Here is a 72,089-nt window from a genome sequence, read left to right as displayed (position 1 = left end):
GCATTTCTACACCACCGTTCCTGTATCCTACAATCCTTTCCCTGTCTCATTGCAACATATCCATGCAGAACCACTGATGCTCCTGTACCTCGTTCCGGATGGTTGAGGGGTTAATAACTGTCCCTAAACCTAGTGTGTGGGAGAGAGAGAGAGAGAGAGAGAGGGGAGAGAGAGACAGAGAGACAAAGTCTGTATCCTCCGGTCCTAGACTCCCCCACCATAGGAAACATCCTCTCCACATCCACTCTATCTGTGTCCTCTGGTCCTAGCCACCCCCACTATAGGAAACATCCTCTCCACATCCACTCTATCTGTGTCCTCTGGTCCTAGACACCCCCACTATAGGAAACATCCACTCCAAATCCACTCTATCTGTGTCCTCTGGTCCTAGACTCCCCCACAAAAGGAAACATCCTCTCCACATCCACTCTATCTGTGTCCTCTGGTCCTAGACACCCCCACTATAGGAAACATCCTCTCCACATCCACTCTATCTGTGTCCTCTGGTCCTAGACACCCCCACTATAGGAAACATCCACTCCAAATCCACTCTATCTGTGTCCTCTGGTCCTAGACTCCCCCACAAAAGGAAACATCCTCTCCATATCCACTCTATCTGTGTCCTCTGGTCCTAGACACCCCCACTATAGGAAACGTCCTCTCCACATCCACTCTATCTGTGTCCTCTGGTCCTAGACTCCTCCACTATAGGAAATATTCTCTCCACATCCACTCTATCTGTGTCCTCTGGTCCTAGAGTCCCCCACAAAAGGAAACATCCTCTCCTCATCCACTCTATCTGTGTCCTCTGTACCTAGACACCCCCACTATAGGAAACATCCTATCCACATCCACTCTATCTGTGTCCTGTGGTCCTAGACTCCCCCCACTATAGGAAACATCCTCTCCACATCTACTCTATCTGTGTCCTCTGGTCCTGTACTCCCCCCACTATAGGAAACATCCTCTCCAAATCCACTCCATCTATGTCCTCTGGTCCTTGACCCCCCACTATAGGAAACATCCTCTCCACATCCACTCTATTTGTATCCTCTGGTCCTAGACTCCCCCACTATGGGGAACATTCTCTCCACATCCACTCCATCTGTGTCCTCTGGTCCTAGATTCCTCCACTATAGGAAACTCTCTATATGTCCACTCTATATGTGTCCCATAGCCCTCTATTTTATTCAGCTCCATGTATCCATCCAGGAGTCTCTTAAAAGACCCTATAGTTTCCGCCTCCACCACCGTTACCAGCAGCCTATTCCACTCACTCACCAATCACTGTGTAAAAAACTTACCCCTGACATTTTCTCTGTACCTACTTCCAAGCACATTAAAACTGTGTCCTCTTGTGGCAACCATTTCAGCTCCTGGTGGAAAAGCCTCTGACTATCCACATGATCAATTTCTCTCATCATCTTGTACACCTCTATCAGGTCTCCTCTCATCCTCCGTCGCTCCAAGGAGAAAAGGCCGATTTCACTCAACCTATTCTCATAAGGCATCCACCCCAATCCAGGCAACATCCTTGTAAGTCTCCCCTGCATCCTTTCTATGGTTTCCACATCCTTCCTGTAGTGAGGCGACTGGAACTGAGCACAGTACTCCAAGTGGGGTCTGACCAGGGTCCTCTATAGCTGCAACATTACCGCTCGGCTCTTGAACTCAATCCCACGAAAGAAAGAAAGGAAACATCAGTCAATGAAAGCAAGCATGCCGGTACAGCAGGCAGTGAAGAAAGCTAATGGCATGTTGGCCTTTATAACAAGAGGAATTGAGTATAGGAGTAAAGAGGTCCTTCTGCAGCTGTACAGGGCCCTGGTGAGACCCCACCTGGAGTATTGTGTTCAGTTTCGGTCTCCCAATTTGAGGAAGGACATTCTTGCTATTGAGGGAGTGCAGCGTAGGTTCAGAAGGTTAATTCCCGGAATGGCGGGACTGTCATATGTTGAAAGATTGGAGCGACTGGGCTTGTATACACTGGAATTTAGAAGGATGAGAGGGGATCTGATTGAAACTTATAAGATTATTAAGGGATTGGACACGCTGGAGGCAGGAAGCATGTTCCCGCTGATGGGTGAGTCCAGAACTAGTGGCCACAGTTTAAGAATAAGGGGTAAGGCCATTTAGAACAGAGATGCGGAAATTCTTTTTCACCCAGAGAGTGGTGGACATGTGGAATGCTCTGCCCCAGAAGGCAGTGGAGGCCAAGTCTCTGAATGCATTCAAGAGAGAGTTAGATAGAGCTTTTACAGATAGCGGGGTCAAGGGATATGGGGAGAGGGCAGGAACGGGCTACTGATTGTGTATGATCAGCCATGATCACAGTGACTGGTGGTGCTGGCTGGAAGGGCCGAATGGCCTACTCCTGCACCTACTCTCTATTGTCTATTGAAACAAACCGGTGAATCACAGTCCAGGCACATCCACTTGTTGAGGAAGTGTCTCCGTGCCAAAGCCTCAACTCCCCACTCACACACTGGCCCACTCACACGGTGACCGCTCCCACAATCGCCGTCGGCTTCCAAGCTTCCGATTGGCCCTTGCCAATGACCCCCCACGGTCTGCCTCGTACGGGGCGTCCAGCCGGGCCCCGCTTGCTTCAGCGCTTTCCACTCGCTGCCCCGCAAACCAGCGCCTCGCGTCAATCCGTGATGACAGATGCTCGGCATATTTGCGGAGTTCGAGTGGGAGGGCGAGGTGTTGAAGAGTACGGGGGTGACCCTGAGGGTCAGCGTGTGTTTGGCGGTGATCCAATCACAAAACGGGAGGAAGCCTACAGACGCTCGGAAACCAGCCAACACACACAGAATGATGGAGGAACTCCTGAAAGTTGCCTCACAGGTAGATAGGGTAGTTAAGAAAACTTATGGGGTGTTAGCTTTCAAAAGTCGAGCGATAGATTTTAAGAGTCGCGATGTAATGATGCAGTTCAATAAAACTCTAGTTAGGACACACTGGGAGTACTGTGTCCAGTTCTGGTCGCCTCACTATAGGAAGGATGTGGAAGCATTAGAAAGGGTACAGAGATTTACCAGGATGCTGCCTTGTTTAGAGAGTATGGATTATGATCAGAGATTAAGGGAGCTAGGGCTTTACTCTTTGGAGAGAAGGAGGATGAGAGGAGACATGATTGAGGTCTACAAGATATTAAGAGGAATAGACAGAGTGGACAGCCAGTGCCTCTTCCCCAGGGCACCACAGCTCAGTACAAGATGACATGGCTTTAAGGTAAGGGGAGGGAAGTTCAAGGGAGATATTAAAGGAAGTTTTTCACTCAGAGAGTGGTTGGTGCGTGGAATGCTCTGCCTGAGTCAGTGGTGGAGGCAGATACACTAGTGAAGTTTGAGAGACTACTAGACAGGTATCTGGAGGAACTTAAGGTGGGAGGGGGTGTAAATGGGAGGCAGGGTCTGAGGATCAGCACAACATTGTGGGCAGAAGTGCCTGTAATGTGCTCTACTGTTCTATGTTCAATGTAACTCAGCACGTAAGACAGCATGTATGGGGAAAAAAAAAAGTTCAGTCGACGTTTGGGACCATGACAGGGTTAAGGTGTTACTATGTGGGTATTGGTGAAAATATCCTCCTTGTGTTCGTGTATCTGGTGATGAAATTTCAGTTCTGCATCAACCCGCCGCTTCGGAATGCCCCAAGCGTTCATCATGCTGTGTCAGGTGCGCCTGCCTTCCTTGGGATCTAAGCTTCTCAATAACTTACTTGCTCAGGGGTATTTTTTCTGGCGGATGTCATATTCCGCAGTTCCAGCTTCTTTTTAACCATCTCATTGATTGCTGCCTCTTTGTTTTTTTTGGAATTCAATAATTTATTATTTATTCTTATTTTACATAGCAGCACAGCATATCATAGAGCAGATACAGTACAACATATTTACACAGCCATCCCATGACAGGTAAACATATAAAACTAAGGAATAGAAAAAAAAACTTCTAATTTAAGTTTAAATTAACATAAAACCGAAATTGACCTCAGGCGTCTTGCACTTTTCCCTCACTGTTAATTCTTCCCAACATGTGTTCGTATGAAGAAATCAACCATTTCCTCAGTTCATTCCCTCACAGTGGGACATCTGTTTTTTTTTAACCAGTTTTACAATAAAATTATTGAGCTGTGACGAGACTCACCTATAAAATCGTAAATTTTTCATTGTCCACATTGTCCTATCACCCAGGAGACATACGGCTCTTTGTCATCTTATGACACTGGCTTTATATTGTCGAGCCTGAGAACCCCGCAGCACAGAAATATGACCTTCGGATCTTGTAGTCCGCGTCCATCTGTTCCGCAGCCTCGGCCAATCGATCCGCGCCAGAACCACAGCCCTCCGTGACGTGTCCATGACACCATGCATCTCTTTCACAACTTCTGAAATCGAACCCACGTCCACGATTTCTTTTTCATCTCAGTATTCCACTGCGAGGGGAGATAGAGTCGGCAGAAATTGTACGAGCCGGAATTCAGACCTGTAAGCGGAGATCTGATCGACGCTTATAAAATTGTGAAAGGGATCGAGAGGATAGAGGCAGGAAATCTGTTTCCACTGTTGGGTGAAACTAGAACCACGGGTCTCTCATCCGCATGATTCGAGAGGTGTAGATTTAGGACGGATATGAGGATAAAGGGCTTTTCCCAGAGAGTGGTGAATCTGTGGAATTCTCTGCCGAATGAGGCAGTGGGAGCTCCCTCAGTGAACATATTTAAGACAAATTTGAACGGAGATTTGCATCGAAGGGGAACTAAGGGTTGTGGGGGAAAGGCAGGGAGGCGGAGTTGTGCCCATGGCCACATCAGCAATGAGTGATGTCAGGGTTAGGGTTAGGGTTAGGGTTAGGGAGCAATGAGCAATTTCGGAGCAGGCTGAACGGGCCTGGTAGTCCTCTCCTGCTCCTGTTTCTTATGTTTTATTGTTCCGCACCCTCAGAGAGAAGTTCCACATTACGTCACCAAAGGACAAAGAGGACAACATGTGCCTGGAGGCGGAGGAGGTTGGGGATGTCCTAAATGAATACTTTGCTTCAGTATTCACAAGTGAAAAGGATCTTGATCAGGGTGAGGTCGAAGTAGAGCGGGCCTCAGTGCTGGACAATGTAGAGATTAGGGAAGAAGTGCTGCATCTTCTTAAAAACATTAAGATTGATAAATCCCCAGGGCCGGATATGATACACCCCAGGTTGTTGTGGGAATTGAGAGAAGAGATCGCAGGAGCATTAGCTATGATCTTTGAATCCTCTTTGGCTGCAGGGGAAGTGCCGGAGGACTGGAGAATGGCAAATGTAGTTCCCTTGTTTAAAAAAGGTAATAGGGAGAAACCTGGGAACTATAGACTGGTGAGTCTTACATCGGTGGTATGCAAACAACTGCAAAGGATTCTTAAGGATAGGATCTGCGAGTATTTGGAGAAGTACAGTCTACTCATGGATAGTCAACATGGCTTCGTGAAGGGAAGATTGTGCCTCACGAGCCTGATTGAGTTTCTTGAAGAGGTAACAAAAGAAACTGATGAGGGTAGAGCAGTGGATGTGATCTACATGGACTTTAGCAAGGTATTTGTCAAGGTCCCTCACGAGAGACTCATCCAGAGAGTCATGAGGCACGGGGTAAGTGGAAGCTTGGCTGTTTGGATAAAAATTGGCTTAAAGGAAGAAAGCAGAGGGTAGTTGTGGAAGGAAAGTATTCTGCCTGGAGGTCGGTAACTAGTGGAGTGCCACAGGGATCTGTCCTGGGACCCCAGCTATTTGTGATTTTTATAAATGACCTGGAGGTAGGGGCGGAAGGATGGGTGAGTAAGTTTGCAGATGACACGAAGATTGGAGGAGTTGGATTGAGCTGCAGGTTGCAGAAGGTTACAAGAGGATATAGATAGGCTGCAGAGTTGGGCAGAAAAATGGCAGATGGAGTTCAATCCGGACAAGTGTGAGATGATGCATTTTGGAAGGACAAACCAGAAGGATTAATGGTCAGTTTCTTAAGAGTGTGGATAAACAAAGGGAGCTTGGCGTTCAAATGCATACATCCCTCAAGGTCGCTGCACAGGTTGATAGGGTAGTTAAGAAGGCCTATGGGATGCTAGGCTACATTAACAGGGTGATTGAGTTCAAGAGTAGAGAGGTCATGTTGCAACTCAAGTGAGTCCGCACATTGAGTATTGTGTTCAGTTCTGGTCACCTCATTATAGGAAGGATGTGGAAGCTATGGAGAGCGTGCAGAGGAGAGTCACCAGGATGTTGCCTGGTTTTGGAGAACAATTCTTATGAAGTAAGGTTAGCAGAGCTGGGACTTGCATTAGGGTTAGCAGAGCTGGATCTCAAGAGAGAGAATTTGTAGAATGTCTACGAGATGAGTTTTTAGAACAGCTTGTTGTTGAGTCCACTGGGGGATCGGCTGTATTGGATTGGGTATTTTGTAATGAACCAGAGGTGATTAGAAAGGAACTGGCCAAGGTTGACTGGAAAGGGACACAAGCGGGAAGGACGGCAGAGCTGCAGTGGCTGGAGTTTATGCGAGAAGTGAGGAAGGTGCAAGACAGATATATTCCAAAAAAGAAGAAATTTTCGAATGGAAGAAGGATGCAACCGTGGCTGACTAGAGAAGTCAAAGCCAAAGTAAAAGCAAAGCAGAAGGCATACAATGAAGCAAAATTCATTGGGAAGACAGAGTATTGGGAAGTTTTAAAAAGCTTACAAAAGGAAACCAAGAAGGTCATTAAGAGGGAAAAGATGAACTATGAAAGGAAACTAGCAAATAATATCAAAAAGGATACTAAAAGCTTTTTCGGGTATATAAAGAATAAAAGACAGGTGAGAGTAGATCTAGGACCGATAGAAAATAATGCTGGAGAAGTTGTAATGGAAGATAAGGAGATGGCGGAGGAACTGAACGAGTATTTTGCATCAGTCTTCACTGAGGATGACTTCAGCAATTTACCGGACATTCAAGTGTGTCAGGGAAGAGAAATATGCACAGTCATATGCGCAATGATCTTTCAAAAGTCGATAGATTCTGGCCTGGTTCCGGAGGACTGGAAGATTGCAAATGTCACTCCGCTACTTAAGAAGGGGGCAAGGAAGCGAAAAGGAAATTATAGACCTTTTAGCTTGATATCGGTGGTTGGGAAATTGTTGGAGTCGATTGTCAAGGATGAGGTTACGGAGTACCTGGAGTCATATGACAAGATAGACAGAACTCAGCATGATTTCCTCAAAGGAAAATCCTGCCTGACAAACTTAGTGCAGTTTTTTGAGGAAATTACAAGTAGGCCAGACAAGGGAGATGCAGTGGATGTTGTGTATTGGGATTTCCAGGCCTTTGACGAGGTGCCGCACATGAGGCTGCTGAACAAGAGAAGAGCCCATGGAGTTACGGGGAAGTTACATACGTGGGTAGAGCGTTGGTTGATTGGCAGGAAATAGAGAATGGGAATAAAGGGATCCTATTCTGGTTGGCTGCCGGTTACCAGTGGTGTTCCACAGGGTTCCCTGCTGGGGCCGCTTCTTTTTACGTTGTATATCAATGGCTGACTTCTGCCCCTTTGTCTTATGGTCTAAGATTCTGAGGAGCAGGATTTATGAGCATGAGGAGAGACATAACCTGATTAGGGATAGTCGGCATAGCCTGATCATGAGCAGGTCGTGCCTTACGAACCTGACTGCATTCATTGAGGAAGTCACAAAGCAAATTGATGAGGTGAAAACAGTGGATGTAGTGTATATGGATTCCAGTACGGCATTTGACAAGGGTCCCCGTGCAAGGCTTATTCAGAAACCAAGGTGGCATGGGATCCATGGAGACATTGCCTTGTGGATTCAGAATCGGCGTTCACACGGTTATATATAGTTTGTTTTCCTCATGGAGGTCGGTGACCAGAGGTGTTCCGCAGGGATCTGCTGTGGGACCCCTCCACTTTGTGATTTTTATACATCACCTGGATGAAGAAGTAGAAGGGGTGGGTTAGTACGTTTGCTGATGGCACTGAAGTTGAGGGTGTTGCAGATCGCCTGGAGGGCTGTCAGAGTTTACAGCGGGACATCGACAGGATGCGGAACCGGGCTGAACAGCGTCAGACGGGGTTCATCCCAGATAAGTGTGAACTGTTTTCATTTGGTATGTCTCTTGGCAGTGTGGAGGATCTGACAGATCTTGGTGTCTGTGTCGACAGGACACTGAAAGCTGCTGCGCAGGTTGACGGTGATATTACCCATGTAACCATATAACAATTACAGCACGGAAACAGGCCATCTCGGCCCTTCTAGTCCGTGCCGAACGCTTACTCTCACCTAGTCCCACCCGCCCGCACTCAGCCCATAACCCTCCACTCCTTTCCTGTCCATATACCTATCCAATTTTACTTTAAATGACAAAATCGAACCTGCCTCTACCACTTCTACTTGAAGCTCGTTCCACACAGCTACCACTCTCTGAGTAAAGAAGTTCCCCCTCGTGTTACCCTTAAACTTATGCCTCTGAACTCTCAACTCATGTCCTCTTGTTTGAATCTCCCCTACTCTCAATGGAAAAAGCCTATCCACGTCAACTCTATCTATCCCCCTCATCATTTTAAATACCTCTATCAAGTCCCCCCTCAACCTTCTACGCTACAAAGAATAAAGACCTAATTTGTTCAACCTTTCCCTATAACTTAGGTGCTGAAACCTAGTCAGCATTCTAGTAAATCTCTGTACTCTCTCTATTTTGTTGACATGTTTCCTATGATTCAGTGACCAGAACTGTACACAATACTCCAAATTCGGCCTTACCAAGGCCAGGAAGCAGCCATAATACGTAAATCAAATGTCTCCCTCCCTCTTATCTGTAGCAGATGTCCCTGCCTCTGTGCTTCATCTCTCGCTCTCTCTCAGTAGCAGCATAGTAATAGCAATAGTTCATAGTACTCAAGGGGTGGGGGGGGGAATTGTTAACTCTTCACCCCATTTCCATAAGGTCTGTTTAGCACTCATAACTCTGCAAGCTCCTAATCAATATCTGACATCTTTACTAGCATTCGGTGACCAGAACTGTACACAATACTCCAAATTTGGCCTCACCAATGCCTTGTACAATTTTAACATTACATCCCAGCTCCTATACTCAGTGCTCCGATTTATAAAGGACAACATCCCAAAAGCTTTCTTCACCACCCTATCCACATGAGATTCCACCTTCAGGGAACTATGCCCCATTATTCCTATATCACTCTGTTCTACTGCATTCCTCAACGCCCTACCATTTACCATATACGTCCCATTTTGATTAGTCCTACCAAAATGTAGCAACTCACACTTTTCAGCATTAAACTCCATCTGCCATCTTTCAGCCCACTCTTTTAACTGGCCTAAATCTCTCTGCAAGCTTTGAAAGCCTACTTCATTATCCACAACGCCACCTATCTTGGTACCAGTACTTACTAATACCTACTGACGGGATACGAGCAGTTTGGGCCTCAGATAAAATATTGTATCTGCCATGATGAACAGGCGGAGCAGACTCGATGGACGGAACAGCCTCATTCTGCTCCTATATCTTTGGGTCTTATAGCTCTCCACCCCGGTGTTTATCAAGCATCCAGACCTTCAATATAATCAAAAAAATCTTTACTTCCACCGGCCACCGAGAAGGGCTCTGGAGCTTGAAGAGGGAGCTTGAAGAGAAACCTTACACATCCAATCTAAGATAGCAGTTCCCCGAGTAGGCTCAAACATCAGCTGCTCTAAAGAGCCATTTCATTTGCATTCAATACATCCCCTCTTTAGCGATCTCACGCCAATCTGACTTTCCCAATCCTCCTGCAGATTGAAGTCACCCACTACAGTTGTGTCATTAAATTTATTACATAAATGCCAAACATTCAGCAGTACCTGGGGCAGAAGTGAGGATACATGCTTTTACCAAGGAGAGAAGGTATTTTTGAAGCTGAAAGGCCTGAAGGTAGATAAGACACCGCAGACTTCAGAAAGAGGTAGCTGAAGAAATTGTGAAGGCATTAGAGTCATAAAACACTACAACACAGGAAAATGCCATTCGGCCAGTCTAGTCCGTGCTAAAGCATTAATCTTCCGAGTTCCAACAACTTCCACCTGGACCATAGCCCTCCATATGCTTCTCATCCAATGACCTAAGCAAACTTCTCTTAAAGATTACAATCGTCCCTGCCACTTGCTCTGGCAGCTCGGTGCACACTCTCCCCGCCTCTGAATGAAGAAGTTCCCCCTTAGTTTTCTCTTCAAGTGATGAGTAATGATCTATCAGAAATCACTAAATTTTGGAACGGTTCTGGTGGACCAGAAATTTGCAAATGTCACTCCACTCTTTAAGAGAGGGGGCACAAGAAAGAAAATTATTGGACAGTTAGTCTGACCTTAGTGGTCAGGAAGATGTTATAGTATACTAAGAGTGTGTTTTTTGGGTACTGTAATTGGGGAAACATGATGAAGTAGGCCAAAGTCAGCCGGATTGTTTCGAGGAAATCTTGACTGACAAATCTCTTGGAATACTTTGCGGAAATAACAGGCAAGATAGATAAAGCAGAGGCAGTGTATGTCGTTTGCTTGGATTTTCACATGATCTTCAACAAGGTACCCCATGCAAGGCTTATTGAGAAAGTAAGGAGGCATAGGATCCAAGGGCACATTGCTTTGTGCATCCAGAACTGGCTTGCTCACAGAAGACAAAGAGTGGTTGTAGACTGGTCATATTCTGCATGGAGGTCGGTGACCAGTGGTCTGCCTCAGGGATCGGTTCTGGGGCCCCTACCCTTCGTGACTTTTATAAATGACCTGGATGAGGAAGTGGAGGTATGGGTTAGTAAATTTGCTGATGACACAAAGGCTGGGTTAGGTTGCAGGGGGATATTGATAGTCTGCAAACCTGGGCTGAGAAGTGGCAAATGGAGTTCAACCCGAAGAAGTGTGATGTGGTTCATTTTCTTCGGTCAAATATGATAGAATATAGTATTAATGCTAAGCCTCTTGGCAGTGTGGAGGGACAGAGGCATCTTGGGGACGGAGTCCATAGGAGACTCAAAGCTGCTATGTAGGTTGACTCTGTGGTTAAGTAGCCATACTGTGCATTGGCCTTAATCAACGCAGACTTGAGTTTAAAAGCCGAGATGTAATGTTGCAGCTATATAGGACTTTGGTCAGACCCCACTTGGAGTACTGAGCTCAGTTCTGGTCGCCAAACTACAGGAAGGATGTGGAAGCCATAGAAAGGGTACTGAGGAGATTAACGAGGATGTTGTTTGGATAGGGGAGCATGGCTTTTGAGAATAGGTTGAGTGAACTCAGTCTTTTCTCCTTGGAGTGATGGAGGATGAGAGGTGACCTGAAAGAAGTGTACAAGAAAATGAGAGACATTGATCGTGTGGATAGTTCGAGGCTTTTTCCCAGGGCTGAAATTGCTAGCACGAGAGGGCATAGTTTGAAGATGCTTGGAAGTAGGTACAGAGGAGATGTCAGGGGTAAGTTTTTTACACAGAGAGTGGTGAGTGCTTGGAATGGGCTGCCGGCAATGGTGGTGGAGGCGGACACGATAGGGTCTTTTAAGAGACTCCTGGATAGTTACACGGAGCTGAGAAAAATAGAGAACTGTAGGTAACCCTTGGCATTTCTAGAGCAAGGACATGTTCGGCATCGCTTTGTGAGCCAAAGGGCCTGTAACGTGCTGCAGGTTTTCTATGTTTCTAAGGTGCTGCACGTGAGGCTGCTGAACAGGATCACAGCTCATGGAATTACAGGAAAGAAACTTGTACTGACAAGGGAGAAAACGTCAGAATAATGTGGGCAATTCTGTTTTGCTGTCGGTAACTAATGCTGTTCTGCAGGGGTCAGTATTGAGACCGCATCGTTTCATGTTAAATCTGAATGATATGGATGATGGAATTGATACCTTGGTGACGAACATTGCAGTTGATACAAGGATAGGTACGGGACAGGTAGTTTAGAGCAAAGCGGGAGTCTGCAGAAGGACTTCGATAGGTCTGGAGAATGCCAGCAAAGTAGCAGTTGAAATAGAGTGTATGCAAGTCATGTACATTTGGTAGAAGTAATTGGGTGTAGAAAAAAAATAAATGGGAGAAACTTGAAAAAATTAGAGGTGCATAAGTGCTTGTGAGTCCTTGAGCAAGAGGCGCTAAAGGTTTGCTTGCAGATTGAGTTGATTAAGGATGACAACTGCAATGTTAGCAATATAAGAGCAAGGATGCGATACTATAGCTTTATAACGCATTGGGCAGATCACTGTTGGTGTATGGTGAGCAGATTCCGACCTGTACTTCCGACTTATTATCTGAGCAAAAGATGTGTTCGTATTGGAGTGGGTCCAGAGAAGTTTCAAAGAATGATTCCAGGAAGACCAAGAGTGGATGACTTGGATGAGGAAGTACGTGGGAAGGGATTCACTCAGTCATCCAACCCACAGAAATTTATCAATAACCACTGCTGCTGATTTCCACACACAAATAAATCAAAAGGGATATGCCCAATGAACTAGATAATTAATCGATCAATAGCCCCCAAACAACACGGCCCAGCCGGACACATAACAGGGGACTTTACATCTCACAACACTGGATTCAGTAATGCAACCCGTGATAAATGTTGTTGTCCCTCTGAAATCATAAGAAACGCACATTAAGGTGTATTTAAATGCGAGCGCATCCCACAGGTGACATCACACAGATCCCCCTCGTGCCTGACGTCACGCATGGTCTTCCCACACCGGGATCTGCCCTTACGTGCACAGCGTCTTACGTCATCCATGCGCTGCTGAGCTCGGGCTTTATCAGTTTAATAGCTGGGCTAATAATCGCGTGACCAGCCCTCCCCCACCGCTGTCAACAGAGGATTCAGGAGCTGCGCTATTCCCATTGGTGCAAAGCGATGTCAATCACTTGTTACCACCAGTCACAGAGGTGGACAAGTCCAGAGGGCGTTATCCCCGCTGAGTTCGCCTCCCGCTCCGGCCTCAAACTCCACATCACAGCGGAGTAAATGTCCGTTTTTTGATTTATTTCCATTTCCCTCCAAGGGAAGTTGGGGCTTTTGTGAAGCGTCTTCTGCGGCCGGAGTCTGATGTGTCGCCGAGAGGTAGGAGAGGAGGGATTTTATTGAAAGGAAAACGATGGTGTGAGAGGGGGCGGACAGGATGTTTGTCCCGGTGGAAATGTCTGAGCCCACGATGGTGGCGAGCAGAGGGATTCACATTGGGGGGGGGGGGGGAACACCGGCAGACAGTTGACCTGCAAGTGGGGCCAATGACAGGGGTAGGAGGTGAGTGGTTGGGGCAACACGGGGCTACAGAAGATGGACATTTTTTTTGCACAGAGGATTAACAAAGTGGTTAGAGAGTATTTGTTATAGAGAGTGCAATGAAGTTTCAATAGACTGATCCCTGAAATGGTTGGGTCATCCTATAAAGAAAAATCAAATGTGATAACCCTTTCATTTAGAGAATCGAGGACGGAGAGGTGAACACATTGAAATGCACATCATTACCGTTTGAAACAGGGATCCCAGTCTCTGAAAAAGGGGGTGGATGCCTATATTTTATAATAAAACCACTATTGGTTTACCTTTACCTCCTCTCCCAGTTTTATGCTTGCCCTGGTCCTTCACACCCCCTTACCTGCTTAAGATTCAGCCCATTAGCAACAGTCAGCAATTCATTCTTTTTGGCTTTTTCTGATGCCTCAGGGGTTGGCACTTCCAGAAATTTATAAATGTCCATTGCTGCTGATTTCCACACACAAATAAATCAAAAGGGATTTCCCCAATCAAATCGATAATTCATCGATCAATAGCCCCCAAATTTGTTCATATCCCAGACGCACGCCCCAAATTTTTTACGAACCATAATGCTTTAGAAACAAACCAGCAGCAATAGACTACACCTGGAGTCTGGTTTTGATGTTAAATCTATCTTTATTAGAATCTACTTGTAATCTTGCAACTTAAACAAGATAAACAGAAGTTAACAGTGTTAAGTTTATAAATGTGTGTAAATATAACTCCCAAACTATTGAGCTCGGGGGAAACAAGGCTTGGAGTCTTGAGATGGTAAAGTATGAAAGTTCAGTTCAACCGCAGAATAGGTGATGAGAGAGAGATTTGTAATCCAGGGTAAATGGCGAGAGCATGCAAATATGTAGAATTCCACAGGTTCTACGGTGGTAAAACGAGAGAACAGTTGCTGTAGATTTTATCCATCATTGTTCCAAATCCACATACAAATTCTCACCGAAAGTGACTTGTCAGAAGGTGTATCATCTTCAAGTGAACTACCACACCACAGCCAGGCAAGGGTTAACACATAAGGGGTCTCCACAGGATACACCAAATCAGATCCACCCCTATGGATCAAACAAAGTGACAACCACACATTCGATGTACGGTGAATCGATAATTAACCCACACTTGTGGGCAAAGGAAAGTTCCAAACAGTGACCCTTGGCCACTAGTTCCCCGGTTTCAATCCTTCCATTTTTCCTCCTTCATCTCCGTCTGACTCTGAGTGTCTGTGTCCTCGGTTAAATCTAAACAAGCTGCGAGCGATGTAAACAAGCTGCAAGTCAGACTGATTCACCTTCTTAATCTCTCTCTCTGTCTTAAAATGACAGTCCACAGCAAACAAAACACAGAGATTCATAACAACGGCCAGTCCCCACTGTGAACTGACTGGTGTGCCAGTAGTTGTGATGACTGAGTGAATCCTATCCCACAGTCTAAGCAGGTGAACGGCCTCTCCCCAGTGTGAACTCGCTGATGATTCTGTAGGTTGGATGACTGAGTGAATCCCTTCCCACAGACTGAGCAGGTGAATGGCCTCTCCCCAGTGTGAACTCGCTGGTGTCTCTGTAGGTGGGATGACAGTATGAATCCCTTCCCACAGACTGAGCAGGTGAATGGCTTCTCCCCAGTGTGAACTTGCTGATGTACCAGTAGGTTGGATGACTGAGTGAAGCCCTTCCCACAGTCTGAGCAGGTGAATGGCCTCTCCCCAGTGTGAACTCGCTGATGTACCAGTAGGGTAGATGACTGAGTGAATCCCTTCCCACATTCTGAGCAGGTGAACGGCTTCTCCCCAGTGTGAACTCGCTGATGACTCTGTAGGTGGGATGACAGTATGAATCCCTTCCCACATTCTGAGCATGTGAATGGCTTCTCCCCAGTGTGAACTCGCTGATGTACCAGTAGGTTGGATGACTGAGTGAAGCCCTTCCCACAGACTGAGCAGGTGAATGGCCTCTCCCCAGTGTGAACTCGCTGATGTACCAGTAGGTTGGATGACTGAGTGAATCCCTTCCCACATTCTGAGCAGGTGAACGGCATCTCCTCACTGTGAACTCGCTGATGACTCAGTAGGTTGGATGACTGAGTGAAGCCCTTCCCACAGTCTGAGCAGGTGAATGGCCTCTCCCCAGTGTGAACTCGCTGATGTACTAGTAGGTTGGATGACCGGGTGAATCCCTTCCCACAGACTGAGCAGGTGAACGGCTTCTCCTCAGTGTGAACTCGCTGATGAATCTGTAGGGTGGATGACTGAGTGAATCTCTTCCCACAGACTGAGCAGGTGAATGGCTTCTCCCCAGTGTGAACTCGCTGGTGATTCTGTAGGTTAGCTAACCGAGTGAATCCTTTCCCACAGACTGAGCAGGTGAACGACCTCTCCCCAGTGTGAACTCGCTGATGTTCCAGTAGGGTGGATGACTGAGTGAATCCCTTCCTGCAGACTGTGCAGGTGAATGGCTGCCCCCTGATGTGAACACGTTGGTGTGCCATTAGGTCAGATGACCGAGAGAATCGCTTCCCCGAAATTCAGCAGATGACCAGCCTCTGCCCAGTGTAGTGTGATCTGACTGCTGTGTCCACAGGTGGGAAGACAGACTGAATCCTTTCTCACACACAGAACAGATGAATGGCGTTGCCCAGTGTGATCTTGCTGATGTACCTTCAGTTGAAATGACCAAGTGAATCCATTCCCACTGTCTGAGCAGGTGAACGGCCTTTCTCATGTGTAAAATGCCGGGCTTGCTAGTTGTTCAAATGACCAAGTGAATCCCTCCCCACAGTCTGAGCAGGAAGGATGGTCGATTGAATCCCTCGCTCCACTTCTTAAATATCCAGACAGAGAGAACAAAACTGGCGTGCCGTGTTTGAGATTCCTGGAGACAAATTCCTTCTCATTTTTAACCTGTAAAAGATTTACAAAATCCATCAATGGATGTAGGACAACATTTCAGATGAGATTACTTGAGTTGCCAAGGTTTGATTTGGTATCACACTGTTACATTGAGGTTAAACCGAAGTTGGAAGAGAAATCATCTCCTGACTGGGCAGAGTGCTGGTATCTGAAATGACCATCAATCCCCATATGTGTTTCAAGTTCCAACTCCTTAAAGTGCAGGTTACAAGCTGCAGCTGGATGCATTTCTTGTAAGTGAGGGCATCAGGGACACTACAGGTCTCCCCATCTTCCCTCCAATACCCCCTCTAATTTGTAATAACCAGTGTGTACATAAGTCTTGCACTGTGCATTTTTTTTACCCAGTGACAAGATGTGCACTGTGATTTTTTTATAGAGAGGTATTCATTTTCACAGCGAGTAAATCACTGTCAACAGGAACTTTGATCTCCTCTGGGTTCGATCCAGTTCATCTGCACACTCACACAACCTATGTAGCAGGCCTGTAATGAGTAATGAAGGATTTTCTTACCAAAGTTTTTGCATATTGTCCATATGTGGTTTACTTGCTAAGTTATGCTTTAAAAAGTCAGATTTCCAAATATCACTTCACTTCTTCCCACTTGCAAATTCCCCAGCAACTTTTGCAACACCAGAATACACACAAGTATCACCAGTTTCTGTATTCCCCTGAAGCCTCCCCCAATGACTGACAGTGGTGAGCTCAGTGATGGCAATGCCAATGAATATGAAGGGAAGGGCAGTAGTCTGTCTCACTGGAGTCTGGCACATGTGTAATGTGAAAGCTACTTGCTGCCCAGGGCAAAGGTGTTTGATATCATTATTGTACTCAGAGAGAATGGGACAAAACATGCTCTCACGGGTAGAAAAGTCCAGAACAAGAGGAGGTAGAACAAGCAACAGACACAAAATGCTGGAGGAACTCAGCAGGCCGGGCAGCATCTATGGAAAAGACTACTAATGCTGAATTTCGCCAGCATTTTGTGAGTGTGTTGCTTGGATTTCCAGCATCTTCAGATTTTCTCATTAGTGATTGGAGGTAGAACAAAGGTGATTTTCTCAACTGGTGATGTAAAAGATTTTGTTCCCTTTCTCTCAGTTCCTAATCCTTGCCTTTATTATAGCTGGAGCTCAGCTCTGTCTGAAAGATCCATCGGTTCCCATTCACTCTGCAGCCGGAAGCTCCCCAGGGCCCGTGTACGGATCGTGGTGCTGAGAGACAGGGACGAGAGCAGGACTGTCCCGGGATTGTTGGCCACGGTGTCCAGATTTCACAGGAATTGTTGTGAATTCAGTGTTTAAGATAAAAACACGGAGAATCGTTCTTACCTGCAGCCGACATTTTCAAGGCCTTCTGTGTACTGCGCGCATGCGTGATACTCGGGAACGTTCTCAGCCTGATGCCGGCGCATTTCATCGGCACTTCAGCACAGCAAAATTCTTAACGCATGGCCCTATGGGTAATCACGGTGCCATTAAACATTTCTGCAAGCACCGGTTCAATGTCCATGCCTCATTTTTTTTTATAGTGTGTATAGAAAAAATTTGCAGCTGTTTTAACGCAGAAAGCGGCTCCCATAAGCAATATACTCAATATCAACGTGTATCTAATGCCAAAGTAAAATGCAGTTATAAAACACAGGAGATTCTACAGTTGCTGGAAATACAGAGACACACACACAAAACGCTGGAGGAACTCTGCAATTCAGAGAGCAACTAAGAAGCGGTGTATACAGGCTAGGCATGCTGAAGGGGCTTGGCCTAAACATTGTCTTTTTATTCCTCTCCACATTTGCTGTGTGAAATTAACCACATTTTTTTCGGTCAACCAGTTTACAAATGTTTCTGACCTTTCTTTTGTAGCCACATCCTGCTGGTCTGATTCCTCCTCCTCCTGGTAAACTCTAGACCCCATCTCTCTCTGGAGCCCCAAAGCCCTGACTCAGGCTGGCAACTCTTTGGTTTCTGATTCTGCACCATCGAAGATTCACTCGCTAGTCTGCTGTCAGACTTTAGAGGTGCATTGTGTTACGAGACCGCAGGTTCGCTTACTGTGAGTGTCGCTTTAAGTGCCTGAGTGAGGCGGGGCTGTGACGTCAAAAATAAGGAGAGAGAGAGAGAGAGAACGTCAAAACCACAGTGAGCTCATCGTCTTATTCACCCTGGAGAAAATCATGCAGGAAATTCATGCAGGTGTATAAGATGATTAGTGGCATTGGTCGTGTGGATTGCCAGAGGCTTTTTCCCACGGCTGAAACGGCTAACACGAGGGGGAATAGGTTTAAGCTGCTTGGAAGTAGGTACAGAGGAGATGTCAGAGCTAACTTTTTTAAGAAAAGAGTGGTGTGTGTGTGTGGAATGCACTGCCAGTGACGGTGGTAGAGGCAGATACAATAGGGTCTTTTAAGAGACTCTCAGATAGGTACATGGAGCTTAGGAAAATGGGTGGCTATGTGGTAGAGTAATTCTAAGCAGTTTCTAGAGTAAGATACATGGTCAGCACAGCAAAGTGGGACAAAGCATCTGTAATGTGTTGTGCATTTATACGTTTCCATGAAATTCACAGGAAATCTCCTATCCCACGGAGTGGTGACTAGTTGCAACCTGTCATCTCAGGGAGAGTGAGAGGGGAACGGCAGGGATAGATTTTGATATACTGATATGGAACAGAAACATGGGCAGGAACCAGATGGGCTGAGTGGCCTTTCTAGTGTACATTGTGAGTGTGGTAGAGACAGTAAGTACCTGAGACACGGGATTTGATAGAGAACTGATTTATCATTCACAGATCCACAATATTAAATGCCAGTCTAGTTTAAGGCTAACATCGGTAGAACAGACTCCTCCAATATTCACTGACCAGGGTTCAGTCCTGGGTGCGATGAACAGCCGCAAGAACTGCAGAATCTGACAGTAACAGTCCCTCATGAACCTGCAGCTGCCTTCAGTCACCGTGATGGTTAAACATTTAACACAGAGCTGATTTGAACTTCCTCCCTGATGTAGGAGCACTCAGACTGAAGATGTAGGGGAGAAGGGAAAAAAAGAGATAATCAAGTTGTTTGCACCATTAGGGATAAACAGAGAGGAAGAGGTGGAAAGTTTCTTGAATGCATCTATTTTATTGCTAGGAGCATTGTAAGAAAGGTGGATGAGCTTAGAGTATGGATTGATAACTGGAAAAATGATGTTGTATCTATTAGTGAAACATGGTTGCAGGAGGGGTGTGATTGGCAACTAAATATTCCTGCATTTCGTTGCTTCAGAAGGGCGGGGGGGGGGGGTGGTTTGCAATACTTGTCCGAGAAAAGATTACAGTGGTGCTTTGACAGGATAGATTACAGGGCTCATTTCGGGAGCCTATTTGGGTGGAATTGAGGAATGGGAAAGGTATAGTAACACTTATAGGGGTGTATTATAAACCACCTAATTGGGAGCGAGAATTGGAGGAGCAAATTTGTAAGGAGATAGCAGATATTTGTAGTAAGCACAAGGTTGTGATTGTGGGAGATTTTAATTTTCCACACATAGAAACATAGAAAATAGGTGCAGGAGTAGGCCTAATGGAGCCTGCACCGCCATTCAGTATGATCATGGCTGATCATCCAACACAGAACCCTGTACCTGCTTTCTCTCCATACCCCCGATCCCTTTAGCCACAAGGGCCATATCTAACTCCCTCTTAAATATAGCCAATAAACCGGCCTCAACTGTTTCCTGTAGCAGAGAATTCCACAGGTTCACCACTCTGTGTGTGAAGAAGTTTTTCCTCATCTTGGTCCTAAAAGGCTTCGCCTTTATCCTTAAACTGTGACCCCTCATTCTGGACTGCCCCAACATCAGAAACAAGCTTCCTGCATCTAGCCTGTCCAATCCCTTTAGAATTTTATACGTTTCAATAAGATCCCCCCTCAATCTTCTAAATTCCACCGAGTATAAGCCTAGTCGATCCAGTCTTTCTTCATATGAAAGTCCGGCCATCCCAGGAATCAATCTGGTGAACCTTCTTTGTACTTCCTCTATGGCAAGAATGTCTTTCCTCAGATTAGGGAACCAAAACTGCAAACAGTACGCCAGCTGTGGCCTCACCAGGGCCTTGTACAACAGCAGTAGGACCTCCCTGCTCCTGTACTCAAATCCTCTTGCTACGAATGCCAACATACCATTTGCTTTTTTCACTGCCTGCTGTACCTGCATGCCCACTTTCAATGACTGGTGTACAATGACACCCAGGTCTCGTTGCACCTCCCCTTTTCCTAATAGGCCATTCAGATAATAATCTGTTTTCCTGTTCTTGCAACCAAAGTGAATAACCTTACATTGATCCACATTAAATTGCATCTGCCATGAATTTGCCTACTCACCTAACATATCCAAGTCACCCTGCATCCTCTTAGCATCCTCACAGCTAACACTGCCGCCCAGCTTCGTGTCATCCGCAAACTTGGAGACGCTGCATTTAATTCCCTCGTCTAAATCATTAATATATATTGTAAACAACTGGGTTCCCAGCACTGAGCCTTGTAGTACCCCACTGGTGACTGCCTGCCAATCCAAAAAGGTCCTGTTTACTCCCACTCTTTGCTTCCTGTTTGCCAACCAATTCTCTATCCACATCAATACCATACCCCCAATACCGTGTGCTTTAAGTTTACACACTAATCTCCTGTGTGGAACCTTGTCAAAAGCCTTTTGAAAATCCAAATATACCACATCCACTTGTTCTCCCCTATCCATTCTACTAGTTACATCCTCAAAAAATTCTGTAAGGTTCGCCAGACATGATTTTCCTTTCACAAATCCATGCTGATGTTGTCCGATGATTTCACCTCTTTCCAAATGTGCTGTTATCACATCTTTCACAACCAACTCTAGCATTTTCCCCACCACCGATGTCAGGCTAACCAGTCTATAATTCCCCGGTTTCTCACTCCCTCCTTTTTTAAAAAAGTGAGGTTACATTAGCCACCCTCCAATCCTCAGGAACTAATCCAGAATCTAAAGAGTTTTGAAAAATTATCACTAATGCATCCACTATTTCTTGGGCTACTCTGGGATGCAGACCATCTGGCCCTGGGGATTCATCTGCCTTTCATCCCTTCAATTTACCTAACACCACTTCCCTACTAACATGTATTACCCTCAGTTCCTCCATCTCACTAGACCCTCGGTCCTCTACTATTTCCGGAAGATTATTTATGTCCTCCTTAGTGAAGACAGAACTAAAGTCGTTATTCAATTGGTCTGCCATGTCCTTGTTCCCTATGATCAATTCACCTGTTTCTAACTGTAAGTGACCTATATTTGTCTTAACCAATTTTTTTCTTTTCACTTATCTATAAAAGCTTTTACAGTCAGTTTTTATGTTCCCTGCCAGCTTTCTCTCATAATCTTTTTTCCTTTTCCTAATTAAGCCCATTGTCCTCCTCTGCTAGACACTGAATTTCCTCCAGTCCTCAGGTGTGCCACTTTTTCTGGCTAATTTGTATGTTTCTTCTTTGGACTTGATACTACCCCTAATTTCCCTTGTCATACACGGGTGCACTACCTTCCCTGGTTTATTCTTTTGCCAAACTGGGGTGAACTCTTGTTGTAGTTCATCCATGCAATCTTTAAATGCTTGCCATTGCATAGGAATGTTGAGGAACTAACCAGAGAGCAGGCCATTCTACATTGGGTATCGAGCAATGAGGAAGGGTTAGTTAGCAATCTTGTCGTGCCAGGCCCCTTGGGTAAGAGTGACCATAATATGGTGGAATTCTTCATTAAGATGGAGAGTGACATAGTTAATTCAGAAACAAAGGTTCTGAACTTAAAGAAGGGTAACTTTGAAGGTATGAGATGTGAATTAGCTAAGATAGACTGGCAAATGATACTTAAAGGGTTGACGGTGGATATGCAATGGGAAGCATTTAAAGATTACATGGATGAACTACAACAATTGTTCATCCCAGTTTGGCAAAAGAATAAACCAGGGAAGGTAGTGCACCCGTGGCTGACAAGGGAAATTAGGGATAGTATCAAGTCCAAAGAAGAAACATATAAATTAGCAAAAAGAAGGCGGCACACCTGAGGACTGGGAGAAATTCAGAGACCAGCACAGGAGGACAAAGGGCTTAATTAGGAAAGGGAAAAATGATTATGAGAGAAAGCTGGCAGGGAACATAAAAACTGACTGTAAAAGCTTTTACAGATATGTGAATAGAAAAAGATTGGTCAAGACAAATGTAAGGACCTTTACAGTCAGAAACAGGTGAATTGATCATGGGGAACAAAGACATGGCAGACCAATTGAATAACTGCTTTGGTTCTGTCTTCACTAAGGAGGACATAAATAATCCTCCGGAAATAGTAAGGGACCGAGGGTCTAGTGAGATGGAGGAACTGAGGTAAATACATGTTAGTAGGGAAGTGGTGTTAGGTAAATTGAAGGGATTAAAGGCAGATAAATCCACAGGGCCAGATAGTCTGCATCCCAGAGTAGCCCAAGAAATAGTGGATGCATTAGTGATAATTTTTCAAAACTCCTTAGATTCTGGATTGGTTCCTGAGGATTGGAGGGTGGCTAATGTAACCCCACTTTTTAAAAAAGGAGGGAGAGAAAAACTGGGGTATTATAGACCGGTTAGTCTGATGTCAGTGGTGGGGAAAATGCTGGAGTCGGTTATCAAAGATGTGATAACAGCACATTTGGAAAGAGGTGAAATCATCGGACAAAGTCAGCATGGATTTGTGAAAGGAAAGTCTTGTCTGACGAATCTGTTACGTACCCGTGACACATGACAGTGGTACCCTTGTCACGTGACTGGGGTTGAAGTTATACTGGACTTGAGGTAATGGTCTTGTGATGGTGGAGTGATGTCATTTTCCCGCCAGTAGAGGTCATGTGACAGTTTTTTTTTACAGGGTATAAAAGGAAGACCCACCCTGTCAGGTGGGGCAGTTCGTGGCTAGATTTGCCAAGATGACTTCATGTCACTGCGTGATTTAATGTGATGACGCAGTTTAGTTGAAAAATGAAGTTTTATCTAATGCCTAAAGTTTAAAAGTTCATTGCCAGCGGTTTCTTTGCTGGTGGAGAGTGAAGATAAGAATTTGGAAGATAAAGATCGAGGAGAATTGATTTTCGACGGTGGAAAGTTCGACCTTGTGTGATCCTCATTCGGAAGGATTTCGTTGACTGTTCTCGTGTTAATCTCCGCTGGGATAGCGGGAGATTGAGAATAGTGTGGAAGGAAGGTCAGTGCCTTTAAGCCGTTATATTTCATAAAATTCTTCGTGGGAAAGTTTGACGCTGGGGATAGAAGGACAACGACGTGGAAGAGAATTTAAATCGCCTTAAAAAGTCTCTCCTTTTAAATGGACTGTGAGCTTTTGAACTTTCGGCATACCGCTTTAAAGAACTGTTATTTTTCAATACCGCTTTAAGAACTGTTTGAACTGCAACGCTATTAAGAAATGCGAATCTGCCGCACAGCAGCTGAATTCCGGTTAAGCTAATGTTTGTTTACTTTTGGGGGGTTTGTTTTCAGTGTTTAATAAACGTGTTATTTGTTATAAAAACCCTTGCCTAACTCATATATATTTATTGTTGCCTGAATACGTAACAAATCTTACAGAATTTTTTGAAGATGTAACTAGTAGAGTGGATAGGGGAGAGCCAGTAGATGTGGTATATTTAGATTTTCAAAAGGCTATTGACAAGGTCCCACACAGGAGATTAGTGTGTAAACTTAAAGCACATGGTATTGGGGGTATGGTATTGATGTGGATAGAGAATTGGTTGGCAGACAGGAAGTAAAGAGTGGGAGTAAACGGGACCTTTTCAGAATGGCAGGCAGTGACTAGTAGGGTACCGCAAGGCTCAGTGCTGGGACATCAGTTGTTTACAATATATATTAATGATTTAGATGAGGAGATATATGACAAAAGAAAAACGAAGACAACTTGTTAATAAAAAACTACAATATAATACACTCCAGACATATCGTACAGAAAAAGTAATTATGAGAACTAAACAGAAATATTACAAATTAGGTGAAAGATCACATAAAATTCCTGCTTGGCAGTTGAAAACAGAACAGGCTTCTAAAACAATAAATGCAATTAGAACAAGTGTAAAAAAGATTACTTATAAACCTTTAGAAATTAATGAAACTTTAAAAAAAATTTATACTGAACTATATCAATCAGAATCACAAAATAAGATTGCTGAGATAGATAATTTTTTATCACAAATAACCCTTCCAAAATTAAATTTGGAAGAACAGAAAGGATTAGATAGGTCCTTTATATTAAAAGAGGTTGAAGAAGCTTTAGGATCACTTCAGAGTAATAAATCCCCAGGAGAAGATGGTTTTCCTCCTGAATGTTATAAAAAATTTAAAGATTTATTAATTCCTCCTTTTATGGAATTAATATACCAAGTGGAAAGAATGCATAAACTCCCACAATCTTTTTTTAACAGCGATCATAACTGTATTGCCAAAAAAAGATAGGGATCCTTTAAAACCAACATCATATAGGCCTATTTCTTTGTTGAATACAGATTATAAAATAATCGCAAAAATTTTATCTAATAGAATATCTAAATATTTACCAAAATTAATACATATGGATCAAACAGGTTTTATTAATAACAGACAATCAATGGATAATATAACCCGGTTACATAGTATAATTCATTTGGCACAAAAAAGAGAGGAAATGAGTGTGGCAGTTGCTTTGGATGCAGAAAAAGCATTTGATAGATTGGAATGGGATTTTTTATTTAAGGTATTGGAAAAATATGAGTTAGAAAAATCTTTTATACAATGGATTAAAACCTTAAATACTAATCCTCAAGCTAAAGTAGCTACAAATGGTCAGATTTCAACACCATTTTGCTTAACGAGGTCAACTAGACGAGGCTGCCCATTATCACCTGCTTTATTTGTATTGGCAATGGAACCATTAGCTGAATTAATTAGAACAGATTCATACATTGGGGGCTTTAGAGTTAATCAAGAAGAATATAAGATTAATTTATTTGCTGATGATGTTTTGATTTATTTAACAAACCCATTGCAATCTTTGCAAAGAATATCTTTTAGATTGGAAGAATATGGGCAAGTATCAGGGTATAAAGTACATAAGAACATAAGAGATAGGAGCAGGAGTAGGCCAATCGGCCCCTCAAGCCTGCTCCGCCATTCAACAAGATCATGGCTGATCCAATCTTAACTCTAGTTTTCACCGAATCCCACAAGGCAACAGTGCCAATCAACAGGGCACCATGCCGCCCATTTTATTTTATTATTCATCCCGCCCAAACCCATGTGATCACCTGGGGAAAAAAAACAAGTTGCCAATTGAGGAGAAAAAATCTGGAAAATTCCTCTCCGACCCATCCAGGCTATCGAAAACTGGTCCAAGAGATCACATGGCTGATCTAAACCTAGCCTCATGTCCACTTACCTGCTCGCTCACCATATCCCCTAATGCCATTTTTATCCAGGAAAATGTCTATCTCTGTTTTGAATTTATTAGATAGATAGATAGATAGATAGATACTTTATTCATCCCCATGGGGAAATTCAGCATTTTTTTCCAATGTCCCATACACTTGTTGTAGCAAAAACTCATTACATACAATACAATACTTAACTCAGTAATAATATGATATGCATCTAAATCACTAGCTCAAAAAGCATTAATAATAGCTTTAAAAAGTTCTTAAGTCCTGGCAGTTGAATTGTAAAGCCTAATGGCATTGGGGAGTATTGACCTCTTCATCCTGTCTGAGGAGCATTGCATCGACAGTAACCTGTCGCTGAAACTGCTTCTCTGTCTCTGGATGGTGCTATGTAGAGGATGTTCAGGGTTTTCCATAATTGACCGTAGCCTACTCAGCGCCCTTCGCTCAGCTACCGATGTTAAACTCTCCAGTACTATGCCCACGACAGAGCCCGCCTTCCTTATCAGCTTATTAAGACGTGAGGCGTCCTTCTTCTTAATGCTTCCTCCCCAACACGCCACCACAAAGAAGAGGGCGCTCTCAACAACTGACCTATAGAACATCTTCAGCATCTCACTGCAGACATTGAATGACGCCAACCTTCTAAGGAAGTACAGTCGACTCTGTGCCTTCCTGCACAAGGCATCTGTGTTGGCAGTCCAGTCTAGCTTCTCGTCCAACTGTACTCCCAGATACTTGTAGGTCTTAACCTGCTCCACACACTCTCCATTAATGATCACTGGCTCCATGTGAGTCCTAGATCTCCTAAAGTCCACCACCATCTCCTTGGTCTTGGTGACATTGAGACGCAGGTAGTTTGAGTTGCACCATATCACAAAGTCCTGTATCAGTTTCCTATACTCCTCCTCCTGTCCATTCCTGACACACCCCACTATGGCCGTGTCATCAGCGAACTTCTGCACATGGCAGGACTCCGAGTTATATTGGAAGTCAGATGTGTACAGGGTGAACAGGACCGGAGAGAGTACGGTTCCCTGTGGCGCTCCTGTGCTGCTGACCACTGTGTCAGACCTACAGTCTCCCAACCGCACATACTGAGGTCTATCTGTCAAGTAGTCCACTATCCAATCCACCATGTAAGAGTCTACTCCCATCTCCGTTAGTTTGTGCTTTAATATCTTGGGCTGGATGGTGTTAAAGGCACTAGAGAAGTCAAGGAATGTAATCCTCACAGCACAACTGACCCCATCTAGGTGAGAGAGTGATTTGTGCAGCAAATACGTGATAGCATCCTCCACTCCCACCTTCTCCTTATACGCAAACTGAAGCGGATCCCGGGCGTGCCTGGTTTGTGGCAGCTCTCTGGGGCAGTAAATTCCACAGCCCCACTACCCTCTGAGTGAAGAAATTTCTCCGCATCTCAGTCCTGGAACGGCATCCCCTTATTTTAAGATTATGCCCCCTAGTCCTAGTTTCACCCATCATTGGGAACATTCTCCCCGCATCCACCCGATCAAGCCCCTTCACAATCTTATATGTTTCAATAAGATCGCCTCTCATTCTTCGGAACTCCAATGAGTAGAGTCCCAATCTACTTAACCTCTCATCATACATCAACCCACCCATCCCCGGAATTAACCTAGTGAACCTTCTCTGCACTGCCTCGAGAGCCAGTATGTCCTTTCTTAAATATGGACACCAGAACTGCACGCAGTACTCCAGGTGTGGTCTCACCAATACCCGGTACAACTGCAGTAAGACCTCCCTGTTCTTATACTCCATCCCCCTAGCAATAAAAGCCAGCATTCCATTGGCCTTATTGACCACCTGCTGCACTTGCATACTAACTTTTTGTGTTTCCTGCACCAGGACCCCCAGATCCCTTTGCACAGAAGCACTTTCCAATTTCTCTCCATTTGGATAATAACTTGCTCCTTTATTTTTCCTGCCAAAGTGCAAGACCTCACACTTGTCAGTATTATATTTCATCTGCCAAATGTCTGCCCAATCACTCAGCCTATCTATGTCCCCCTGCAGGGTTTCAATGTCCTCCGCACTCATTACACTCCCTCCCATCTTTGTGTCATCAGCAAACTTCGATACGTTGCACTTAGTCCCTTTCTCCAAATCATTAATATAGATTGTAAAGAGTTGGGGTCCCAACACCGACCCCTGCGGAACACCACTAGTCACCAACTGCCAGTCTGAGAATAAACCATTTATCCCAACTCTCTGTTTTTTGTTAGAAAGCCAATCCTCCACCCATGCCAGAATATTATCCCCAATCCCATGATTTTTTACTTTAAGTAATAATCTTTGGTGTGGCACCTTGTCAAATGCCTTTTGGAAGTCCAAATACACCACATCCACTGGTTCCCTTTTATCTACCCTATATGTTATGTCCTCAAAGAACTCCAACAAATTTGTCAAACATGACTTCCCTTTTGTAAAGCCATGCTGACTTTGTCCTATTAAGCTATGTTTATCCAAATGCCCTGTTACTGTTTCCTTAATTATCGATTCCAACATTTTGCCAACCACAGATTTTAGGCTAACTGGCCTATAATTCCCAGCCTTCTGTCTATTGCCCTTTTTAAATAAAGGAGTTACATTAGCATTTTTCCAATCTGCCGGGCCATTGCCGAGTCCAGCGAGTTTTGAAAAATTATCACTAATGCATCCACAATCCCGACCGCCACTTCCCTTAAGACCCTAGGATGCAAGCCATCTGGTCCAGGGGATTTATCCACCTTCAGTCCCATTAATTTATCAAGTACCATTTCCTTGGTGATTTGAATCGTAGTTAGCTTCTCTCCCCCTCGAGCCCCCTGTTTATCGAGTGTTGGGATAATTTGAGTGTCCTCTACTGTAAAAACTGATACAAAATATTTGTTCAGCGTTTCCGCCATCTCCATGTCCCTACCATTAATTTCCCGGTCTCATCTTCTAGGGGACCAACATTTACTTTAGCCACCGTGTTTCTTTTTATGTAACTATAAAAACTCTTACTATCTGCTTTTATGTTTATCTCCAATTTACTTTCATAATCTATCTTCCCCTTCTTAATCAATCTTTTTGTTATTTGCTGCTGATCTTTAAAAGCTTCTCGATCTTCAATCTTCCCACTAGATTTAGCTACCTTATATAACTTTCTTTTTAGTCATATACTTTGCTTTATTTCTTTACTTAGCCACGGATAACTATTTTTTCTTTTAAACACTTTTTTCTTCAGTGGAATATATTTTTCTTGATAGTTGTAAAATAACTCCTTAAATATACACCACTGATCAAGTACCGATCTACCCTTTAATCTATTTTCCCAATCCATCTTAAGCAATTCCGCTCTCATACCATCATTGTCTCCTTTATTTAAGCTCAGTACGCTTGTTTGAGATCCAACCCTCTCATCCTCTAATTGAATATGGAATTCGACCATGCTATGGTCACTCATTCCAAGAGGATCCTTTACTAGGACGTTTTTTTATTAGTCCTGTCTCATTACACAGGACCAGATCTAAGACTGCTTGCCCCCTTGTCGGCTCAGTAATGTATTGTTCAAGGAACCCATCCCGAATACACTCAATAAACTCTTCTTCAAGGCTGCCGTGTCCCACTTGATTAGTCCAATCAATATGAAAGATAAAATCCCCCATAATTATAGCTGTTCCCTTATTACAAGCCCCAACTATTTCCTGATTTATGCTCCGACCAACTGAGTTACAGCTGTTTGGAGGCCTATAGACTACTCCCACCACTGCTCTTTTCCCTTTACTATTTCTTATTTCTACCCAAATTGTTTCGTTATCCTGATCCTTTGAGCCAATATCATTTCGCTTTATTGCAGTGATTTCTTGCTTTATTAACATAGCCACCCCACCTCCTTTTCCTTCTTGCTTGTCTCTCCTAATTGTCGAATACCGTTGTATGTTTAATTCCCAGTCCTGGTCACCCTGTAGCCATGTTTCCGTAATTGCCACAATATCATAACCATACATAATTATTTGTACCGTCAACTCATCAATTTTATTCCTAATACTACGTGCATTCAAATAAAGGACTTTCAAATATGTTTGACACTTATTTCCTACCTTTTCCTTTTGTACAACTTTACGCTTATCTCCGTTCATTCTTTCCCCTCCTGACACACTGTCTTTTTATTCCTCCACTTTTACCTACATCTATTACCTTCTCCATTGTCTTTTTAATTATTTGCTCTCTAGAATCCTGCCCCCCACTAGTTAGTTTAAAGACCTCTCTGCAGCCCTAGTTATATGATTCACCAGGACACTAATCCCAGCCCAGTTCAGGTGAAGCCCGTCCCTCTGGAACAGTTCTCTCCTGTCCCAGTACTGGTGCCAGTGTCTCAAGAAGCAAACCCCACTTCTCCCACACCAGTCTTTGAGCCATGCGTTTAACTCCCTAATTTTATTTAACCTAGCCAAATTTGCTCATGGCTCAGGTAATAATCCAGAGATTATTACCCCTGAGGTTCTGTTTTTTAATTTGACCCCTAGCTGCTCATATTCCTGTAACAGAACCTTCTTCCTTGTCCTATCTATGTCATTGGTACCGATGTGTATTAAGACAACTGGATCCTCCCCCTCCCACTGCAAGTTTCTCTCCAGCCCAGAAGAGATGTCCTTAACCCTGGCACCAGGCTGGCAACATAGCCTTCGGGACTCTCGCTCTCGGTTGCAGAGAACCCTATCTATCCCCCTGACGATACTGTCCCCTATTACTACAACATTTCTATTGACTCCCCCCTCTGGAATGGCCCCCCACTCCATGGTGCTATGGGCAGGTTGCTCATCCTCCCCACAGTCCCTGCTCCTGCCCTCACAGGGAGTTAAAGCCTCGAATCTGTTGGACAAGAGCAAGGCCTGCATCTCTTCCAGCCCTACCTCCTGGATTCGCCTACTTGCCTCACTCATAGCCACACCATCCTGTGCTTGACTGCAATCTACATTAGTTAATCTATTAGGTGTGGCTATCTCCTGGTACACAGAGTCCAGGTAACTATCCCCCTCCCTGATGTGTCGCAGTGTCTGAAGCTCGGACTGCAGCTCATCAATATGAAGCTGGATTTCCTCGAGCAACAAACACTTGCTGCAAATGTAGTCGTCGTGTCCCTCAATGGGGTCCACCGGTTCCCACATCTCGCAGCAGTAACACATCACCTGCTCCATGCTATACAGTTAATTTAATGTACTAGTATTAGTTATGCAAGAACCCTTTGCCCCAATACAGCTAACTATCAGACTATTTAACAATACTTTTAAAGTCATAAGTGTAAAAGGAAGCAGGACTACTTACCAATACTTACCAAGCAACTAGCTGTGAGAGCTCTGCAGCTCCGGTCTTCCTCGCCTCACCCGGTTCCGCCTCACCCGTTGAGCCAAAGCCCTTAGGCCTCCACTCTACTCCCAGCTCACTGCACTGCCCGCAATGACGCTGCCCACTGTATTGGGCTATGTTCCTTTTAAATCTCCCGCACTTCACTGCCCGACGTCACACGCCTGCACAGTCCCGCCTCTCTCAACTCAGATGAAAACCGGTAAAATTCAAAATGGCTTCCGCCTCACTCTTGCTCCGATTCTCAGAAGTCCTTCTCCGAAAATCTGAAAGGAGTGAAATTTTACCCCTTACCAAAGGAAATTATAATCAATGTCGATAACTCAATTTCGATGGTCAATAAACGTGATAAAATATTTAGGTATTAGAGTTGATAATGATGTAAAAAATTTATATAAACAAAATTATTTGCCATTATTAAAAAAAAAGAGGATCTTGATAAATGGATGATGTTACCAATAACATTAATAGGTAGAGTTAATGCTGTAAAAATGAATATATTTCCTAGATTGCAATATTTATTTCAAACTTTACCAATACAATTACCTCAGAAGTTTTTTCAAGAACTGAATAAATATGTAAGGAAATTTCTTTGGAAAGGAAAGATGTCAAGAATATCATTGGAAAAATTGACATGTAAATTTGATTTAGGAGGGTTACAACTTCCAAATTTTAAGAATTATTATAAAGCAAATCAACTTAGATTTATTGCGTCTTTTTTTGATGAAGAAAAACCGGCATGGATTAGAATAGAATTAGATAAGATAGGAGAAAATATACCAGAAGATTATATATGTAAATGGGAATCTAAATGGATACGGGAAAAAAAGAATCTCCTATATTAAGACACTTGATTGATTTATGGAATAAGGTAACTATGGACAATGAGATAAAGAAATCTTTATTAGCAAAAAGAACTTTAATTCAAAATAGGCTTATTCCTTTTAGAATAGATAATAAACTTTTACATAATTGGTTCCAAAAGGGGATTAAATATATAGGTGATTGTTTTGAAGGAGGTATATTGATGTCATTTGATCAATTAAAAAATAGATATAAAATATCAAATAACACTCTGTTCTGTTATTTTCAATTAAAGGCTTATTTATGAGAAAAGCAGGGTCAAACAACGTTGATGCCAAAATCTAGTGAAATAGAAATATTAATTCAAAAAGGTAAAATTTAAAAAATTACATCTTGTATGTATAATTTGATTCAAAAACAGACAATTAAATCAGGAATTCATAAATCAAGACAAAAATGGGAATTTGATTTGAATGTTAAAATTGATGGAAAAAACTGGTCAAGATTATGTTCTGATAGTATGAGAAATACAATAAATGTTCGACTTAGATTAATACAATATAATTTTTTACATCAATTATATATAACACCACAGAAAATAAATAGGTTAAATTCAAATATGTCTGACCAATGTTTTCGATGTAATCAAGAAATTGGTACTTTTTTTACATTCTACTTGGTCTTGTTTTAAAATTCAACCATTTTGGATAAATCTAAAACTTTTATTGGAACAAATTACTGGAGTACAACTCCCACATAGTCCAGTATTATTTTTATTAGGAGACATTGAAGGGACAATACCGAAACTTAAATTGAATAAGTATCAGAACAAATTGATAAAAATTGCATTGGCAGTAGCCAAAAAAGTTATCGCAGTTACTTGGAAATCTGATTTATATTTAACTATGGATTGTTGAATTAATGAAATACATAGTTGCATTCCACTTGAAAAAATTACATACAATCTAAAAAATGAATATGATATATTTTTGAAAATTTGGCTCCCATACCTACAAAAGATAGGATTAAATACATAGGTCCTTTGAAGATAAAATTATAAAGTAATTGGGGAAAGTAAAAATAAATATTAAAATTATTTTGAACTCCATGGAGCATGCGGGGATCCTCCGATATCCAGGCAATCTTTCTCTTTTTTTTTCTCTCTTTAGATAAGGTTTAAGGGGGGAGGGGGGAGGGTTAATATTATTTTTCTCACTATTTATCATTACATTTATTCTTTGTAATTTTCGGACCGAGATGAGGAAAAACTTCTTCACACAGAGATTGGAGAATCTGTGGAATTCTCTGCTACAGGAAACAGTTGAGGCCAGTTCATTGGCTATATTTGGATATGGCCCTTGTGGCTAAAGGGATTGGGGGTATGGAGAGAAAGCAGGTACAGGGTTCTGAGTTGGATGATCAGCCATGATCATACTGAATGGCGGTGCAGGCTCAAAGGGCCGAATGGCCTACTCCTGCACCTATTTTCTGTGTTTCTATCCACTGTCAACCCTTTAAATATCATTTGCCAGTCTGTCTTAGCTAATTCACATCTCATATCTTCAAAGTTGCCGTTCTTTAAGTTCAGAACATTTGGTTCTGAATTAACTATGTCACTCTCCATCTTAATGAAGTATTCCACCATATTATGGTTTCTCTTACACAAGGGGCCTCACATGACAAGATTGCTAATTAACCCTTCCTCATTGCTCAATACCCAGTCTAGAATGGCCTGTTCTCTAGTTGGTTCCTCGACATGTTAGTTCAGAAAACCATCCCGCACACATTCTAAGAAATCCTCTTCCTCTTCACCCTTACCAATTTGGTTCACCCAATCTATATGTAGATTGAAGTCACACATTACAACTGCTGTTCCTTTTTTGCAAGCATTTCTAATTTCCTGTTTAATGCCATCCCCAACTTCACTACTACTGTTAGGTGGCCTGTACACAAATCCCACCAGCGTTTTATGCCCCTTAGTGTTACGCAGCTCTACCCATATCGATTCCACATCCTCCAGGCTAATGTCCTTCCTTTCTATTGCGTTAATCTCTTCTCTAACCATCAACGCTACCCCACCTCCTTTTCTTTCCTGTCTATCCTGCCTTAATGTTGAATATCCCTGGATGTTGAGCTCCCATCCTTGGTCACCCTGGAGCCATGTCTCTGTGATTCCAACTATATCATATTCATTAATAACTATCTGCACATTCAATTCATCCACCTTATTACGAATGCTCTTTGCATTGACACACAAAGCCTTCAGGCTTGTTTTTACAACACTCTTAGCCCTTATACAATTATGTTGAAAAGTGGCCCTTTTTGATTTTTGCCCTGGATTTGACTGCCTGCCACTTTTACTTTTCACCTTACTACTTTTTGCTTCTACTCTCATTTTGCACCCCTCTGTCTCTCTGCACTTGTTCCCATCCCCCTGCCACATTAGTTTAAATCCTCCTGAACAGCAGTAGCAAACGCTCCCCCTAGGATTAGGAGGAGGGACAGCCCTCAGTGATTCCTGTGTATGCACCCTGGAAGCCTCAAGAAATGATAATGATCATGAATCAGGCCCCAGATAGAAAAGAAAAACCAGCACAGTTTGCTCAGTGTGTCCACAGTACTACACAAATGTTTAATGTGACTCCGCAAGATTTATTCAGTCTCTGCTGCATGATTCTCTCAGCTGATGAGGGGTGGAAATTGAAGGCAGAATTGAGATACCAAACCTATCAGCAGTCACAGGAGGGAAAACATAATGAGAATGAACAGATGGACCAGATCATTCAAGCTTTGGAAAGGGCTCTCCAGCAACCTGTAAACATCACTAAAGTACCTGAATGCAAACCTAAGCCTGGGGAATTGGGACCAGACTATTGAGAGTGATTTGTGGCCTGCTACGGCACCTTCGCAGGAGACCAAGCCTTTAATGATGGGAATCTGTCCCCCCCAGTTCAATGCCCTACTGCTCCAATGCTTACCAACTAAGTTAGCCAACATGATTAAAACAAATAATATGGATTGGACTGACAATGACCGAAATCAAATGTGACGAGCTTTGACATACCATTAGGACCCAACTTTCGAATCTCGATCAACCCCGAAGGGAACTAATATTAAAGCTGAATATGCTCAGCGGGAAGAAGGACGCGAGCGGGCTATATCTGAGGAACAGAAATGGGAGAAAAAACCTAGCACTGGACAGGTAGGGACAACAACCCGTTTAGAAACTGACAAGAAGATGCTTCCAACCATGAGTGCCAACCCTCAGGAAGAGCCCAATGTAATATTGCAAGTTGCTGGAAATCCAGTTCCGTTTATGATTGATATGAGGGCAACCACAACCACTCTCGATCAGGAAATAGTATCGGAAAAGGGATTCCAGCTATCAGATGCTACAATCACTCTGTCTGGGTTCGAAAGCATGGAACGTACGTATTCACGTACCCAGCCACTGCAGGTGGAATTCCAGGGGAACCAGTGTGAGGTTTCATTTACAGTCACCACCAGACGGGGGTGTAATCTAGCAGGGAGAGACTTGCTCTGTCTGTTAGAAATCGAGATTCTTTGCACAGAGAATGCTGTCACCCTTGACAGGTGAACACCCCACAGCTTCTCCAGTTTCCGACCCCCAAGTGGAGGGCATTTAATTTGGACTCCACTCCTTCTGCCAGCAGCCGACCCTCATGTGACTCTGTGCTTTGACCCTACGGGGTGCGCCACTGAGGAAAGCCAATATTATGCACCACTCGACGGACAGAAGTTCCCAGTCACGGTGATTAGACAGGTTAAAGGAAGAGACGGTATTGCATTACTGGCTGAATTTCTGGATTTCCTTTGGCGACAGACAGAACTGGTAGTTCCCCATACCACCATTAGGGTTTGCACTGGGTTCAAGCCAAAGAGCCCAGGGTTCCTGGCCTACACCCTAATGAAACAAGCCTCCAGCACCGAGGGAGACTGGCAAGACTTTGCCGTGGGTCTAGTCTAATACGGGAAGGAGTCTGAGGTGAAGACGGGATATCTGGTAAGACAACCTTTTAATAGTGTCCAATCCCAAGATGCTGTATCCCATCTCTGTGTAATTTCAGGCCAAGAAATCTGTCGCACCAACTGTCCCCCTGTCTGGATCACCATGAAAGAAGGACAGACTCTCCCATCCATTTAGCAATATCCCCTCAATCCCGAGGCAACGTTTTATGAGGAAGGAAGCTCCTTTGTGGATCCAGCAGGAAAACAATGTTCTGACTATGCAATAGTGATGGACAGTGAAGTAATTGAACAGGCCTCTTTTGAAGCAGCTGTCTCTGCCCAGAAGGCTGAGCTGTTTGCTCCAACTCGTGCCTGTATCCCAGCAACAGACTAAAGTGGGAACGTTCACACAGACTCCCGTTATGCATTTGGAATTGTACATGACTATGGGGCTCTCTGAGAACGTGGGGATTCCTGACTTCCTCTGGCCACCCCATTAGTAATGCCACCTTTGTAAACAACTTACTCACCGCTCTACAGCTACCTCGAGTTTTGTTCTTCTCAGGGGGACGCCTCTGAGGAGGAGTGAAAACTGTGGTCCCAGATGGGGTGCCAGAAAGACCCCGACCTAGGTTTTTGGATCACCCCAGCGGGACAGGTTTGTGTTCCTACACAGTTTTTACCAATATTGGTCGATTAGATACATAATTTTTGTGTCTACAAGTTGATTTTATTGAATTGCCTAGAGTACATTGCTATAGATACTGCTTATATATTATAGATGTGTTTAGTAGATGGGTTGAAGCTGTTCCAACTACCAATAATACTGTTATGACTGTTGTGAAGGTATTATTACGGGAAATAATTCCCAGGTACGGCCTGCCAGAGATGCTGAGCTCTGACAATGACCCACACTTCGTGATGAAAGTAAACAAAGGCATACGTAACGAACTAGCTATCAAGCAACAATTCCACTGTGTACACCACCCACGGGCCGCTGGCACAGTGGAGAGAGCCAATGGCACTCTGAAGAGTAAACTGGCCAAACTAACAGTGGAGACTGGACTCGGTTGAAGGTCCTACCGTCACCCAGTTCCATATGAGGGTTACCCCACAAGGGAAAACAGGGTTGTCACCAGCTGAAATTATTTATGGATGGCCCATGAAGACACCCTGGGGACTAAGACCTTGTGTACCATTGCTCCCAGAAAGTCTACCAGCAAAATTGGATATTCATACCCGAGGGGAAGACATGGGGACATATATATGCCAACTAACCAAAATTTTCCAAGCATACATTCACAGGTACGACAGGCTTACAAGGAAGAGAACTACTCTGCAGAGTGGGGTGACTATCCCACCATGGAACCTGGGATATGTTTTTCCTGACAAACAACTGGGATTGAGGGAATCTTGGACCTCGGTGGAGAGGACCATATCAGGTGTTGCCGACCACTCACATGGGTGTGAAACTGAAGGGGCAATCTCGGTGGATACATCATTAGGTGCCAAACATGTTACTGAAGGAACTGTGTAGAAGGTCTCTCTCGGACTAATGGGAATGTATTGGTTGTTAGTGGTGTTCATGTTTATGTCTTTGAGAGGGCTCACCCCAGCATCCGGGGGCCCCCATGTTAACACATTTCCGTCTTTCTGTCATACCTATGCCAAACAGGTAGAACTAGGGGCCTGCTGGGTTTGTGCTGAAATTCCACAGCATGGTAAAACTATGGTTCCAATGTCAGTAATCCCGCTCAACCAGAGTGAGGAACTCTCAGCCTGGGCTTTCTCAAATAACATCCGGGAAAGTGAGATGAGGACCTGTGGTCTAGTCAGAGATGACTGTGGCTGTCAGTGTTTTGAGGGATGGTGTCTCAGGCCCCCACCAAATGGAACTTCCAATACTGGGAAACATGCATCCTGGCCATACTTGCAGGTGCCCAGCAGCCGAGAGGAACAACTGAGACTGATTGATTTTGGATGATTACTTTTCTCTCCTATGGAGTAGCCGGGAATTCATGAGAGATGATCAATTTGGATACAGCACTTGAGGAGCTGGCCACAATACTGCAGGGGCCCTGACAGAAACACAGGCCCAAGTAACAGAAATATCCACTGAAATTATTGCAATCTGGCAAACAGTCCTACAGAATTGTATGGCTTTCGATTTTATCCTAGCTGAGAAAGGGGGAACCTGTGCTATTATTGACACAGAATGTTGAACCTATATCCCTGATGAATCTGCTAACATTACACCCCTCTCCGAGCACACTGCAAAGGAGATTGACAGCATCAAGAAAGTAGGGCAGGATTTACACGGGTTCACCGAAGGATCGAAACGGTGATCTTGAAGGCCTGTTTGGTAATATGTGGGGCATGATACTGCATTATGGCCTAATAGTTGTACATATCTTTGCTATAATTACTGTTGTACACTGTCATTACCCACTGAGAAGTCAAAGCTGTACTCGGTTGCTTTCTCTGTAAAAAGTTACTGCTTTGTTGATCATGTAATTATCTAAAATATGGAATGATAAAGTATGTAAAAGGGTTAACACTTCATTAAACAATAGCAGCCTGTTTTTCTGAAAGAAACTGCTGATGATCAACAGATGTGCTAAGCCATGCTGAGCCATGTTTCTTCTTGAGGGTAGCTAGCTAGGGTTTCAGGATGCTTATCTCCATGTGCACTCATGCGAAGAGATAGGACAGCTTCAGTCTGTTCTGTGTCTGGAAGCCATTATGACTGTTCTGTAACTTGTCTATAGGGGCGGGTCATGTAGTAAATATCTTTGGCTCCAGCCTGTGTTGCGTGGGGAGTATCTGGATGGATATATCTGTGGTGTAAGGGGAATTGTTAGTCAGTTAGTGGATTGGGTGGGGACAGTCATCGACTGTGCCTGTCTGAGTGACTAACTGAGTAAGCCTCAGGTGCTTGGAACAAAGCATTTGTACTTATACGGTCTCTGAGTGACTCTCTCCAGATTCGACTTCCACAGAATAGGAGTGGTTTTAAAGGGCTGGAAGCTGGAAGCTCATTACCAGACCTGGAGTGATTGCAACTGGGTCTGACAGAGGCATAAATGGTTCTTCTGGGCACATTCAGTTTCGCTCCAACTATATCCCACCTTCCCTTATACAGGTATGTAATGTCTAAAGGATCAGAGTTTGAGTAAATGAGACTCACCAAACTTTCTCCTGACTGAATAAATGGAATCTCCGAGTCTCTTGAGGCAGAGCTGTTCTCTCCAGTTAATGCTTTCAGTCCTCAGGCTGGTTCACTTGTTGCTGTTCCCTCGTCTTCAGCCGTGGTTTGCTTCTAGTTGGGCTTTTTCTTCCAATAAACCTCTCACCGCAGGTCTAACTTTAACCAGAGAGATAATGAAGCACAATAACAATAAAAAGGAGAACCAAACATTTCTGATTAATGTTACTAAGAACAAAACGTTGAAGGCTGATATAATGATCTCAGTAATCATTTTTTTATTGTCATTCACACATCACAAAATGATACGGGATAAGGAGGAGCCATCATTCAGTCAGGAACAGAATTAGATGATTCGATCCATCTGGTCTGCCCCACCATTTAACCACAGCTGATTTTCATTCCAACACCATATTCCTGCCTTCCTCCTGTAACCCTGAGCTACTCAGCAATCAGGAATATGTTAATCGCTGTCATAAATATACCCAAATGGCAGCTTCAACCAGCCTCTGTGGCACCAAATTCCACAGATCAGACATCTTCTGGCCAAAAAATTCTTCTCCTCTCAGTTTTAAAGGGAAGCTTCTTTATTCCGAGACTGTGCTGTCAGATCACAGTCTAATGGAAACATCCTCTCCATGTCCACTGTTTCCATGCTTTTCAGCAGTTGGTAGGTTTACTTAACCATACATCCCTCCACCACCCCCGCCGTCCCTCTGAACTCCATTGAGCATAGGTCCAGAGCCATCAAATGCTCCTCATACATAACGCCGAACATTCCTGAGATTATTTTTGTAAACCTTGTTCGCAGCAACTGTACTGAACACATTTCTAGGAATAACAAACTAATTGGTACCAGGGTAATTTGCAGGGGAAAGTTGTGGTTACTTTACTGTTCTACTATCACAGAGTGAGCCATTTCCATGTCCATATTAAAACCGGTACATTTCAGGAAACATAAACCAATCCAGAGTGAATGTAATAAAAAGAAATTGGAATTACCAAACTGCTCAGCATGTAAGGAACACCTGTGGGGAGAGGAACAATCTTTACAATTCAGGTTAAAAACATTTTGTCACGATGACTTCATTTTCAGTTTTTAATGCAGATCTCCAGCAACTTGAGATTCTGCCCGATTTCCACCATTTTATCCAGATCCGACTTCCACAAAATGCGAGTGATTTTAAAGGGCTGGGCTGCTGGAAGCACATTACCAGAATTGGTGTGATTGCAACTGCGTCTGACAGAGGCATAAATGGTTATTCTGGGCACATTCAGTCTCACCAACTATTTCCCACCTTCTATTGTACAGGTATGTAATGTATAAAGGACCAGTGTTTGAGTAAATGAGACTCACCAAACTTCCTCCTCACTGACTCACTGGGAACTCCAAGTCAGCTGATTCAGAGGTGTTCTCTCCAGTTGATGCTCTCAGTCCTCGGGCTAGTTCACTTGTTGCTATTCCCACATCTTTAGCCATAGTTTGCTTGCAGTTGGGGTTTTTCTTCCAATAAACCTCTCACTGCAGGTCTAACATTAACCAAAGAGATAATGAAGCACATTAACAATGAAAAGGAGAACCAAACATTTCTGCTTAATGTTACTAAGAACAAAACTCACTGAAATTTAAACGTTGAAGCAAAATATAATCATCTCAGTGAACAATCTTTTATTGTCCCTCACACATCACAAAACAATATGGGATAAGAAGGAGCCATCATTCTGTCATGGTAATACATAAGACACAGGAACAGGATTAGGTGATTTGATCCATCTGGGCTATAAACGTGCAGGAGCAATGTGTGGTTAAGTGCCATGCTCAAGGATACAACGCACTGCCTGGCCTGAGGCTCGAACTCATGACCTTCAGATTGCTTAACCACTCGGCCACATGCACATCACAGAAACCACTCTCCCCCCTAGACTTCCCAGTCCCTCGGTAAAGCAGGCAGTGAAATCAAAGATCCCCACAACCTGGAACATTCTCCTTTCTCACCCACCCCAGTCCGGGAGAAGACACAACAGCCAGAAAGCTCCAGGACAAATGTGAGGAGCCTCAGGAAACGAGGCGAGTTCAGGGAAGTTAATGAACACAGTGGCGAAAATCACACTATGTGATCTTGCGTCACAAAGAGGAGGGCGGGGCAGATCTGCAGCACACAGCCTCACATGACCTATTGGCGGGACTTCCATTTCAACTCTGCGGAAATAGACAGCCTGGGCTCCTGGTTTGAATCGTTCAATGCAGGTTAAGTGAAGTCCACACATTTTTGACAAGCCCAGATAATCGGAAAATAAATGAGTAATTAGTGATCAGTTCAGGGCTCACGGCCAACAATGGATCTCCCTGCTCGGGACTGGTCTCAATACTCAACAATGGGAACGCAATATCTTCGGCCCGCAGACAGTGATCCCGACCCCTGGCTCCACCACCCAGAAGATGAGGACCCTTTCCCAATCCCACAGATGAAGTACTTCAGCACTGAGCGGAAATGAAAACACCGCCCAGCCGGAGACAGAGAGCATGCGCGAAGTGAGTGCCTCAGAAACAGATGGGCAGATGCTGCCCATCTGTTGTTAAATGGGAGGGGCAAATGTGATCATGTGACCAGTGGGGTCTCCCACCACTCTGTGGAAAGAAGCAAACCTGCCGCTCAGATCTCCTCTCACCTGAAATGTATCAGACATTTCAAGCCCCAGGAAAAATGTATCATCAGTCCACTCAGAATCACAATCAGGTTTATTATGAATGGCGTGTGTCAGAAAATTTGTTAACTGTGCAGCAGCAGTTCAATGCAATACATAATATAGAACAAAAAAACCCTAATTAAAATAATAAAAATAACTAAATCAATTACAGTATACATATATCTGGGGCCCTTACTCTTCATGATTTTTATGAATGACCTGGATGAGGAAGTGGAGGGATGGGTTAGTAAATTTGCTGATGACACAAAGGTTGGGGGAGTTGTGGATAGGGTGGAGAGCTATCAGAGGTTTCAGCGGGACATCAATAGGATGCAAAAATGGGCTAAGAAGTGGCAAATGGAGTTCAACCAGCATAAGTGTGAAGTGGTTCATTTTGTTAGGTCAAACATGACGGCAGAATATAGTATTAATGGTAAGACTCTTGGCAGTGTGGAGGATCAGAGGGATCTTGGGTTCCCAGTCCATAGGACATTCAAAGCTGCTACGCAGGTTGACTCTGTGGTTAAGAAGGCATATGGTGCATTGACCTTCCTCAATCGCGGGATTAAATTTAGGAGCCGAGAGGTAATGTTGCAGCTATATCTGATGCTGGTCACACCCCAATTTGCTCAATCTGGTTGCCACACTACATGAAGCATGTGGAAACCATAGAAAGGTTGCAGAGATTTACACAGATGTTACCTGGTTTGGGGAGCATGCCTTTTTAAAATTGTTTGAGTGAACTCGGCCTCTTCTACTTGGAGCAACGGAGGATGAGAGGTGACCTGATAGAGGTGTATAAGATGGTGAGAGGCATTGATCGTGTGGATAGTCAGAGACATTTTCCCAGGTCTGAAATGGTTATGACAAGACAGCACAGGTTTAAGGTGCTCGTGTGTAGTTGCAGAGGAAATGATAGGGATAAGTTTTTTTACTCAGAGAGTGGTGAGTGTGTGGAATTGGCTACCAGCAACGGTGGTGGAGGTGGGTATGATAGTGTCTTTTGGATAGGTACCTGGAGACACTGGAGAAAAATAATGAAAAACTAGCTTAGAAAAATAGAGGGCTATGTATCCGAAGGTAGGGACATGTTGGCACAACTTAGTGGGCCGAAGGGCTTGTATTGTGCTGTAGGTTTTCTATGTTTCTGTTGTTATGAGTGATGAACAGACCTGATGGACAATGGGGTGCAGAGTTAACCATTCCCAACCCCCCTCCTGAGAACTACGAACTATTGCTGTTGTTATGCTGATCATGAAAGAGAGAGATAAAGCCCAGGCAAGAACATCTGCTACAGATAAGAGGGGGAGAGAGACTGTTGATTTACTGTATTATGACTCTTCCTGGATTAATTACCTTCCACTACAAGGACTTCACTTTGCTCCTTAACATTCCTCAGGAGATAGCAGTAGTGGCCTGATTTGATGGACACGGTCATTCAGAGTTGATGGATAGCTGAGACCCCGTGAGTGGGGATAAAAGGCAGGTCTGGAGAGACACCCTTCAGACACCACCTTCGGAGACCGAACCAGGAGATCGGTCAGTAAAGCTCACAGTGTTACAGCAGGGCCAGTGGGGGCTTGTGTGTGTGTGTCCACTCATGCCAGAGTGATGAGTCCACCACAGAAGAATGGTCTAGCTGAAGGAGGGAGGGGTCATAACTGAATGGCCATAACGATATGATGGATTAAGAAAGCCACAAAAGGTTTGCCTGCCGCAGCTGTTGCTGTTACATCTCGCTCGCTCTCACTCTCTCTCCAACGATTTCAATACAACAGCCATAACCACCTCAGCATTTATGAACTGAACTCTATACTTTCCTATGACAATTCATTTACCCCTAGACATCGATAGAGCTAGTTTATTATTTATTATTATTATTCCTACACTTTTAGGTTTATTACTGCTAACTTGTTTTATATGTATATTTGCATTTTTGATAGTGTATTGTGTAGTTTACTAATAAACACCTTTAGTTTGGTACCACCAGACTCCAACGTATTCTTCTTTCTCTGCTGGTCAGACACCCAGTTACGGGGTACGTAACACTGTGAATAAATTAAAAATCGTGCAACAAACAGAAATACTATATATTTTAAATGTGAGGTAGTGTTCAAGGGTTCAATATCCATTTAGCAATCGGATGGCAGAGGGGAAGAAACTGTTCCTGAATCACTGAGTGTGAACGTTCAGACTTCTGTACCTCCTTACCTGCTGGTAACATTGAGAAAACCACATGCCCTGGGTGCTGGAGGTCCTTGATAATGGACGCTGCCTTTCTGAGACACTGCTTCTAATCCTCTGGTAATCTTATAAACGTCTATCCAGTCTCACCCCAGCCGGCAAGGCTCCGGAAAAACAACACAAGTTTGTCCAACTTCCTGTTATAGCTCAGGCCCTCTAATCCAGGCAATATCCTGGTAAACCTCTTCTGCGCCCTCTCCAAAGCCCCGACATCCTTCCGAAAATGGGAGCGACCAGAACTGTATGAAACACGCCAGATGTGGTCGAATTAGTTTTATAAAGCTGCAACGCAAATTTCCGACTTTTGAACTCAATGCTTCAACTAATAAAGACAACCATGCCATTTGCCTTCTTAACCACCCGATCAATCTGTGCAGTCTCTTTCAGGGAGCGATGAACTTGGAGTCTAAGATCCCTCTGATCATTAACACTGTTCAGGGTTTTGCATTTAACAGTGTACTGTCGCATACATTCGACCTACCGAGCTGCCAAGATGATCATCACTAATCAAATCTCACTGAGATTTCTCAGATCCTGTTGAATTTATTGCCAAGTGCACAAGTACGGGAAGGTACAGGTACAGAGAAACACTGACTTGTGGCAGCATCACAGGCAAGTACATTCAGATAACACACGGAACACAAATTATACAATTCTCTGTCAGTAACAATACAGAAATATGTTTTACTTCATCCTGCTAATAGGACCAGAACACCAGGGGCTGAGCGGCGGCTCATCTCAGACGGTTCGGTGTGAAGGTCTCACAACCCGGACCGACCCCGGCAGATTCTGTGAAGGAAGCGAGGCGAGGCCGCCAGTTCGGGAAAGTTCATCCCCTCCCCCTTCAGGTTTCACCGATCACCCTGTGTTTCTCTCTTCCCTCCCCACCCCCATCTTTTATTCTCCAGTCCTGCCGAAGGGTTTCGGCCGGTAATGTCGACTGTATTCTTCCCCTAGATTCTGCCCGGACTGCTGAGTTCCTCCAGCATTTTGTGCGCGTTGCTCGAATTTCCAGCAACTGCAGATTTTCTTTTGTTTGAGTTCGGGAAAGTTAAGTCACTGCTCAACGTCAGACCTCCCCGCTCGGGACCGGCTTCAATACTCACCGAAGGGAAATTGTTGGTGTTGCCCCGCAGAGAATAATCCGTCTCCGGCTCGCCGTCCAAGGGGGCGAGGACCCCCTCCGGATCCCGATCCCGATCCCGAACCCGGACCCACCGCTGACCCACTTCCACAAAGAACGAAAAAAACATCACTGCCTTGCTCGGGCATGTGAGCATGCGCACTGTGCTTCATGCGGCACAGGCGGTGGGCGGGGCCACGGAAACAACCCCGCAAATGCTGCCTATCTGCAGTAAAACATGATCACGTGACGCTGGAGGGTCTCCCATGTGACCGGTGACTGTTCCTCGCCCTTCACATACTGCCCTACCCACTGCCGCATTTCCCAAATTATTTCATTATTTCCGTATATCATTTCCATACGTATTTAGATTTTCCCTCGATATCTTCCCCGATCCCTGTCCCTCCAGCCCCAGGTCACAGAGTTCTCAGAGTTATAGTTTTGATTCACTTCCCATCCCGACACACAATTCAGACCCACACAGAAAATGAGCAGGTTTCGTTTAAATCAGTCAACACACACAACATGCTGGTGGAACGCAGCAGGTCCGGCAGCATCTATAGGGAGAAGCACTGTCGACGCTTCGGGCCGAGACCCTTCGACAGTCCTGAAACGTTCCGAAACGTGGACAGCGCTTCTCCCTTTGATGCTGCCTAACCTGCTGCGTTCCACCGGCATTTTAGTGTGTTGCGTAAATTTCCAGCATCTGCAGATTTCCTGGTGTTTGTCATTTAAATCAGTGTATGTTTATAAACACTCATTTCTATTCACATTCCTCTGGCCTCACTGGACAGGAACACTGAAACATTAAGTGAGAAACAACAGGAGGAGGCCATTCGGCCCCTCTAACCATCAGTAAGATGGAGGCTACTCTCCCATCTCAGCCACATGCTTCTGCCGATCCTCGTTTTCTCGATCCCTTGGGTCTCCACGCATCTGCCAGCCTCTGTTTTATGTGAGGACGATCACCGAGTCATCACCGCCCTCTGTGGTGGGGATTTACAGACATTCACCACCCTCGGAGACATTTCCCCTCATCTCAGTCCCGATATTTTCACTGCCATCATATTTGACCTACCAAAATGAATCATTTCACACTTACCTGGGCTGAACTCCATCTGCCACTTCTCAGCCCTGTTCTGCATCCTATCAATGTTCCGCTGTAAACTCTGACAGCCATCCACGCTATCCACAAAACATCCAACCTTTGTGTCATCAGTAAACTTACTAACCCATCCCTCCACTTCCTGATCCAGCTCATTTATAAAAATCACAAAGAGTAAGGGTCCCTGAACAGGTCCCTGAGGCACTCCACTGGTCACCGACCTCCCTACAGAATATGACCCAGCTACAACCACTCTTTGCCTTCAGTGGGCAAGCCAGTTCTGGATCTACAAAGCAATGTCCAATTGCCTCCCATGCTTCCTTACTTTCTCAATAAGCCTTACATGGGTTACCTTATGAAATGCCTTGCTGAAATCCATATACACTACATCTACTGCTCTACTGCTCTACCTTCATCAATGCGTTTAGTCACATCCTCAAAAAATTCAATCGGGCTCATAAGGCACGACCTGTCTTTGACAAAGTCATGCTGACTATTACTAGTCATATTATACCTCTCCAAATGTTTATAAATCCTGCCTCTCAGGAACTTCTCCATCAACTTACCAACCACTGAGGTAAGAATCACTGGTCTATAATTTCCTGGGCTATCTCTACACCCTTTCTTCAATAAAGGAACAACATCCGCAACCCTCCAAACCTCCGGAAACTCTCTGGTCCCCATTGATGATCATTGCCAGAGGCTCAGCAATCTCCCCCCTCGCCTCTCACAGTAGTCCGGGGTACATCTTATCCAATACCCGCGACTTATCCAAATTGATGCTTTCCAAAAGCTGCAGCACATCCTCTTTCTCAATATCTACATGCTCAAGCTTTTCAGTCTGCTGCAAGTCATCAGTACAATCACTAAGATCCTTTTCCATAGTGAATACTGAAGTAAAGTATTCATTAAGTACCTCTGCTATTTCCTCCGGTTCCAGACCCACTCTCCCACTGTCACACTTGATATTTCAGGGTGAAATGTGAATTTCTTTCGGGAATCTGAAGGGGAATTCTTCACTCAGAGTTTGGTGAGGGTGTGGAATGAGCTGCCAGTGGAAGTGGTGGATGTGGGTTCGAGTTAGACACTAAAGAGAAATTTGGGTAAGGACATGGATGGGAGGTGTATGCAGGTAGTTGGCAGTAAAAACAAAAACGGGTCCGTATTGACTAGAAGGGCCGAAATGCCTGTTTCAGTGCTGCTGGGCTCTGTGACTCTAATAATATTCTGATTTGTAATTTCCACAGTCATGTGCTTTGTTGCTAATTACCGAACCCGGTAATTTACAGAATAGATAAAGGGGCTGCCCAGTAACTGTTCCTGTGATCAAAGTCACTGGGACGTTTCATCACTGAGCAGATAACGTCTTCTCCATTCTCTTTCACTCAGTCCATCACTCAACACGTTCCATGTTTACAGGAAATCACAGAACTCACAGAGAAGGAAACCGCGACAGAGGATTCCCCGCTTTTCCTCAGTCCTGGTGATGGGGAAAGGCTCCCAGTCCCAGAGAGTGATGTGGGAATCAGGAATGAGTTTGCAAAGTTGGACAAAAGGCTGAAAGGATTTCTGCAGCTCGGTACGGTAAAACAATGCACCGAACTGAAAATGACATTGAAATATTGCTGACGTAACAAAGAACGTCAACAAAGTTCGGCCCATCATGTTGAGCTCAGCCAAATAAATTAGCGACCAAATGGCCACTAAACTGATTCCTTGTGCCTGCACAATGTCCATCTCCCTCCATGTTCTTCACATTTATGTGCCTGTCTCAGCGTCTCTTAAAAGTCTCTAATATATCTGCCGCTACCATCACCCCAGGCATTCCAGACACCCACCAATCTCTGTGTGAATGAACTTGCCTCTCACATCTCCTTTGAACTTACCCCCTCTCACATTAACAGATAAAAAACAATCACAATAAACATGCGATTGTACTGGAGTGAGTGTCATGGTCCGGTCCGTGAAATCCGCATTCCGGTTTACGGTCCGGTTCATCGATCCTCATTCCGGGATTTCCTGTTTTCCCTGGGTCCAGTGGCTGCCTTAATTGAGGCACCTGATTCTCGTTTTGGGCTGGCTCCATAAATAGCTTCGGGATTCAGCTTCCGTCTGCTGGACTGTTCTCTCCTTTCTTCCTGTCCCTGCACTTCTGAAATTCTGGCAGTTAGTTCGGCATCTTATCTCAACAGTTATTTTGGCACTAACCTTCGTCAGTTTCCTGCGCCTGCTACCTTGCCTGTAACCTCGCTTGCGTCCTTGCCTGTATCGCCGTCAAGTTCAACCGCCGGAGTGAGACTGGAGCCTCGCCATGCCAAGATATGGATGTATCTATTACTGAGTTTGGATCTGTCTCTTTGTGCCCCTGTGTTTAGTGTCCGTCAAGGAAAGAGTCCCGGCCTTAGGAGGGGTCCTGACTCTGTATAGATCCCCGGCCCTAAGTCCTGTTCCCAAGGAGGGGTCCTGGTTCAGTGTTCTGTGTAGAACCCCGGTTCTCAGTCCTGTTCCCAAGGAGTGGTCCCGGCTCTGTGTTCTGTGTAGAACCCCGGCTCTCAGACCTGTTTCCAAGGAGGGGTCCTGGTTCTGTGTTCTGTGTAGAACCCCGGCTCTCAGGCCTGTTCCCAAGGAGGGGTCCCGGCTCTGTGACCCTGTACTCCAACACCAAGGCTCTGTGTTCCAAGATCAAGTCAGGGCGCCGTGTTCCAGCCCCGTCCAAGTCTGAGCTTCGTGTCCTCATCCAGTTCTGGTGCCTCACTGAGCCCAGGAGTACCTCGCCCAGCCTGGTGCTGGGGATTCCTCGCCCAGCCCTAGCCACGTCCAAGATCCTGGTCTAGTCCAAGCCACGTCCCTGTGATCCCAGTGTTATCTTCTGTCTAGTCTGTTCCTAGTCCCGAGTCCTCGACTGGATCCGGGTTCCGAGCCCGAGTCAAGACCCATGTTCCGGGTCCCTGTCCAGTCTCTGGCTCGGAGTCCTAGTCCAGACATCTAGTTCCAAGTTCCTCATCCAGGTCCCGCTTTCATAGTCTGAGTCCTAGCCCAGGCTCGGTGTGCTTGTCTCGTCCAGGGCCTGTATCCATGTCCAGCGTCCTTTCCTCCTGACTTCCGTTGCATTCTGGATAATCTCAGTCCTGTTCCCAGTACTTCGGTGTTTGTGTCTTGCATTTGGGTCCGCTACCAGCAACATACATAAACCACTACCGCTACCTTGCAACATACATAAACCACTACCGCTACCAGCAACATACATAAACCACTACCGCTACCTTGCAACATACATAAACCAGCCCGTGGCGTTCCTAATTGTGATTTCCCCAATATAACGAACATTACCGAGAATCTGGAATCTGCAGCGTTCGCGGTTACAGAGCTACTGACTTGTTAAATGATCTTGATATGAGGGTAGAGGTAGAGTTAGAATGAGGCTGAGGAATAGGAGGATAGTGAGGTGTTGAGAAAGTTGTGTGTGGAAAGTGGAGAGCGGATGGCTGCAGATGAAGGTGAGTGTGTGGAGAGATGGTGGGGAAAAGAGAGGAGGAGAAAGAGAGACCATAAGACATGGGAGTAGAATGAGGCCATCTGGCCTATCGAGTCTGCTCCGCTATTCAATCATGACTAAACCTTTTCCCCTCCTCCTCAATCCCAGTTCCCGCTCTTCTCCCTGTAATGTTCATTGTCATGTCTAATCAAGGACATGTCAATCTCTGCCTTAAACATACCCAACGATCTGGCCACCACCGCTGCATGTGGCGACGAATTCCACACATTCAACATACTTTGGCTCGGAAAATTTTTCCGGATCTGTTTTGAAAGGGCGCCCCTCTATCCTGAGGCTGTGCTCTCTTGTCCTAGACTGTCCCACGATGGAAAACATCCTTTCCACACCCACTCTGTCCGGGCATTTCAACATTCGAAAGGTTTCAATGAGATTCCCCCTCATCCTTCTGAATTCCAGCGAGTACAGACCCAAAGCCATGTAACGCTCCTTGTGTGGTAACTCTTTCATTCCTGGAATCATCCTTGTGAACCTCCGCTGGACCCTCTCCAATGGCAGCAGATCTTTTCTAAGATGACGGGCTCAAAACTGTTCAGATACCTCAAGGTGAGGCCTCACCAGTGCCTTAAGGCCTCAGCATCAGATCATGGCTCTTGTATTCTAGACCCCTTGAAATGAAAGCTAACATGGCAATTGCCTTCCTCACAACCGACTGAGCCTGCAAGATAACCTTTATGTTGATCTGCACAAGGACTCCCATCTCCCTCTGCATCTTAGATTCCTGTAATTTCTCCCCGTTTAGAAAATAGTCCGCACATTTGTTTCTGCTACCCAATTTTATAACCGTGCATTTTCCCACATTGTACTTCATTTGCCACTTTCTTTTCCATTCTCCTAAACTAAATCCTTCTTCATCCTACCTGTTTCCTCAACACTACTGCCCCTCCCACAACCTTCGCATCATCTGAAAACTTGGCAACAAAACAATCTGTTTCATCATCTAAATCATTTATATAAAGCATAAAAAGAAGCGGTCCCTTCACTGACCCCTGTGGAACTAGTGCCTGGCAAACAACCAGAAAAGGGTCCTTTTTATTTTAACTCGCTGCCTCCTGCCAATCAGCCAATGCTCTAACCATTTTAGTGAATTTCCTGTAATACCATGGACTCTTAACTTGGTAAGCAGTTCATGGGTGTGCAGCTGGTCAAAGGACTTCTGGAGTTCCAAATGTACAGCATCCAATTCATCACCTTTATCTAATCTACTTGTAATCTCCTTGAGAAATTCCAAAAGAGTCGTCAGGCAGGATTTTCCCTGAAGGAAACCATGCTGACTTTGTATTATCTTGTCCTCTGTCACCAGATACTGCATCACCTCACTCTTAACAATTGATTCTAACATCTTCCCAACAACTGAGGTCAGGCTAACTGGTCTATAGTTGCTTTTCTGCTACCTTCCTCCTTTCTTAAAGAGTGGAGTGGCATCTGCAATTTTCCAGTCCTCCGACACCATGCTGGAGTCTAATGATTATCGCAAGATAATTTCTAATGCCAGCAGAATCTCTAACGCTACCTCTTTCAGCACCCCAGGGTGCAGTTCTTCTGGTCACGGTGACTTGTGTACCTTTAGGTCTTTCAGTATTTTGAGCACCTTCTCTCTTGTAATAGTAACTGCACCTATTTCTCTTCCTTCCCACACCACAATATCAGGCGTGTTGTTAGTGTCTTCCACAGTGAAGAATGATGTAAAATACTGATTTAGTTTCATCAGCCATCTCCTTGTTCCCCCGTTATTATTTCTCCTGCCTCATTTTCCAGCGGTCCTAGATCCACTCCAATTTCTCTTTTATTTTTAACATACTTGAAGAAAAACTTTATATGCCACTTTCATATTACTTGCTAGCTTGCTTTCATATTTCATCTTTTCCCTTCTAATGATTTTTAATTCCTCGCACTCATGTTGTGATCACATTTTCCAAAGGTTCTTTTACCTTAAGCTCCCTAATCGCCTCCCGTTCATTATAGATCACCCAATCCAGTACAGCTGATTCCGTAGTAGGCTCAACGACAAACTGCTCTGAAAGGCTATCCCTCGGGCATTCAACAAACTCATTACCTTGAGACCTATTACTAACTTGATTTTCCCAGTTGACCTTCATGTTAACATGTCCCATGACTGCCATAACATTGCCCTTTTGACTCGCCTTTTCTATTACCTGTTGTAACCTGTGGTCCACCTCCCAGCCACTGTTAGAGGCCTCTATATAACTGCCATCCGCGTCTTTTTACATTTGCTGTTTCTTAACTCAATCCACAAGGATTCAACATCTTCCAGTCCTATGTAACATCTTCCTGCCTTTACCAGTAGAGCCGCACTACCCACTCTGCCTGCCTTCCTATCCCTCTTGTATAACCTGTAACCTCGGGCATTCAGCTCCCAACTGCAATCATCCTTCAGCCACAATTCAGTGATGGCCGCATCATCACACCTGGCAATGTATGATGTTGAGAGTGGACAGTCACGGGGGATATAGAGAGGGGGATTTAGAGATGGTTGGAGCAAGGGGAGTGAGCTGGAGAGTGAGGAGAGCGCGGTAGAGAGAAAGGGATAGAGGGCTAAAAGAAAGGGAGTGGGAGGGTTTTTTTATGGAGACTGGGATGGAAAGTGGAATTGGTGGGGGGGGAGTCGGCGTGGTGGGCTACAGAAAGGGGTGAGGAAGGATGGGTGTGCAGGATACCGAGGTGGTGGGGGTGAGCTATAGGGGTGGCGAGGAAGGTGAGGTGAGTGAAAATGGCGTCAAGAGAAAGGAGAGGGGAGACGAGTTTGCAGCGTAAATGAGTGAATGAGTGCAGTGTGGAGGGTGTGGTAACCTGCTCGGGTTTATAGAAAGGAGTGTTCAGTGTTTTGGGAGGCGAGGAGAGTGGAGCGATTTGGAAGGGAAGAGGGAGAGGCCGGAAGAAGAGTCCACTGTGACGGGGAGCGGCAGTGAGGAGTCATGGATGAATGAGAGGCGGTGCGTCTGGTCAGAATGATTAAACTAACCAGCTTTTTATCCACAGTGGCGAATATGTTAGTCATGGTTGAGATTGTGACCCTCGTCTCGGAATCCCACAGCGAAACTTTTACCGCACATGGTTCCGGTTCTGCAACCCGACGCTGGGGTGGGGTAGCGGGTGTTGTGGGCTGAGGCGGGGTTTGGGGGTATTTCGATTTCCACGCACTGCTCCCGATCACTGTGTCGAACTGTAAATCCGTCAGATCATGCCCTCCCATCCATGTACTTAACCAAGTTTCTGTATGTACACCAAGTGAGTGTATATTGGACAGCGAAGGAGGCCATCATATCTTGCAGAGGGATTTGGATCAGCTGGATAAATAGCAAATGGACCTTCGGTAGGAACCAGGAGGCTAGGGTTTACAGATTAAAAGTAGGACACTGATGAGTGTGTACAACAATGCGTTCGGGGAATACAAGGTCACAATGCGTTGGAAATGGCGTCCTATGTGGATAGGGTCGTAAGGAAATGTTTTGACGCATTGGACTTCATGTACTGGGTGCAGGAGATGGGATGTTATGTTGAAGTTGGTGAGGCCTAATGTAGAGTATTGTCTGCAGTTTTGGTCACTTAACTACATGAAATATGTAAATAGGTTTGTAAGAATACTTTGAGAATTTACAAGGATGATGCCGCGATTGCAGGACCTACGTTATAAGGAAAGATTGAATAGGTTAGGACTTTATTCCTTGGAATGTAGATTTCCGGGACATTTGGTAGAGATTATACAAATTATGAGGCGTACAGGTATGGTTAATGGAGCGGAGGGATGGGAAGAGAGGGATAGACCGGGGGAAAGGGGAATGAAGGACAAAGGATGTGCAGAGGAGAGTATAGTGGTGGTGAGGGGGGTGCTGACGGAGCGGTGCAGAGCTAGAGGCGAGAGTGTGGGCGGAGAGCGAGGGGGTTGAGAGAGTGCAGACAGTGGAAAGACAGGTGGAGAGAGGGACAGAAATGTGAAGGGTAAGTGGAGATGGAGCACACGGGGTGATGATGGTTTCACTCACCTTTCCTCCTCTTCTACACTTCGCTTTCCCCACTCTCTTCCCCAATCTCTTCCCATCACCCTCTCCCGCTCTCCATGTCCCCTGTAGAAGATGGTCTTGATTGACGCTAACCAACTCGCACCTTTAAATCTCGCCTCCAGTTGGCACAGAAATCCATTGAAGACACCTTCCCCGCTCTACAGCCTGGAGAGGTCAGTGCATTTCATCACAGGTGGCCATTTTCAATCCGCGGCTCACTCCTTCGCTGATTGTCAATCAGGTCGTCATACCCTCCCTTCGGGCATTTTAACACAGGTGAAAATTTTCAGTGAATGCATCTCTCCCTCCCAGACGACATTCTGACAACAATTTTTTACTGAAGTTCGTGCCTCACTGCCTCCATGGTTCCCAGTTTTGATCAGCCCATCACTCTTTCCCGTGTTAAATCATTTGGCCCTTTGGAATAAGCGACATTCCAAGAGGATATCGAAAGTTTCTTTCGAAACGTACAGTCGGAAGCAAAATGCGAGACTAGGTGTCGGACGCTGGGAAAAGATGCTGGAGAGATAGTAATGGGGAAAGGAAATGGCGGACGAACTGTTTGAGTATTTTGCATCAGTCTTCACTGTGGACGACACGAGCAATATGGTGGAATTTCCCGGTGTCATGGTTCATGAAGTGTGTGAAGTTACCATCATTAGAGCGAAGGTTGTTGGGGAACTAAAAGGTCTGAAGGGAGATAAGTCACCTGGACCAGATGGTGAGATCCCAGGATTCTGAAAGAGGTGTCTGAAGAGATTGTGGAAGCATTAGTAATGATCATTCAAGAAGCACTGGGATCTGGAAAGGTTCCGGAACACTGGAATTTTGCATGTGTCACTCCACTCTTCCAGAAGGGAAAGAGTCAGAAGAAAGGAAATTGTAGGCCAGTTAGGCTGACCTCGGGTTGGAAAGGTGTTGGAGTCTATTATTAAGTAGCTCTGAGGGTACTTGGAATCACATGGTAAGATAAGCCGTCGTCAGCATGGTTTCCTCAAAGGACAATCTCGACTGATAAATCTGTTGGAATTATCTGAAGAAATAACAAGCAGGAGAGGCAAAGGAGAATCGATCGAAACTGTGTACTCGGATTTTCAGAAGGCCTTTGACAAGATTCCATACATAGAACATAAAATAGTACAGCACATTACAGGCCCTTCGGCCCAGAATGTTGTGCTGACCCTCAAACCCTGCTTCCCATATAACACCCCACCTTAAATTCCTCCATATACCTGTCTAGTAGTCTCAAACTTCACTAGTGGATCTGCCTCCACCACTTACTCAGGCAGTGCATTCCACGCACCAACCACTCTCTGAGTGAAAAAACCTTCCTCTAATATCCCCCTTGAACTTCCCTCCCCTTACCTTAAAGCCATGTCCTCTTGTACTGAGCAGTGGTGCTCTGGGGGAGAGGCGTTGGCTATCCACTCTATCTATTCCTCTTAATATCTTGTACACCTCTATCATGTCTCCTCTCATCCTCCTTCTCTCCAAAGAGTAAAGCCCTAGCTCCCTTAATCTCTGATCATCATCCATACTCTCTAAAACAGGCAGCATACTGGTGAATCTCCTCTGTACTCTTTCGAATGCTTCCACATCCTTCTTATACTGAGGCTGCTTAACAAGTTACGAACTCGTGGTATTACAGGGAAGATTCTGGCATAGATAAATCAGTGGCTGATTGTTAGGCGGCAAAGAGCGGGAATAAATCGAGCCTGTTCTGATTATCTGGCGATGGCTAGTGGTGTTCCACAGGGACAGGTGTTGGGACTGCTGCTTTTTACGTTGTATGCCGGAATTTTGATGATGTAACTGATTACCTTGTTGAAAAGTTTCAGGTGATATGAAGAAGGGTGGAGGGACAGGTAGTTTTGAGGAAGTTGAGGAGGTACAGGGGGACGGACAGCCAGGTTAGGAGAGTGGACAAAGAAATGACAGTTGGAACACAGTGTCTGCAAATGTACTCTCAGGCACTTTGGTTGAAGAGGTGGAAGGATTGAGTATTTTCGAAACGGAGGGAAATTACGAAAAAACACGAGGGCGCCAATGCACTTGGGAGTCCTTGTGTAGGATTCCCTAAAGGTGGGTTTTCCGGGTGAGTCCGTGGTGAGGAAGGCAGGTGCAATATTAGCATTCATTCCAAGAGGAATAGAATATAAAAGCAAAGATGTCCTGTTGAGACTTTGTAAAGCACTGGTGAGGCCGCACTGTCAGCAGTTCAGGCCATTACCTTAGAAAAAGTGCTGTGCACCTGGAAGGAGTTCAAACGAAGTTGACGAAAACGATTCGGCGATTGAACGGCTTGTCATATGAAAAGTGTTTGACTCTGGGCCTGTATTCACTGGATTTCAGAAGGATAAGAGGTGACGTCATTGAAGCCTGACTGAAGAGTTTGACGGAGTGGATGTGGAGAGGATGTTCTCTCTGGTGGGAGAGTCTGAGACCAGAGGACGCAACCTCACAATGGAGAGGCGTCCTTTCAGAAGGCATTTATTTTGCCAGGAAGCGGTGAATGTGTAGAATTCTTTGTTACAGGCTGCTGTGGAGGCCAAATCTTTATGTATATTTAAGGAAGAGTTTGATCGTCTCTTGATTGGTCAGGGCATGAACGGAGAAGGCTGGAGACTGGCGCTCAGACGGAAACGGAATCAGTCATGATGAAATGGCGGCGCAGACTCGATGGATCTGATGGGCTGATTCTGCACCGATGCCTTATGGACATTTTGTCTTGTGGACTTTCAGGGAGTCAAATTCCACAAATGATTCCGGTTGGGTGGGGTCAACAACCCCTGCTTGTGAAATGAAACCCGCTGTTAACCGTGGAGGAGGGGATTTCTTGCGACAGCAGTTGTCCGGATGGTATGGCTATAATCGCTTAATGTTAGTGTTAAATAATGAACGTGAATAGACTCCTTTAGTTCTAGAATCACTGAGAAAATAATTGCCAACATTTGTTCCTGTTGAGTGGGAGTAAATTGTCGAACGTGTTTTCTCTAATTTCAGCAGAGATTCTAACTCCCCGTCTTCCGGATTTATTAATCTAATACCAAATACACATGGACGGGAGGGATATGAAGGACTCTCCATATTCCAGTTCTAGCTCCAGAGGACCATAAGATCAGAAGACGAAATGTCAGAATTGGGCCATTCAGCCCATCGAGTCTGCTCCTGCAGTTCATGGCTGATCCCGGATTCCACACAACCCCATACACCTGTATTCACACTATATCCTTTGATGCCCTGACCGGTCAGGAAACGATAGACTTGCGCTTGAGATGTAAGCAAGACTTGTCCTCCACCGCAGACTGTAGCAGAGCGTTTCACAGACTCTCATGCTCCATGATAGGTAATTGTAGTATGGCAAGCGGCTGCGGATTGTAACATTAACTCCGTGGTCACACTGGCGCTGCTCAGAATTCTGCATTCTGAGAGACATAACTACCTCTCAAAACTTCAGGAGCTTCACCGCACAGTCGGCGGTGACGTCACATGAAGCGGCTGCTGTGCAGAACGACTTTGAGGAACCTGCTTACAATCATGGGCACAGTATATCCCTCGGTGACTGACATAGGTAAACAGACAGGGCTCTCCATTACTTTAACCTCATTAACACCTGCTCTCTATGCGCCGGCAAACATGGAACATTATTCACTGCATTACTAAAATGGATATTTTAAATATCTGTCAAATTGCCTTATAAATAAATAACTTCAGACCGCCGTTATATCTGTTTCTGTGCTCCATATTCACTGTCCCTGACGACACTGAAACATTCTTTAATCTCACCGAAGAGCACATCGCGGGAATTGCAAAACTTCGACGTTTAAGCGGTCGATTGAAGTGGAATATGGACTGTAACGTTCTCGCTCGGGTGTGAAGTAACGCCGAGGTAAACGTCGAGATAAACCAGAATCAATGCAAACGAGACCGCAGTAAGATTAACCATTTACTGTTCACTCTTCACATTAACGCATGGTGAAAACTGTTGAAAAACAATACAAGATTGGTACAGTGTTTGTTCCCTTCTAAATATCACATTTACATTGTGAATACTTGCAAAGGTAAAACTACAATAACTACATTACATTAAAGTGCAGCATACAGTCAGAATCTAGCTGCTCCATTGGCTGCTTTAGACACACTTCAATACAAACTATCCCGACTCTTTAACTGACGAAAAGGTAAACCTTACCGACCGTCGTTACTTTCAACAGAATCGGCGTTAACATTTTAACTCAAAATACCGATTATCTAATGACTTACAGCGTTGCTTTCACTGTGTCTTTGGTGCATAGAGAGACCCTAGTCAGCGTTATGGTCGCACATGTGAGTGACCCCCGCCTTTGCGTGAATCTCAAACCGGTAATTCCCCACAAGACGCGGCGAACCCGGATGTGACGTCATCGCAGCCGCGATGTATTACAGACAAATCAATTGATTTAAACAATCCTAACTTTAACTAAAAAATGCTAACAAATTACTACGCGAAAATATTATAACTAAATAACTGCCATAAAGGCAGCACACTCCCCGCTTGGCCTTCGTAAGGTCACAATGAACGTAATACAAACTTCAGTCTCTAAATCAGTCGTTAGGTAGAAGTAAAATGACTTCTGTAACAGGCCTTTGGTAAATTTTCCCATCGCCTTGGTCGGTAGTTTTCAACTCGACTTCCCTGACATGTCCATCCCTACTAGGGAATGTGGCAGTGATTCTGGCCATTGGCCAGCAGTTGCCGGCGATTTGCTTGTCCTTGAGCAGGACTAAATCTCCAACTTGAAGGTCCCTTCTCCATTGCTTTGTGTACAGGTCCTTATCGGAGAAGTCCCCTGGTGGAGGGGCAGCTCCTGCCTTCGGCGTAAGGAGCATTGATGGCGACAGTATGAAGGGGTTTTCCGGGTCAGGAGACACGGGTAGGAGTGGTCGTGCATTCATAATGGCTGTGACCTCTGCCATTGGTGTGCCCAGTACCTCGTGGGTCGATCGGATGCTTTGCTGCATCTCAGGTCTCCTTTTCGTGGTTTTTTGCAAGGGCGTGAACCGCTTGACTGCCTGCTCTTTGTTGTTTGGCAAGCACTGGCGTGATTCTCTGAAAGGTAGTGGGGCGACCCCACTATTTGCTTTGTCTCTGAAGACCTTGGTTTCCTCCGTTTTTAAGATGGTGGCGTCTTGAGCCGATGGAGCGAGTTTATTATCATGCTCCTTTTGAGCAAAGACAGACTGACCGAGCGTCTCGTCAGTTACTTTGCGCTTGTTAAAGCCTTGTGGTGCTTCCTGGACGCACATGGAACTTGTGCGGGGTTGAAGAATCATATGGCGGCTACTCTCTAGCACATTGGTCTTGAGTGTGTTAGCCGTTGATTTGTGTTCGTTGCCAGGGCACACCTCTCCTATCACCACCCAGCCCAGATCCAGGCGTTGGGCGAAGGGGGCGTCGTGTGGTCCATTGACCTGCTGCCTAACCTTATGTACCCGGAGAACATCTCTTCCTAATAGCAGGAGTATTTCTGCTTCTGGATCCAGCTCTGGGATGTGTTTGGCGATGTGGTGGAGATGTGGTTGGTGTAGCACCGCACTTGGCGTCGGGATCTCAGTGCGGTTATTCAAGATTTTCTCGCACTCTACGAGTGGGGGGAGACAGATGAGGACTTTACCATCCAGGGACTCGATCTGGAAGCCTTCGGCCCTCCTTCCGTAAGTTTTCATGTTGCCTGAGCAAGTTCTAAGGTAGTATGGGAACTGCTCACTCTCAATGTTGAACAAGTTAAAGAACTTTGGACTGACTAGCGAGCGGTTGCTCTGATCGTCCAGAATTACGTAGGCTTTGATGGCCTTGTCTTTGGCTCCCTTAGGGTACACCTTAGTGAGACAGATCTTTGAACAAGAACGGCTTGCCTGCGCTTGACCGCAAACTTCCGTACAGCTCGAGCTGACAACAGTTGTCCTGGAGTGAGCTTCTCCCTCCCCGCCGTCCTGTTGTGGGGGTGAAGGAGCGTTGTCGGTTTGCGGTGACGGGCCAGGATGCATGGCCCAGTCGTGATTAGTGCTATCACATTCCAGGCACTTCACGGCGATCGTACACTCTCTCGCACAGTGAGAGGTCGAGGAACAGCATCTAAAGCATATTCCTTTCTCCTCGAGGAGGGCCTTCTTCTCTTCAAGGGGTTTTTCCCTAAACGTTCTGCATCTTTTGAGGGGGTGGGGTTTGTTATGCAATGGACAATTCTTGCTAGAGTCGTTGTTAGTTGTAAGGACTTCAGTCTTAAGCGCTGAGACTGGTTTAGTAATGTTGGAATTATTCGAAGTGGATTTATCTGGCTTGGTGTAAATTGTACTGCTTCCTGGACCTATGAGGCTAGGATCGTTTCGCTTCTTCGCCTCCTTGCACACGAACCTGGTGAAATACTCGAAGGGAGGGAATTGACCTTCGTGTTCTTCCTTGTAATCTGAGGCAACGGACAACCACCTGTCCTGCAGCCCAAATGGAAGTTTGTCCACGAGTTGTCTAATCCCGGTTGGAGTGTCTAGGTATACTAGACCAGCTGAGTGGCCATCTTCTTTGGCGCCTTGAATCTCCATGAGTAAATCTCCAAATTCTCTTAGCTTGGTGTGGTCCTTGGCTGACACCTTAGGAAAATTTCCCAAACGTTGGCATAGCGCCGCCTCAATAATTTCGGGGGCTCCGTAGCCCTCCTGAAGTCTCTCCCATGCTTTCTTCAATGCTAGCTCGGGTTTGTTGATGTACACTGAACGCATGCGTCTCACCTGTTCGCATGATTCTTTTCCCAGCCATTTTGCCATAAGATCCAACTCCTGGGTTGCTCTGAGCTGGAATCCGTCGATAGCGTTGGTGAAAGGGGAGTACCATGCACGGTAATTTTCAGGTTTATCGTCGAACCGGTATAGTCCTGAAGTGACGAGATCCCGTCGTGCGAAATACTGTGCTGCGGATTCGTCTGCAAGTGGCGTGCGGGCTGAGGGAACATGTCCACAGGTACATGACTGAGGGCGTACATCTGTTATGGGATTTGCTGGTCTGGACTCAGTCTTTGCCTCTCTTCTCCCCAAATCCGGTAAGTTCGGTGTCGAGAAGTACTTGTCGTGAGCCCTGGCATTCCTGGGTTCATCGCGGTTGCGAGGGTAAATTATCTTCCTCGGATGGACGTGATGCCGTCGGGCCTCTCCAAGACTCCTCGTGAAGTGGGACGTTATCGAATAAGTAAAGAGAGGAAGAAAGAGTCTTCCATTCCATTTGAGATTGGACATAGTCCCTTGTACGTTCTAATCCGATCTTTTCTGAGGTAGATTTTCCGTCCTTCGGATCATGCATTTCTTCGGCGTCTTCTATTAACTCTGCTTCCACCTCGGCAGCTGCTGCTTCTCGTTCTAGCTTCAGCGCTTCTAACCGTGCCTCTACCCTTTTCCTTTCCAATTCGTTTTCGGCTTCTCTGGCAGCCTTTTCCTTCTGGTTTTCGGCTTCTCTGGCAGCCTTTTCCTTCTGGTTTTCGGCTTCTCTGGCAGCCGCTTCCTTCTGGTTTTCGGCTTCTCTGGCAGCCGCTTCCTTCTGGTTTTCGGCTTCTCTGGCAGCCGCTTTCATCTTTACTTCTAATTCTTCTTTGGCAAAGCGCGCTCGCACCTTGGCGGCTTCTGCTTTCGCTCTTGCTTGGGTGGCCTTACTTGATGCCCTACTGCCCCTGTCGCAGGATGACGATGACTTTGACAACGACTTGATGCTGGATCGGGTTGACATGGCTGCACTTTAAACACCTGATAATGCCGCTTTTTCACTGTAACGTTCTCGCTCGGGTGTGAAGTAACGCCGAGGTAAACGTCGAGATAAACCAGAATCAATGCAAACGAGACCGCAGTAAGATTAACCATTTACTGTTCACTCTTCACATTAACGCATGGTGAAAACTGTTGAAAAACAATACAAGATTGGTACAGTGTTTGTTCCCTTCTAAATATCACATTTACATTGTGAATACTTGCAAAGGTAAAACTACAATAACTACATTACATTAAAGTGCAGCATACAGTCAGAATCTAGCTGCTCCATTGGCTGCTTTAGACACACTTCAATACAAACTATCCCGACTCTTTAACTGACGAAAAGGTAAACCTTACCGACCGTCGTTACTTTCAACAGAATCGGCGTTAACATTTTAACTCAAAATACCGATTATCTAATGACTTACAGCGTTGCTTTCACTGTGTCTTTGGTGCATAGAGAGACCCTAGTCAGCGTTATGGTCGCACATGTGAGTGACCCCCGCCTTTGCGTGAATCTCAAACCGGTAATTCCCCACAAGACGCGGCGAACCCGGATGTGACGTCATCGCAGCCGCGATGTATTACAGACAAATCAATTGATTTAAACAATCCTAACTTTAACTAAAAAATGCTAACAAATTACTACGCGAAAATATTATAACTAAATAACTGCCATAAAGGCAGCACATGGACAGAAACTTCACAGAAAGGCCCTGTCCTGTGTTCACATAATCTGTCGCATTGCGCTGTCTATAGTCAGCACTTAGAATTGATTGGGCAGAAATAGCTTCTGATTGAAACAATATCTGGCACCAATAGAATCTGCTGCTGAACCTAGGTTTTGTCTGAAATCGAGATGGTATGTTGTTTCTGTAATCGGTACTATTGAATGGAAACTAATGCAAAGAGCTACCTGCACAATCACAGTTAATTTGCAGGTAGATCCCTGTGCTGTCGCGGTTGTAGCCATTGCTCACGGTCCATTTACATTTTTCCTGTCATTTTTGTACAGATGTACATCTACAACCTGGCCTCGGTTCCGTCACCCATCTTACAGCATCGCGTCCTCTCTCCCTCATCCCCTCGGGCCGACTCCCCAAAAGCCCACCAAAACTAGCTTACAGACCCAGAAGAGAGAATAACATTAATCCCAATTGGTTAACAAATGAATGCAATTCTCGTTATCAGTAAATTTTAACCCAAACAAGCTTCCAGCGCTCTTTTATAACAAAGAAGCATTCTTACTTTTAACAAGACAAAGAAGCCATTTTGATTAACAGACGGAGTAACAAAGAAGAACCACCCTTTACACTCTCCCCCCACCAAATAAAAGTCATGTCCTCATGACTTCTAAATAACTCCCCAACCATTCCTGCCAATACACATCCTAACCCAGGCACAAACAGTGACATTGCTCCCCAAACAGTAGACCTCACGCCCTGTTCCTCAGGCGCTATATAGGTCAACTTATCTGGGAGTTCCTTAACCCTCCGAGACCTCGCAACCCCTCCCCGAAACCATCCAGGCTCGGACACAACCGGGGATACCTCGGGTTCGCTTGCCAACTCCTCTCTCAATCTCTCACTCATGCCCCCACTGCAACTCTGAGCCCCCTGCTGTCCACGGCTAACCCTCCCCACTACACCTGACTCAGTGGTAGAAGGGCTAAAGTTATCTTCCTCAATCGAGGAGAAGTTAGCAAAAGGCAGAATGTACCACACATCCAGAGCATCATCCTTCGAATCCGTATTCTTCCTCACTTCTGCGATCGGTAGCTGCTGTTTGATCTTCTCCAAACGGAAGCACGTGGCCTGCACTGCTCCCCCAGCCTCTTCAGCCTCCCGCAATCGAGATATCAGCTTCCTATCTGGCTCCTCCAACTCCCGCCACAGTCTCAACAATTCTGTATTCACTGCACTTATCTCCAGCTTTTCCTTCCTGATGACTTCTTCAAGGTCAAAACTTCAGGATTTTCCACTTCATTTGGACTGTCGATGGTCATCTTCAGGTTCCTTCAAACTTCCGCTTCCCTCTTCCAAGATCTGTCCGCAATTGCTTCACCTCCTCACACTCCCCTCTCCGGACTCTCGGTTTGCTGTTACTCTTAATCAGATAACTTTCTTGGTCTTCCAACTGATTCCGGATCACTTTCTCCGATTTCTGATGAGAATTCGGCCTCTCCATCTCCACATCAAACTTGATTCCGTAGAGACAGTCACTCACGAGCTGCGACCTTCGCCAGACCTGACACGTGACCAGAGAAAGCTTTAGCTCTTTAGTTCTCAGTCGCTCCTGCAACAGTCTCGCTTCAGATTCTCCCGAGGCAAATCCAAATACCAGGAGAACACCCACATACGCCAAAACTCCAGACACCTCCACATCCCCCATGGTCTTCCACATGCCCCGCGGGAAGGTTGCAAGGGCTCCGGATATGCCCTCTGGCATCTTTCCGGACGGGAAGAATCCTAGGGGTCCTATAACGGCCGTCTTCTCCTTGTCGGCCTCACTCATCGGGATCTGGCAACATCTACTCCTCAGATACAGCACCTTAAACCACTTCGCACCACCCAGACAGGCTATCGCCTCTTCGGCCCTCAGGGCCGTATTCTGGTCACTGACAGTGCGCCTCTTCACCGGACTATACTCCACACTCACGCTGCCTACGTCTCCCACGGCTTCAGGGCCCAGTCGCCGCGACCTCTCTCTCACCGAGGTGTCTTCAGCGGTCAACTCCCCTCCCTCCTGGTATTTCGGAGCGTCCACTAAGAGGGCTCACCCTCAGATACTTGCCCCTGGCCGCACCACCACCGGCTCTCGTTTGAATTCGGTACCGGCCCGTGGCTATTACACAAGTCCTCCCAAGCAGCTCGAAACTCTGGGTTTAATAAATAATAATAGACAGTACACCATATGCGATAAAATGATAACACTTTATAGATATTACTAGAACTATGTGATTAATAATGATACAATATATATAAAGGAAAAGCAAATAAAGAAAAGTCTCAAAGACTTATCAAAGTCCAAACCACTTCGTGTACAACTGCTGGAGCTCAATTAACAATGTCTTCTGGCCACCATTTGATCCCCTCTGAACTCCTCGACTCGTAGCTCAGGACGACTCGAAGTGATCAAACAAGCAAATCTATTTTCGTCTTCTCTCCTCGCCGAACATCCTGGCCTCGGACCCCCACTCGGGGTCCGTTCCTCACCCAGTTTCTCTCTCCTCTCTCTCTCTCTCTCTCTCTCTCTCTCTCCTCTCTCTCTCTCTCTCTCTCCTCTCTCTCTCCTCTCTCTCTCTCTCTCTCGTCTCTCTCTCTCTCTCCTTCTCCTCTCTCTCTCTCTCTCCTCTCTCTCCTCCCTCTCCCTCCCATCTCCCTTCCCACCCTCCCTTCAGCTCCCTCCCCTCCCCTCCCCTCACCCTCTCCCCCCCGCCCCCCCCGCGGCGATCTCCCCCAAAACCCGCCAACAATACCTTACCAGACCCAGATGGGAGAATAACATTAATCCCAATTGGTTAACAAATGAATACAATTCTCGTTATCAGTAAATTTAACCCAAACAAGCTTCCAGCACTCTCTTGCAACAAAGAAGCATTCCTACTTTTAACAAAACAAAGAAGCCATTTGATTAACATACGCAGTAACAAAAAAGAAAAATAAACCCCCTTATACTAATAAGAAACCCCCCTCTACACAACGTTCTCATGGATGCTGCCCGACCTGCTGAGTTTCTCCAGTGTGTTGTACGTGTTGCCTTTACCAGCGTTTGAATGCCACCAATCCTTGAATGTGGAGTTAGAGATGCAGGAGAAGACAGCGCCCCACTGGCGTTTAATGGACAGGAGGAAGAGTATAGGAAACTGATACAGGACTTTGTGATATGGTGCAACTCAAACTACCTGCGTCTCAATATCACCAAGACCAAGGAGATGGTGGTGGACTTTAGGAGATCTAGGCCTCATATGGAGCCAGTGATCATTAATGGAGAATGTGTGGAGCAGGTTAAGATCTACAAGTATCTGGGAGTACAGTTAGACGAGAAGCTAGACTGGACTCCCAACACAGATGCCTTGTGCAGGAAGGCACAGAGTCGACTGTACTTCCTTAGAAGGTTGGCGTCATTCAATGTCTGCAGTGAGATGCTGAAGATGTTCTATAGGTCAGTTGTGGAGAGCGCCCTCTTCTTTGTGGTGGCGTGTTGGGGAGGCAGCATTAAGAAGAGGGACACCTCACGTCTTAATAAGCTGGTAAGGAAGGCGGGCTCTGTCGTGGGCAAAGTACTGGAGAGTATAACATCGGTAGCAGAGCGAAGGGCGCTGAGTAGGCTACGGGCAATTATGGAAAACCCTGACCATCCTCTGCATAGCACCATCCAGAGACAGAGAAGCAGTTTCAGCGACAGGTTGCTATCGATGCAATGCTCCTCAGACAGGATGAAGAGATCAATACTCCCCAATGCCATTAGGCTTTACAATTCAGCCGCCAGGAGTAAGGGCAAACATAAGTGGAGATGTGGAGAAAGCGAACCAGCTGAACAACTTCTTCAATTGGTTCGACAGCACAATCTCATCCTCACCGCAGAACTCCACACCAGGCTTGTCTTTCTACTCGTCCTCCCTCTTACTTTCCTCACAGGAAAATAGCCACTCACAGGAGACCTTGCCCACGCCCAGGATTACGGCTGCACAGGTGGAAGGTCAACTGAGGAAGATCTGTACCAGCAAGGCGGCTGGACCGGATGGAGTTTCCCCACGATTACTGAGGGCCTGTGCGACTGAGCTGGGAGATCCACTACAGCGCATCTTCAACATGAGCCTGGAGCAGAGAAGAGTACCCAGACAGTGGAAAACATCCTGTATTGTCCCGGTACCGAAGAAACCACAACCAAAGGAGTTGAATGACTTCAGACCTGTTGCCTTGACGTCGCACGTGATGAAGACCATGGAGCAGCTGATAATACAGAATCTGAGGCCACCAACCAGGCACGCCCAGGATCCTCTTCAGTTTGCATATAAGGAGAAGGTGGGAGTGGAGGATGCTATCACGTATTTGCTGCACAAATCCCTCTCTCACCTAGATGGGGTCAGTGGTGCTGTGAGCATTACATTCCTGGACTTCTCTAGTGCCTTAAACACCATCCAGCCCAAGATCTTAACGCACAAACTAACGGAGTTGGGAGTAAACTCTCACATGGTTGATTGGATAGTGGACTACTTGACAGATAGACCTCAGTATGTGCGGTTGGGAGACTGTAGGTCTGACACGGTGGTCAGCAGCACAGGAGCGCCGCAGGGGACCGTACTCTCTCCGGTCCTGTTCACCCTGTACACATCAGACTTCCAATATAACTCGGAGTCCTGCCATGTGCAGAGGTTCGCTGATGACACGGCCATAGTGGGGTGTGTCAGGAATGGACAGGAGGAAGAGTATAGGAAACTGATACAGGACTTTGTGATATGGTGCAACTCAAACTACCTGTGTCTCAATATCACCAAGACCAAGGAGATGGTGGTGGACTTTAGGAGATCTAGGCCTCATATGGAGCCAGTGATCATTAATGGAGAATGTGTGGAGCAGGTTAAGACCTACAAGTATCTGGGAGTACAGTTAGACGAGAAGCTAGACTGGACTGCCAACACAGATGTCTTGTGCAGGAAAGCACAGAGTCGACTGTACTTCCTTAGAAGGTTGGCGTCATTCAATGTCTGTAGTGAGATGCTGAAGATGTTCTATAGGTCAGTTGTGGAGAGCGCCTTCTTCTTTGTGGTGGCGTGTTGGGGAGGCAGCATTAAGAAAAGGGACGCCTCACGTCTTAATAAGCTGGTAAGGAAGGCGGGCTCTGTCGTGGGCAAAGTACTGGAGAGTATAACATCGGTAGCAGAGCGAAGGGCGCTGAGTAGGCTACGGTAAATTATGGCAAACCCTGAACATCCTCTACATAGCACCATCCAGAGACAGAGAAGCAGTTTCAGCGACAGGTTGCTATCGATGCAATGCTCCTCAGACAGGATGAAGAGATCAATACTCCCCAATGCCAATAGGCTTTACAATTCAACCGCCAGGAGTAAGATATGTTAAAGTGCCGGGGTTAGGACTCAATGCATTTAAGTAAACTACTTAAGAACTTTTTAAAAGCTATTATTCATGCTTTTTTGAGAGAGTGATTTAGATGCATATCATATTTTTACTGAGTTAAGTATTGGTTGTAATTAGTTTTGCTACAATAAGTGTATGGGACATTGGAAAAAAATGTTGAATTTCCCCATGGGGATGAATAAAGTATGTATGTATGTATGTATGTATGTATCTATCTATCTATCTATCTATCTATCTATCTATCTATCTATCTTTGTGGATCTGTGAAAGATAAATCAATTCTGTATCAAATCCCATGTCGCAGGTACTTACTGTCACTGCCAAACTCACAATGTACACCAGAAAGGCCACTCGGTCTATCTGCTCTCTGCCCAGGTTTCTGTTCCATATCAGTATTTTAAAATTTATCTCTCACTCTCCCTGTTGCAACTCGTCACCACTCCGTGGGAGAAGAGATTTCCCTTGAATTCCCAGAATCAGAGAAATCTGCAGCAAATTACAGGCCCTTCGGCCCACAGCAACCAACTCCAGAAAATGCCTAGAATTACCCTACGATAGAACCCTCTATTTTCCCAAGCTCCGTGTACCTATCTAAGATTCTCTTAAAATACTCAATTGTACCCGTCTATGCTACCGTCGCTGGCAGTGCAGTCCACACACCCACGATTATCTGTATAAAAAAAATATATCTCTGACACCTCCATTGAACTAATTCTAAGCACCTTAACTATGCCGCCCACGTGTTAGCCATCTCGGCCCTGATGGAAAAAGCCTCTGACTTTTCACACGATCAATGCCTCGCATCATCTGATACACCTGCATGAATTTCCTGCATGATTTTCCCCAGACTAATTAACACGATGAGCTCGCTGAGTATTTGACCTTCCCCAGGGCTCTGGACTAAGGTGGTTAAACTCCTTTTTCCCTGCTCTTTTCAAATTTTGTGTCATTTTCACCAATTTCAAAGGACTGTGCCTCAGACAGCTGGGTTGCTGCAATGCACCTCTAAAGTCTGACAGCAGACAAGCGAGTGAATTTTCGATGGAGCAGATTCAGAAACCAAAGAGATACCAGCACCAATCAGGGCTTTGGGGCTCTGGAAAGAGATGGGGTCTGGAGGTTACGAGCAGGAGGAGGAAGAGGAACCAGACCAGCAGGATGTGGCTATGAATGAAAGATGAGAAACATTTGGAAACTGGTTAATTGAAAAACAAAATGGTTAATTTCTACAAAACATTGCAGGTAGTCATCAGATCAGGCAGCAAATGTGGAGAGGAATAAATGGGCAGCATTTAAGCCGAGCCCCTTCAGCATGTCTAGACTGTGTACTCCTCTGCTTAGTTGCTGCCTGAACTGCAGAGTTCCTCCAGTATTGTGTGTGTGTGTGTGTGTATTTCCAGCAACTGCAGAATCGCTTTTGTTTCACATCTGCATTTGTAAGAGGATTGTGCTTTGGCATTAGATACACGAAATGCATGTTGATAATGAGTGTATCGTTTATGGGAGCCGCTTTCTGCGTTAAGAAAGCTGCTGAGTTTTCTACACACAAAAAAGACCTGAGATATGGACATGGAACTGATGCTTGCAGAAATTTTCAATGGCACCATGATTACCCATAAAGCCCCGCGGTTTAATTTTTGCAGTCGTTCGAAGCACCAATCAAATGCGCAGGCGTCAGGATTGCTGCCTTTTCCGATAATTACGCATGCGCGCCTTATACAAAATGTCGGGAGGAGCGGGAAGGTAAGGACTTTTTCGACTCTAATTGAGTGACGATTGCTGTGAGAACCGGAGACTGTGGCTCGCAAACTCGGCACAGGCAGGTCTTTTTCTTCTCTCTGAGCCCCACGATCCGTATACGGGGCCCGGAGAGCTTCCGGCTAATCAGGGAATGGGAGCAGATAGATCTCACAGACAGAGTTGAGCTCTAGCAATCTGAATGCAAGGATTATGAACTCGGAAAAAGAGAACACAATCTTTCTATCAGCTGTTGAGGAAATCACCTTTGTTCTGCCTCCAACCGCAGCAAGAGAAAATCTGCAGCGGCTGGAAAACCAAGCAACACACAAAATGCCGGAAGAACTCAGCATTAGTACTCTTTTCCATAGATGCTGCCTGGCCTGCTGAGTTCCTCCAGCATTTTGTGTGTGTTGCTTGTTCTACCTCCTCTTGCTCTGGACTTTTCTACCGGTGAGAACATGTTTTTTCCCATTCTCTCTGGGTCCGTAATGATATCAAACACCTTTGCCCTGGGCAACAAGTAGCTTTCACATCACAAATGTGTCAGACTCAAATGAGACAGACACTGCCCTTGTCTTCATATTCATTGGCATTGCCATCACTGAGTTCACCACCATCAGTCATTGGGAGAGAGTTCAGGGGGAATATTTATGTAGAGTACAGAAACTGGGGATGCCTGTTTGCATTTTGGTGATGCAAAAATTACTGGAGAATTTGCAAGTGGGAAGAAGTGGAGTGATATTTGGAAATCTGACTTTTTAAAGCATAGTTTAGCAAGCAAACCACATATGGACAATGTGCAAAAGCTTTGGTGAGAAAATCCTTCATTACCCGTTCCAGGCCTGCTGCATAGGTTGTGTGAGAGTGCAGATGAACTGGATTAAACCCAGAGGAGATCAAAGTTCCTATTGACAGTGATTTGCCAGCTGTTAGAATGAATGCCTCTCTATATAAAATTCACTGTGCACGTCTTGTCACTGGGTAAAAAATACACAGTACAAGATTTATCTGCACAGTAGTTATTACAAATTAGAGGGGTATTGGAGGGAAGGAGGGGAGACCAGTGTCCCTGATGCCCTCACCTACAAGATGTGCAGTTTGTAACCCTGCACTTCAATGAGCTGCAACTTGAAATGGGTGAATTCCAGATCATCCAGCAGTTGGAGGGGGTGATAGATATGACATGAAGAGAGGTGAGTTACACCCAAGGGGCAGGACACAGGAAACTGGGTGAGAGTCAGGAAGGAAAATGAGGTTAAATAGACATCACAGAGTACTCTAGTGGCCATCCCCCACAACAACAGGTGGACCACTTTAGAAGCTGTTGGGAGGAATTACCTGGCAGAGGAGTCAAATGATGAGGGGTATTGAGTGTGTGGGTGGCCAGCAGTTTTTTCCCAGGGTTGAAATGGTTAACACGAGGGGTCATAGTTTTAAGGTGCTTGGAAATAGATACTGAGGGGATGTCAGGGGTAAGTTTTTTACACAGAGAGTGGTGGGCGTGTGGAATGTGCTGCCAGCTGTGGTTGTTGAGGCAGATACAACAGGGTCTTTCAACAGCCTCTTAGATAGGTACATGTAGCTTAGAAAAATAGAGGGTGTGTGCTGGGGAAATTCTGGGCAGTTACTAGAGTAGGTCACATGATTGGCACAACATTTTAGTCGGAATGGCCTGGAATATGCTGTAGATTTCTACGTTCCATTTTGAACAGTGAAGTAACTTCTCTTGTTTAAACTGTACCGGGTCCACGATTTTAATGCCGCTTTTCCACACTCCCATAGAATCTTTGTCCATATCCTGAGTAAATAGAGAATGGAAAAATATTTAAGATCTCCCCCATCTGCTTTGCCTCCACACGTGGATTGCCATTCCGGTCGTCCAGAGGACCAACTTTGAGACTTGCAATCCTTTTGCACTTAATCTATCACTAGAATCCCTGAGGATTATCCTTCACCTTTTCTGTGACAGCAACCTCATGCCACCTTTTAGCCATCCTGATTTATTTCTTATGTGTTCTCTTGCATTTCTTATAAGAAACCGACTGCCTATCCCTGTTATGCAATTCCATTTTGTGCTTTACCAGGGTCTCAATATCTCTTGAAATCCAAGGTTCCCTACAGTTTCTATCTTTAACTTTTATTCTGACAAGCACGTACCCACTTTGTGCTTTCAAAATTTTGGTTTGAAGGCCTCCCATTTACCAAGCACACCTTTGCCATAAAGCAGCCTGTCCCAATCCACAGTTGCCAGATCCGAGTATCTTAATTCCAGGTGTTGATCCATGCCCTGAACACATCCGCCTTTCCAACAATGCTCCTTGTATTGAAATATACAGGGCTCAGCATATTCACTGCACCATGCTCAACTTTTTCTTTCCTGACTTTGTCTGAGGCCTGAACATCTGTCTCCACAACCTCTCTACTATCTGTTCTGTTATTCAGGCTCCCATTCCCCCTGCTACTTTAGTTTAACCCTCCTTACCCCCACCTCCCAGCATGCACCTCAAAGCATCACCCCTTTGGCTTTCCTCTCCCAGATCAATAAAAAGGAGGTGCATACCAGGTAAAGGCAGAGAGGAATAAATGGGGGTACTTATGAAATACAGGAAATTCAAGTGAACACTGATGAAAGAAATAAAAGAAGGCATGAGATTGCCCCAGCAGACAAGGTGAAGGAGAATCCTCAGGAATTCTGCAGATATGTTAAGAGCAAAACGATTGCATGGGAAAATTAA

At 45.2% G+C, this 72,089-nt stretch overlaps 2 protein-coding genes across 3 annotated transcripts; both read right to left on the bottom strand.

Moving 5' to 3' along the window:
* Positions 1–13,920: 13,920 nt before the first annotated feature.
* LOC140720917 (uncharacterized) lies at positions 13,921–45,185 on the bottom strand. 2 transcript variants are annotated; one of them, XM_073035765.1, is made up of 7 exons: positions 45,047–45,185; positions 40,366–40,538; positions 38,991–39,167; positions 31,002–31,296; positions 20,586–20,693; positions 17,551–17,675; positions 13,921–16,209 (listed from the first exon to the last, which is right to left on the bottom strand). In XM_073035765.1, the coding sequence occupies exon 7, from the start codon at positions 15,795–15,797 to the stop codon at positions 14,661–14,663; it is 1,137 nt and encodes a 378-aa protein (XP_072891866.1). In that variant the 5' UTR covers positions 15,798–16,209; positions 17,551–17,675; positions 20,586–20,693; positions 31,002–31,296; positions 38,991–39,167; positions 40,366–40,538; positions 45,047–45,185; the 3' UTR covers positions 13,921–14,660. The 2 variants fall into 2 exon arrangements, with proteins under 2 accessions (XP_072891866.1, XP_072891867.1); XM_073035766.1 differs by lacking the exon at positions 38,991–39,167.
* A 15,649-nt stretch (positions 45,186–60,834) lies between these two features.
* Positions 60,835–62,039, bottom strand: LOC140720911 (uncharacterized). Its single transcript, XM_073035758.1, has 2 exons — positions 61,942–62,039; positions 60,835–61,660 (listed from the first exon to the last, which is right to left on the bottom strand). Exon 2 carries the CDS (start codon positions 61,491–61,493, stop codon positions 60,867–60,869), a length of 627 nt encoding a protein of 208 aa, XP_072891859.1. The 5' UTR covers positions 61,494–61,660; positions 61,942–62,039; the 3' UTR covers positions 60,835–60,866.
* Between the last annotated feature and the right edge of the window lie 10,050 nt (positions 62,040–72,089).

This window comes from Hemitrygon akajei, unplaced genomic scaffold (genome assembly GCF_048418815.1).
Source record: "Hemitrygon akajei unplaced genomic scaffold, sHemAka1.3 Scf000048, whole genome shotgun sequence".
In the NCBI taxonomy this organism is placed as follows: Eukaryota; Metazoa; Chordata; class Chondrichthyes; order Myliobatiformes; family Dasyatidae; genus Hemitrygon; species Hemitrygon akajei.
The sequence above is the reverse complement of the archived record's forward strand: the minus strand, read 5'-3'. Positions and strand labels throughout refer to the sequence as shown.

Bases quoted from the DNA above. Each gene is read 5' to 3' on its own strand.
- LOC140720917 (XM_073035765.1), bottom strand. From the start codon at position 15,797: ATGGCACACCAACGTGTTCACATCAGGGGGCAGCCATTCACCTGCACA.
- LOC140720911 (XM_073035758.1), bottom strand. From the start codon at position 61,493: ATGTCAACCCGATCCAGCATCAAGTCGTTGTCAAAGTCATCGTCATCC.